Genomic DNA, 72,089 nt, shown 5'->3' with positions numbered 1-72,089 from the left:
TCTGATATCAATATTAATTTAGACAAAAGAAAAGCAGTACTCGTGTTCTTGGACATGAGTGCTTCTTTCAACACTGTCGATCATCAATTCCGCCTCAATCTGCTTTTTGATATAGATGTGTGACATGGGGCATAGTCTCAAGGTGTCTCTAGGGCTGATTTCTACAGTTAAAGTGAGCAATTTTAAGTTATGGGTCTTAGGATTTAAAGGAGGTGGTGTGCCCTCTATACATAAGTGGGTTTTCTGTTGCCAAAATCTTCCCTGCACATAAGTCTTAAAAACCCCCACGGTAAGAAAAAGGGGTTCTCATTTCTAGCCTGTGGCTAATCCTTTGTGGTATGAGTCTAACACCACTCTCAATCAGTAAGCAAGGCTGTACACCAAAGGCTGAATTCTAATATTTTCCACTTCACAATGTCTTTGACAACCATTTGAGGATCCCCCATTTAACTGAAGACAACACCTGGAAATGGACTTTCATCTCATTGTTTCAACTCTTGTAATGTTCTACATCTGTTTCCCAAAACTCTTGCACCATTCTACTCCTTAGTAATGATGCCAAACCAAGCCACAATTCATAGAAACATAGGCAGAAAAAGGCCAAATGGCCCATCCAGTCTGCCCAACAAGCTTCCACACTTATTTTCCCATACTCATCTGTTTCACTGACCACCAAGTTCAGGCCCTTGTTGGTAACCATTTGATTTGAATTTCCTGCCACCCCCTGCCATTGATGCAGAGAGTTGCTATAGTGTCTCTTCCCTAGACAGGTATTTGTATCCCTATGAGAGGCCCACCTAGTAACTCGAGGTGGGGATTAGGTATTAGTGTAGGGGGTTGGGGGCCACTTTCACATTCAACATGAGACGTACGAACAGAACAGTGGTCTCTTGTGAAGATTTGATGGCCTTCGGAGTGAGGAAACTCACTCCAAGATGAGATTTGGACAATGTTCTCTCCACCTAGCTTGTTGTTGCCCAGGTAGATTGTCCATCAAGCTAGGTGGAGAGAACATTGTCCAAATCTCATCTTGGAGTGAGTTTCCTCACTCCGAAGGCCATCAAATCTTCACAAGAGACCACTGTTCGGTTCGTACGTCTCATGTTGAATGTGAAAGTGGCCCCCAACCCCCTACACTAATACCTAATCCCCACCTCGAGTTACTAGGTGGGCCTCTCATAGGGATACAAATACCTGTCTAGGGAAGAGACACCATAGCAAGTCTCTCTCTCTCTCTCTCTCTCTCTCTCTCTCTCTCTCTCTCTCTCTCTCTCTCTCTCTCTCTCTCTCTCATGCACTGTGAAGATGGATTCACAAATTGCAAAAACATTGCAGCACGTGAAGTTTCCCCGCTGCATGAAAAAGCCTCATTTGCATGGGAAACACCCCTTAATGCAATATTGGAAAATGAGGAGGTTAAGGGTAGTAACCGCTGCATCAAGCAAGTTACCCTGATGCTTGTTTGCACAGATCAATGCCTTGTTGGATGTTGTCTGAATGTAAATCCTTTTTTTCCACATTTACCCCTGCCGTTGAAGCAGACAGCAACACTGGATATGCATTCAAAGTGAAGTATCAGGCTTAATTGGTTTAGGGTAGTAACCGCCGCAATAAGCAAGTTACCCCCACACTTATTTGTTTACTGTGTAGTTCAGTCCTTGTTGATTGTTGTCTGAATGCAAATCCTCTTTTCCATATTTCCCCTTGCCGTTGAAGCAGAGAGCAATGTTGGAGTTGCATTAATCGTGTGAAGGCTTATTGAGTAAGGGTAGTAATCACCAGGTAGTAACCTCCATTCCAGCAAGCCACCCCCATGGCTCTTCTCTTCATTCCCATCCTCTAGCCTTTATGGATCCACAGTGTTTATCCCATGCCCCTTTGAAATCCTTCACAGTTTTAGTCTTCACTACTTCCTCCGGAAGGCCATTCCAGGCATCCACCATCCTCAATTGACAAAATAGTTTCTTTTTACAACAGTATATTTTCCTCTGCTTTAGGCACTCTTGCTCCTCTTCTTACCTCATCCTTGGCTCACCCCTAGAATTTATTTATTTATTTATTTATTTATTTATTATTTTATTATACCGAATTTCATGACTGGAATCACATCAACCCGGTTTACAATTAACAATGTGTGTAAGGCAGAGAGTAACATAGTAATCAATATTCCCAATTCAAACTTCAAATGCAGTAAACAATATTATGGATGTGAGAAAGTTACAATAAAACAGGGAAAATTAACTAGGATCTGGAAAGGGGGAGAAACTGAACAAAGAGATAGAAAGAAATTTGCTTTCTTTGTTCCTGTGACCACTCTGCAGAATGTCTCTGGGTAAAATCCTGTGCTCATGTAGATGTAACCCCTGGATGGGCTAGAACCCTGATGCTGCCCCCAAAGGCACATAGAAATAGAGATGGATTCTATTTGAATCCAGTTCACCATGGATAGCTTTTCACTTCTGAGGTCCAGGGTTCCCTGTGGGGGAAACATAGCTTCAAGGCCCTTTTGTATTAACCAAAGTACAGAGCCCTTTTCCAAGTCTCTGTAGACAGCACTGAAAATCTCCACAGTCTATAGCAGCAAAAATTACACTGAGAAGCAATATGGTGTCCAACTTCTTTACTGATAGTTGATAAATTATATAAGATTCTTTTCAGCACTTAGCTTTACAATAAAGTTAACAAACAATAATGAAGAAGAAATATTAATAAATCTGAAACCTCACTCCTCTAGCAAAGTCTTAATTTATGGAAGCAAATTCCTTAACAATTGATCTTCTTCTTTCAATTACTCAGACTGAAGAAAGTATAATCCTTTTTCTAACTCCCAATTTATTTCAATCTTCTCCCCACTGGAGAATGGTTAGAATTGAATCCGAATTATTTATAAGAACAAAGCAATGTCTCAGTTCTCAAACTTCTCATACCTCTACTGTAGTCTTCTTAAATATCTTAGATCTCCTTCTGAAAGCACCAAGTGGGCACTCTCCTCTCAAGTGCAGCACACATGAATCAGAGGAAAAACAACTCTAGTAATTCTTTCTGTTGCAAATTTAAATGCTTGATTTTAACATTCAAGGCTTTGCATGGAACTATTTGTGTAAATTTGAAGAATTGATTGAAATAGCTTGAGTAAAATATTTTCGACAATTAAAATTGGTGAAAATATCATTTGAAGGCAGTGCTCCAGCACTTTGGAATGATCTCCCCCTTGAGTTAAGGGAGGAAATTGATCTAAAAAAATTTAGAAGAAAGCTAAAAACCTGGTTTATGTCTCAATCCTCTAACATCTGATGTGGCTATTATTGAGTAGGATGAAAAGTGAGATCCGTGGGTAGGATTTTTTGTTTTATTTTATTTTATTTGAGTTTATTAATGTTGTATGTTTATTTTAATTTTTTAGTTTTATCTGTTTTAATTTGTATTATTGTTTGTAATATTTTAATTCCCCAAAATTCTGTTTATTCAGCAACAACTAACACTCAAGCATAACAGTAACAGTTTGAAACAGGTATTTAGCAAGGCTTAATATAGCTCAACCTCTGAGTTTCCAACTAGTTTCATAAGGAGAAAAGTACAATTCCTGGTCCCACTAATCCTGGGCTTGTTTGCATAGATTACAATTCAATTCCCCAACTTCTATGTTTATTCAATAACAGCTAGTACTCAAGCATGGCAGTAACAGTTTGGAACAGGAATAAGTAGCAAGTCTTAAGACAGCTCAACCTTTAAGTTTCCAAGCAGATTGAAGCATAAGGAGAAAAGTACTGCTCATAGTCCTACTACCCTGGGCCTGCTGGCACAGACTAAAAGGATTCCAAGTGATCGACTAGAGTAACCCTTACAGCCTGGAGTTTTAATTTATCTAGCTTGCAGTACAAGTTACAGACAATGAGGGGGTAAATTTCAAACTTAAATGTTCAGGGTTTTCTAAACACCAGCATTTCCCCCAAAAGCATACAGGAGCAGAACTGTACTGAACTTCATGGCTTCATCATTTCCATTGTTAGGGTTTCAAAGCTCAAATTAACCAATTAACACACATGCAAACTGTTCCAGCCCTGGCTAAGGTAAGGTCAGCCTAATAGGTCTGGGTGTATTCAGCTCAGCCTTTCTGCTGCCTATTGAGCTGTCTCTCTCTCTCTCTCTCTCTCAAACTATGTTCTAGACCAGTGATGGCTAACCTATGACACGCGTGTCAGAGGTGACACGCTGAGACGTTTTTGCTGACACGCGCAGCGTTTCGTGGACTATCGGGAAATTATTATTTTTTTTATCGGCTGCGCCAAGCCTTTTTTTTATCAGCTGCGCCGACCCTTTAAAATTAGTTTTCTAGTATCCCCGCCCCACCCTCCGGACCCCTCCACCCCCCCAATGCCCCCGGGCACAGGGAGGCTCATGCGGCGCAGCGACAGGCAGATAGGCAGGGCTGTGGTGAGGCTCACGTCACCACGGAACGAAGAAAAAGATCACATTTAAACGCGCTGATGCTCCTCCTCCTTCCTGCCTGTGCGGCCCCGGAAGTAAACGTTGCCGGAGCGGCATGGGCAGGAAGGAGGAGGAGCATTAGCATGTGCAGAAGAGAAGCAGCGCTTGCGCTTACGGGCCGCTGCGAATCCCAAGTCACACACACAGACCCTGGGGGTGTGTGTGTGTGAAAATGAATGGGTGCCTGCCTGGGGTTCAGAGTGTGTGTGTGTGTGTGTGTGTGTGAGAATGACTGGGAGCCTGTCTGGGTGTGTGTGTGGGTGTGTGTGTGTGTGTGAGAATGACTGGGAGCCTGTCTGGGTGTGTGTGTTTGTGTGTATATGTGAGGGAGCCAGTGAGTGTGAGAGCATGAGTGTGTATGAGAAAATCCAGGGGAGTAAGAGTTTGTGTGTGTGTGGGGGGGGCATGTCGGGGGCGTGTCGGGGGCGGGCCCGGTCGTCGTGGCGTTTCGGGGGCGTGTCGGCAGCGTTTTGGGGGCGGGTACGGGGCGTGGCTACGGCCCGGGGCGGTCCGGGGGCGTTGCCGCGCCCTCCGTACCCGCCCCCAGGTCGCGTCCCGGCGCGCAGCAGGCCCGCTGGCGCGCGGGGATTTACTTCTCCCTCCGGGAGGCGTAAATCCCCGGAGAAAGGTAAGGGGGGTGTAGACAGGGCCGGGCGGGTGGGTTAGGTAGAGGAAGGGAGGGGATGGTGAGAGGAGGGCGTTAGAGGATTCCCTCCGAGGCCACTCCGATTTCGGAGCGGCCTTGGAGGGAACGGGGGTAGGCTGCGCGGCTCGGCGCGCGCCGGCTATACAAAATCAATAGCCTTGCGCGCGCCGATCCAGGTTTTTAGCAGATACGCGCAGCTCCGCGCGTATCTACTAAAATCCAGCGTACTTTTGCTTGAGTCTGATGCGCAAGCAAAAGTAGGCCAAATCGCGCTGTTTAAAAATCTACCCCCTAGAGCAGTGGTTCTCAACCTTTTTTTGGCCGGGACACACCTGACAAATGGTTCTCACATGCGTGACACACTGAACATGTGACCATCACGGGGCTAAATGTAAACATGCACTCTGCATCCACAGGAATCCTCTCAACCCCCAGCAATGAGTGCAGAGCAGATCTAGGGCATAACCCGTACAACTCACCATACAAAAAAAAAAGATATTCTGGTTCTGATGACATCTCAGTAAAAGCAAAACAAATTCCCTTTACTACCAGGCACAATAGCCTTCCTTATGAAAAGACAGTAATTTACCACTAATGTATGTCCTATTGAGAAAACACATCAAATAAGATTGATACAAATGCCTACATGCTAGTAAAATACCTCACTTTGGTCACACGCCCAGAACTGACCTTCACCAAGTAGAGAAAAAACACAAATTATAAATATGGAGACAGAAACTGGAACGGAAAACCAAAAAAGCCACTCTGCATACAGTGCGAACCTGGAGAAATGGAAAGAGAAATATAGCACCTAACAGACTCAGGATTTGCAATAATGCACACAAACTAACCTGCACAAAGTTACACCTGTATTACGGAACATACGCAAACAGTAATAACCCTATCTAAGAAATACAACTATTAAACCAGGCCATAAACACTAAAACATTTCCTATTGGGAAAACAGAATAAGCCAAGCTGCTACAGAGCCCAACACAGAAATCATTGTAAAGTTATACCAAAAATGTTACAAAACAGCTGCTAAACAGAATAATATTCAATTAAATACTCATAAAAATTATTAAAACATGTCCAAATATCAATAAAATACTTCAAAACAGCAGACATCGCATAATACCCAATAATTAAAATGGCAGTCAATCAAGAAAAATAAATTTAAAAAGCCACCTTTACTTACCCTCTCCAGCAACTCTCCTACTCCTTTCCCTTCCAGGCCAATAGCACTCACCAGAAGCAGCAAGGGCTGCTGAAGCTCTGTCCTCAATCTTCTTCCTTAGCACCCACAACCAGTCACTCACAACACACACACCCCCAATTAGACCCCACGACCAGTCTCGGTCTCTTTCACACCAGTCATCTTCCTGACCAGTTTCTCTCTCTCAATCACACTCATGTTCTCTTATATACAAGCTCTCAATCACACACAAAAGCTCTTACACCCATTCACACCAGCTCTCACCCAGGCTTCCATTCACACCCCTACACACAAGCTCTCACCCAAGCACCCATTCACACCCAATGACACAAGCTCTCACCCAGGCATTCATTCACACCCAATGGTACAAGCTCTCACCCAGGTACCCATTCACACCCACAGACACAAGCTCTCACCCAGGCACCCATTCACACCCTCAGACACAAGCTCTCACCCAGGCACCCATTCACACCCTCAGACACAAGCTCTCACCCAGGCACCCATTCACACTGACACAAGCTCTCACCCAGGCACCCATTCACACCCTCAGACACAAGCTCTCACCCAGGCACCCATTCACACCCTCAGACACAAGCTCTCACCCAGGCACCCATTCACACCCTCAGACACAAGCTCTCACCCAGGCATCCATTCACACCCACAGACACAAGCTCTCACCCAGGCATTCATTCACACCCAATGACACAAGCTCTCACCCAGGTACCCATTCACACCCACAGACACAAGCTCTCACCCAGGTACCCATTCACACCCTCAGACACAAGCTCTCACCCAGGTATTCATTCACACCCTCAGACACAAGCTCTCACCCAGGTATTCATTCACACCCTCAGACACAAGCTCTCACCCAGGCCCCCATTCACACACAAGCTCTCACCCAGGCACCCATTCACACACAAGCTCTCACCCAGGCACCCATTCACACACAAACACACCAGCTCTCACCAAAAATAACTTCTTCCTTCACTGCAGGGATGGGCGCCAGTTCAGCCATGGCTTTAATCCGGCGGGCCTTCTTTTTTTGGCGCCACGGGGATGGGCGCCTCAGTCAGAGGTCGGGTTTCCTCTTCATCGCTAGGGGTCGGGTTTTCCCCTTCACCGCTACGGGAATGGGCTCCCGTAGCGGCCTTGCACCGTCGCGGTCGGGTTTCCTCTTCACCGCTACGGGGATGGGCTCCCGTAGCGGCCTTGCACCGTCGCGGTCGGGTTTCCTCTTCACCGCTACGGGGATGGGCTCCCGTAGCGGCCTTGCACCGTCGCGGTCGGGTTTCCTCTTCACTGCTACGGGGATGGGCTCCCGTAGCGGCCTTGCTTCGTCGGGGTCCTACACTGCTATTCCTCCCACCCCACTCCCGGACAGTGCCATGCCTGCCTCATCGGCCAATCAAAGGCTTCCTCCCTTCTTCCTACTCCCACTGGCAGGTGGCAGGGAGGAGGCTTCCGATTGGCCTGCGTGGGGGAAGGCAAAATGAAGGAGGCTTCCGATTGGGCAGTGGGGGTAGGAAGAAAGGAGGCTTTCAATTGGACCGCGGGGGCTGGAAAAAAGGGAGAAGGAAAGTACATCGGGGCAGTGGGACACCGGGAGACGCGACACACCTACTGGTGTTTGGCGACACACTAGTGTGTCGCGACACACCGGTTGAGAAGCGCTGCCCTAGAGAATAGCTACTGCCATTAGCAATGGTAACATGGAATAGACTTAGTTTTTGGGTACTTGGCAGGTTCTTATGGCCTGGATTGGCCACTGTTGGAAACAGATGCTGGACTTCATGGACCCTTGGTCTGAACCAGTATGACATGTTTTTATATTCTTATGTTTTTAGATTTATTTCATCTATCTTTTCATTTTAACTGTTTGATCTCCTAGTATGTTTTTTTTTATTACAAACTTCTTTTTAGAATATTTTTTATCTGATGATTTTATCATCAAAACATATGTTGTTGCTTTATTAAGTTATATCTTATTCTATTAATTATTAAAATTGCTATTTTGGTTGTTATTTCTGTTATGGTTTTTATTTTTGATTATGCTTAGTTTTAATTGTTTACTTTATGTTTAATGATGATGATTTTCTTTTCTTTTCTTTACTTATTCTCATTTTTAAATTAACTATAGACAATATTGCTATATATTATTATTTACATGTTTTATTGTACAACATTTTGGTTTACTGTAATAAGAAACAGTGATTAATCAAGCAAATAAACTAAACTCTGCATCTCATCATCTTCATACATTTGAGTTTCAAAAATTCATGCTAAAGCTAGACTCAATATTAGTGAGCCTAGAAAGGGTAATTTTAAAAGGCACACTGCAGTGCTTTACCTGCAGAAATGTCTTTTTAGAAAATTGTCCACCCAATATGCATGTAAAAGTGCATACATAAGACCTGGAAGGCACACATGTTTATCCAAATTTGAGAAAGGCATTCTGGGACTCGGCAAGGTTAACATCTTCATACATGCTTTTCTATTTTTAAAAGCATGTGCAGAGATTTTCATGGCAAAACTACACACACCAAATTGTAGGTGTAATTATGTTCAGGTGCTATTCAAAGCAAACGTGTGCATAAGTTTGCTTTGCAAACTGGTAGAATTTATGTATGTAACAGCCTGCAGATTTATGTGAGCTGTTGCAAAATTATCCCTGAAAGTAAGGTATTCTTTAGCCTAGAGATAGGCACAATCATTTAAAAAAATATATATCCATACCACCTTCTAAAGTTTTGGATGAGAGAGAAACAAGAGCTATTAAGGAGTAAATTCTCCGAGGCATAGGAACCGTTCAAGTGGGTAAAAATAGAAATGTACCCATCTAAAATCAACTGTATTTTTGTAGGCAGATTTTTAGCCTCCTGAAAATATGCACAGACTTTCATAACATGAGTTCCAGGGGTGCCGTTTTGAAGTTGTGGTTGGAAACTGCGAGTGTATATTTATTTCCAAACAATGAGATGAATTTTAAAAACCTGGCACGCACAAAAATTGGGAGATTCGCGTCACAAGTTGGGCTTGCGCGTCACCCACCGGATTGTAAAAGCCGCCCAGATGTGCACATATCTCCCGCTGCACGCACATCTCAAACGTTTTCAAAAAGAGGTGGCGCAAGGTTTAGGTGGAGCATGGGCATTTCAGGGTGTGGCCAAGAGCTTTGCGCAAAAATACTTATGTGCCTGAGTGCACACCCGGATCCCCTGCTGCATAAGTTACGTCTGCTAGGAATGAGGTTTAAGTTAAAAAAGAAAAAGAGAGAGCCACTTCTCAGTCATTTAAAGGGTCTGGAGTAACTGAGGGGAGTGCAGACCATCAACCAGGGGGGTTTGGAGGACCTAGCTGTTAAATGGGTGAACTGGTGATGGAACTGGTGAAACCGGCAATGGCATGGAAGTGCGCCCCTTTTAAAATTCCCTGACTTATGTGGTAGAAGCAAGATTTACATGCATAGGCGCCCGCCCACTTAAAAATGGGCACACCTATGTGCACGGTCAGGCTATCTTATGACACACGCACATATACGTGTGCAAGTTATAAAATGGCCGCATAACTTGGCGCACGCCTACACATGAAAAGGCAGAGAGCACCCGCGCACCAGTTTAAAAGTTACCATCCCTGGACACATTCAAAGTATGCAGGTATATTGAGGTAGATTTTAAGACCTGCGTGCAGGCTCACCCGTGCGTGCGTTTTCCGGCTCGCGCACATGGACGTGATGATTTTAAAACATACACGCGTATATGTACGTATATGTCCGCACGTTTTAAAATTGGCTATTCGTGCCCGATTTCATATTGACACACACATGTGTACGCAAATGCCACCTCGCTTGCGTAAGTGGAGGGGATTTTGCTAGCCGTGCACGCCGACGCAATTACCTCTTTTCCCAGTTCATGCCCAGGTCGCCCCCAATAAAGGAGAGGACTTCCTAACCCCCCTAGCTAACTCTCCTCCCTTTTACCCTATTAACCGCAACCCTTAAAAACCGCTGACTACCCTATTTGTTTTTATTTCACAACTGACACGATGTCCATAGCAGAAGAAAAGTTATGTGGTAGGGGACCCTGGCACGCACTTGCGCGGGTAAAGGCTTAGCGCAGACTTCATGGCACAGACCCGGCCTACCCATGCCTTACCCAGACCATGCCCTCAACCTGCCCCTTTTTGTGAAAAAAATTGCTGTGCGTATACCAGAAGATACGCACATACACGCGTGTTTTTTAAAATACGTGCCGAGCTGAGTCACACACTATCTCTCGGCTTTGACGCGCATGGGGCTTTTAAAATCAACCAGATTGTGTTTTAAAACCCAGTTGTTTTATTTGAGCTTGAAAGTAAGCAGTTAGGAGTAGGGATATGAAATGCAAAAATATTTGTTTTGGTTCATTTTTTAGTTTCAGGGAGAAGGGTGTTTATTCTGGTTTCGTTTTTTTTCCAATGTTTATTTTTGGTTTGACTCATTTGCCAAACTGAATAAACATACATATATTTTTAAAAAGTACCCGAAACAGGGTCAACCTTGGCCCATCCGCCCCCCACCACCTCTGGACAATTGAGCCAGGCCCCCCTGGCCCACTCTGTCCCCTCACCCCGAGCTTGTGCCTCCCTAGCCCTCATTTGCCTCTTTTACAATGGAAAAAGAGGCAGGCCTGGTCCCCAGTCAATCCTGCCCCACCGGCTCCTGCTGGATAAAGGCACCAGCTGGCCCTGAGACTGGTGCAGTGCTCCTCGGCCATAAAGCATACAGCCGTAAAACAAAATGGTGCTAGTCTCAGGGCCAGCTGGCACCATTGCCCAGCTGGGAGTTGGTTAGTGAAGGAGCAACTTGGAATCACTCCAGTCCCTTTCTACATTGAGGATCTCATAGATAGGGGGGTCTGGGAATATCCCTCCCCCCTTTTTTTTTAAGCAAACAGATGATTTCCAACATTTGTGACAAATAGAAAATTGACGTATTCATTATAAACCGAGGTGATGTTCCCAACGTGCCGCGGTACATAAAAATACTTAAATAAATAAATAAAAATACTTAAATAAATAAATAAATGGATGAAAAAGGCATTTGTTTAAAATGAATGCACATACATTGTCGGGAGCCTATTCAAAACGTTCTCTTAAGTGCATCTCATTCTAATTATATTATTTAATGATTAGACAATTCTTTTTTTAATTTAAGATGGAATCCTAAAGAATCATGATTTTATGCATAATGAAATGCTGTTTTCATCCCATAATGGTTAGAGGCGCTCATCATGAATTAAGAAATATGGCAGCAATTTTCAATAGCCTGCAGAGGTGCAAGGTGAGCAGATACTTTTGTACTTATGGATCTTGTAGCTAATTTTCAAAAGGAAACTTCTCACATAGTTACACTGTAAAAATTGAAAATAAAGTACACAGTGCACTTTGCACCTTTTGGGTTTTTTTTTACTGTAGGCAGTGGTACAGAGACAGAACATTGTGCAATGTGCATAGATTTGAAAATCAAATCTACTTGCATTGTTTTTGTCCTCCGACTTACCTTCCGCTACCAAGTCAGCCCCTCTTGCTGAGTCTAGGTAAGTACATTTGCCTGGTTTGAGGGGGACGATTATCAGCCAGGTTATTGTAGTCAGATAAATGCCTTTGAACATTGTCCACCAAATAACCTTGGATATATATAAACAGAATGAAACAAATTGTAATAATATGTATGCAATACTCTGTACTCCACCCAATTTTAATCCTGATTCTAAGCCAAGATATGAAAGGTTGCAAAACAACAAGAGTAGGGTCACTTGATTTCCAGTTATGTATTGTTCAAACTTCACAGAATTATTTCATTGTGACTGAAGCCTCAATAGGACCTGCCTTCATATAAAACACTTTTTCATAAATGTGTACTACAAAAGAACTAACAGCTGTCACACCCTGCACTTGAGGCTAGTTAGCCCTGGGGGATTTTATGTCAACAGGACTGATAAAAATGTAACACCCACTGCCTCTCCTTGTGACCTTGGACAAGTCACTTTACCCTCCATTGCCTCAGGAACAAACTTAGGGCCTGATTTACTAAGACTTTTCTCCCATTCTGTGTCAATGGGAAAAATGCTTAGCAAATGAGGCCCTTAGATTGTAAGCCCTCTGGGGATAGGGAAATATCTACAATACCTGAATGTAATCCACTTTGAAGTCCCAAAGAGTGGAATATAAATGAAAAAATGAATAAATGACAGCAGATACAGAGCAAAAGGGTCTATCCAGTCTATTCAGCAAGTTTGTTTTTTTCTAGAGAGAAACTGCTTCTTTATGCAGGTTACCCCCAAGCCTTCTGTTAAGGGTGGTATCTGCCTTTCTGTGCAGGTTATCCCCAAGCCTTCTGTTAAGGGTGGTTTCTGCCCCTCTGTGCAGGTTACCCCCAGCCTTCTGTTAAGGGTGGTTTCTGCCCCTCTGTGCAGGTTACCCCCAGCCTTCTGTTAAGGGTGGTATCTGCCTTTCTGTGCAGGTTATCCCCAAGCCTTCTGTTAAGGGTGGTTTCTGCCCCTCTGTGCAGGTTACCCCAAGCCTTCTGTTAAGGGTGGTTTCTGCCCCTCTGTGCAGGTTACCCCCAAGTCTTCTGCTAAGGGTGGGAACTGCCTTTCTGTGCAGGTTATCCCCAAGCCTTCTGTTAAGGGTGGTATCTGCCTTATTGTGCAGGTTATCCCCAAGCCTTCTGTTAAGGGTGGTTTCTGCCCCTCTGTGCAGGTTATCCCCAAGCCTTCTGTTAAGGGTGGTTTCTGCCCCTCTGTGCAGGTTACCCCCAAGTCTTCTGTTAAGGGTGGTATCTGCCTTTCTGTGCAGGTTATCCCCAAGCCTTCTGTTAAGGGTGGTATCTGCCTTTCTGTGCAGGTTACCCCCAGCCTTCTGTTAAGGGTGATATCTGCCTCTCTGTGAAGGTTATCCTCCAAGTCTTCTGTTAAGGGTGGGAACTGCCTTTCTGTGCAGGTTATCCCCAAGCCTTCTGTTAAGGGTGGTATCTGCCTTTCTGTGCAGGTTATCCCCAAGCCTTCTGTTAAGGGTGATATCTGCCTCTCTGTGCAGGTTATCCTCCAAGTCTTCTGTTAAGGGTGGGAACTGCCTTTCTGTGCAGGTTATCCCCAAGCCTTCTGTTAAGGGTGGTATCTGCCTTTCTGTGCAGGTTATCCCCAAGCCTTCTGTTAAGGGTGATATCTGCCTCTCTGTGCAGGTTATCCTCCAAGTCTTCTGTTAAGGGTGGGAACTGCCTTTCTGTGCAGGTTATCCCCAAGCCTTCTGTTAAGGGTGGTATCTGCCTTTCTGTGCAGGTTATCCCCAAGCCTTCTGTTAAGGGTGATATCTGCCTCTCTGTGCAGGTTATCCTCCAAGTCTTCTGTTAAGGGTGGGAACTGCCTTTCTGTGCAGGTTATCCCCAAGCCTTCTGTTAAGGGTGGTATCTGCCTTTCTGTGCAGGTTATCCCCAAGCCTTCTGTTAAGGGTGATATCTGCCTCTCTGTGCAGGTTATCCTCCAAGTCTTCTGTTAAGGGTGGGAACTGCCTTTCTGTGCAGGTTATCCCCAAGCCTTCTGTTAAGGGTGGTATCTGCCTTTCTGTGCAGGTTACCCCCAGCCTTCTGTTAAGGGTGGTATCTGCCTTTCTGTGCAGGTTATCCCCAAGCCTTCTGTTAAGGGTGATATCTGCCTCTCTGTGCAGGTTATCCTCCAAGTCTTCTGTTAAGGGTGGGAACTGCCTTTCTGTGCAGGTTATCCCCAAGCCTTCTGTTAAGGGTGGTATCTGCCTTTCTGTGCAGGTTATCCCCAAGCCTTCTGTTAAGGGTGATATCTGCCTCTCTGTGCAGGTTATCCTCCAAGTCTTCTGTTAAGGGTGGGAACTGCCTTTCTGTGCAGGTTATCCCCAAGCCTTCTGTTAAGGGTGGTATCTGCCTTTCTGTGCAGGTTACCCCCAGCCTTCTGTTAAGGGTGGTATCTGCCTTTCTGTGCAGGTTATCCCCAAGCCTTCTGTTAAGGGTGATATCTGCCTCTCTGTGCAGGTTATCCTCCAAGTCTTCTGTTAAGGGTGGGAACTGCCTTTCTGTGCAGGTTATCCCCAAGCCTTCTGTTAAGGGTGGTATCTGCCTTTCTGTGCAGGTTATCCCCAAGCCTTCTGTTAAGGGTGATATCTGTCTCTCTGTGCAGGTTATCCCCAAGCCTTCTGTTAAGGGTGGGAACTGCCTTTCTGTGCAGGTTATCCTCCAAGCCTTCTGTTAAGGGTGATATCTGTTTCTCTGTGCAGGTTATCCCCAAGCCTTCTGTTAAGGGTGATATCTGTCTCTCTGTGCAGGTTATCCCCAAGCCTTCTGTTAAGGGTGGTATCTGCCTCTCTGTGCAGGTTATCCCCCAGCCTTCTGTTAAGGGTGGAATCTGCCTTTTTGTGCAGGTTACCCCCAAGCCTTCTGTTAAGGGTAGTAACTGCCTCTCTGTGCAGGCTACCCCCAAGCCTTCTGTTTACTTCACAGCACCCTATTTTTAGATAATGCAGAACTGCCTTAAGATGCAGGTTAAACTTTATTACATGGACACCTATGTCAGCAAATCACAGGTTATCAGCTTTTGGAGTGTAACATTAGTTTTTTGAATCAGTTATTGTTTTGATGTGGAGGGGTTTTTTTTCATTCTTTTCTGTTTTCCCATTCCCTTGCTTCCTCCTCATTGTTAGTAACATGAGGTCACTGTTTTTAAGATGGTCGGTGCACTGTTGTTTATGAAGACATCATTGTTTGAAATATGTGAACAATTTGCAGTCGGATTTGAACCAGGTGGACTTTCACCTATTTCAAGTTCAGCAGAAGTTTTAGATTTCACCCACATCTACTTAGGAACACTGTTGAATTTACCCCAGCTGATTTAGAAGAAATGTGAAGGCCATTCTAAAAATTCTCAGCAAGATTTCCAGAAAAGCAGAGAGACAATCTCTCAAAACACATTTTGGATTTGTTAAAAATGTGAAATGGATTGCTTGATCCACTTCAGAAGAGCCTTCATGAACAATTTCATGAAAGTTCAAAATTCTATGGGTTTGTTGAATTGTTCGACGAACCAGTTTTGAAGAGATTTTCATATTGTGAGTCATTGTGTCGTGAGTACAGATTGAATCAGATACTGTAGGTAGAGGGGGCCACATCTGTTATCATTACTGCATTTAAATATTGTGTTTTCTTGTATCTTGAAACCCTACTGACAGTTTCATAGAGGAAATGAAACTTTGGTCCTGATGTTTTGTTTGATACTGAGGGCTGAAGGGTAGCTTAAAATATTTTGGAATTAATATGTTTCATGAAGATTTACTATCAGAGATAGATCACATTCTTCATAAACAAGTCATTCACTTCCCATGGTTATCCTGATTATCAGAATATATCCAGTATAAATACTAATAGAAATAAAGAATCAGATTTAAAGTATAAGAAATACAAAAAGTTGGAGCTAAACCAGACAATGTTTTTTTTCCTTAGCATTGTTATTTACTCTGCATTATTATTTATCATAGGGATGTGTAGTTGTTTCAGTGCTGTACAAGGGTACAAATTATATCACAATGATAAGGAGGATCAACTTAGTGTGGAGTTCAGTGACACTTTAGGGTAGATTTTCAAAGGGGTACGCGCGTAAGATACGCGCGTACCCCCCGAAAACCTACCCCAAACCCCCCTGCGCACACCGAGCCTATTTTGCATACAGGAACTTTACCTCTCTTGCATGTCCTGATGTTATATTTACCCAGTCAATACTGGGGTAATTGAAATCTCCCTATATTACTGCACTGCCAAATTGATTAGCTTCCGTGATGTCTCTAAGCATTTTATCATCCGTCTCATCATTCTGGCCAGGTGGATGGTAGTATGCTCCTATCACTATATTCTTACCCAACACATACTGGATTTCTACCCATAAATGTTTGTCTGTGCATTTAGAGGCAGATTTTATAAATCTGCGCACACGCAAGGGGGTGCACATTTGTGGAACTTGCGCATGCCGAGCCGTGCGTGCTGCCCGTTCCCTCCGAGGCCGCTCCGAAATCATTCCAAAATCATTCCGAAATCGTTGCGGCCTAGGAGGGAACTTTCCTTCCACCCCCCCTTACCGTTGTTGTAAAAGTTACGCCTGCCAGAGGCAGGCGTAACTCACACGCACCAGCAGTGCACCATCTCCCGACCATCTCCCAACCCGGAGGCTGTTCCAAAGGCCTCGGCCGTGCCCCCGGAACTCTCCTGGGCCAGCACCACACCCCCCGACACGCCCACGGAACGCCCAGGGAACGCCCCGAATGTCGTGCTGCCCACCTGACTCACCCCGACACACACCCCTAGTGAAGCCCTGGGACTTACACGCATCGGAGCGCACTGTACTGTATTGGCCTGTATATTTTACAAGTTACGCCTGCCCAAGGCAGGCGTAACTTGCGTGCACCGGCAGGCTGCTGGTTCGCCATATTCCTGTCCGGAGGCTGCGGCCACGCCCCCGAAATGCCCCTGGACCAGAACCACACCCGCAGCCCCGCCCCCAGAACACCCCCAATGATGCGCCGGCCGTGACATGCCCCCCAACACGCCTCGATATGCTCCCCCCAGGAAAGCCCCAGGACTTATTCGCATCCTGGGGCTTGCGCGCGCCACCGAGCCTATGCAAGATAGGCTCGGCGTGCGCAGGGGGTAGAAGGGACAGCTTTTCAGGGGTTACGCGCATATCTTACACGTGTAACCCTTTGAAAATCTGCCCCTAAATGCACAATCAAATCTTTATGGGTAGAAATCCCTTGAGTGTTGGGGAAGAGTATAGTGATAGGAGTATACTACCATCCACCTGGCCAAGATGGTGAGACAGACAGTGAAATGCTAAGAGAAATTAAGGAAGTTAACCAAATTAGTAGTGCAGTAATAATGGGAGATTTCAATTACCCCATTATTGACTGGGTAAATGTATCATCGGTACATGCTAGAGAGATAAAGTTCCTGGATGGAATAAATAACAGTTTTAAATGGAGCAATTGGTTCAGGAACGAAAGAAAGGGAGCAATTTTAGATCTAATTCTCAATGGAGCACAGGATTTGGTGAGAGAAGTAACGGTGGTGGAGCTGCTTGGCAATAGTGATCATAATATAATCAAATTTGAATTAATGACTGGAAGGGGGACAGTAAGCAAATTCACGGCTCTAGTGCTAAACTTTCAAAAGGGAAACTTTGATAAAATGAGAAAAATAGTTAGAAAAAAACTGAAACAAGCAGCTACAAAGGTAAAAAGTGTGCAAGAGGCATGGACGTTGTTAAAAAAATACCATCCTAGAAGCACAGTTCAGATGTATTCCACACATTAAGAAAGGTGGAAGGAAGGCAAAACGATTACCGGCATGGTTAAAAGGTGAGGTGAACAAGGTTATTTTAGCCAAAAGATCTTCATTGGAAGAAGGATCCAACAGAAGAAAATAAGATAATGCATAAGCACTGGCAAATTAAATGTAAGACATTGATAATACAAGCTAAGAGAGAATTTGAAAAGAAGTTGGCTGTAGAAGCAAAAACTCACAGTAAAAACTTTTTAAAATATATCCAAAGCAGAAAGCCTGTGAGGGAGTCAGCTGGACCGTTAGATGATCGAGGGGTTAAAGGGGCACTTAGAGAAGATAAGGCCATTGCAGAAAGATTAAACGATTTCTTTGCTTCGGTGTTTACAGAAGAGGATGTTGGGGAGATACCTATTCCGGAGAAGGTTTTCATGGGTAATGATTGAGATGGACTAAAGCAATTCACGGAGAACCTAGAAGATGTGGTAGGCCTGATTGACAAACTGAAGAGTTGGAAATCACCTGGACCAGATGGTATACACCCATGCGTTCTGAAGGAACTCAAAAATGAAATTTCAGATCTATTAGTTAAAATTTGTAACCTATCATTAAAATCATCCATTGTACCTGAAGATTGCAGGATGGCTAATGTAACCCCAATATTTAAAAAGGGCTCTAGGGATGATCTGGGAAACTACAGACCAGTGAGCCTGACTTCAGTGCCAGGAAAAGTAGTGGAAAGTGTTCTAAATATCAAAATCACTGAACATATAGCAAGACATGGTTTAATGGAACAAAGTCAGCATGGCTTTACCCAAGGCAAGTCTTGCCTCACAAATCTGCTTCACTTTTTTGAAGGAGTTAATAAACATGTAGCTAAAGGCATTTGACAAAGTTCCTCATGAGAGGCTTCTAGGAAAGGGGATAGGGATAGGTCGCAATATCCTTTCGTGGATTACAAACTGGCTAAAAGACAGGAAACAGAGAGTAGGATTAAATGGACAATTTTCTCAGTGAAGGGGAGTGGGCAGTGGAGTGCCTCAGGAATCTCCATTGGGACCTGTGCCTTTCAATATATGTATAAATGATCTGGAATATGACGAGTGAGGTAATCAAATTTGCAGATGATACAAAATTATTCAGAGTAGTTAAAGCACAAGCAGATAGTGATAAATTGCAGGAAGACCTTATGAGACTGGAAAATTGGGCATCCAAATGGCAGATAGAATTTAATGTGGATAAGTGCAAGGTGATGCATATAGTGAAAAATAACCCATGCTATAGTTACACAATGTTAGGTTCCATATTAGGAGCTTCCACCCAAGAAAGAGATCTAGGCGCCATAGTGGATAATACATTGAAATCGTCTGTTCAGTGTGCTGCGGCAGTCAAAAAAGCTAACAGAATGTTGGGAATTATTCAAAAAGGAATGGTGAATAAAACAGAAAATGTCATAATGCCTCTGTATCGCTCCATGGTGAGACTGCACCTTGAATACTGTGTACAATTCTGATCGCCGCATCTCAAAAACAATATAGTTGCGATGGAGAAGGTACAGAGAAGGGCAACCAAAATGATAAAGGAGATGTAACAGCTCCCCTATGAGGAAAGACTAAAGAGGTTAGCACTGTTCAGCTTGGAGAAGAGACGGCTGAGGGGGGATAGGATAGTGGTGTTTAAAATCATGAGAGATCTAGAACAGGTAAATGAGAATCGGTTATTTACTCTTTCGGATAATAGAAGGACTAGGGGGCACTCCATGAAGTTAGCATGTGGCACATTTAAAACTAATCGGAGAAAGTTCTTTTTCACTCAATGCACAATTAAACTCTAGAATTTGTTGCCAGGGGATGTGGTTAGTGCAGTTAGTGTAGGTGGGTTTAAAAAAGGATTGGATAAGTTCTTTGAGGAGAAGTCCATTACCTGCTATTAATTAAGTTGACTTAGAAAATAGCCACTGCTATTACTAGCATTACTTGCCAGGTTCTTATGGCCTGGATTGGCTACTTTGGAGACAGGATGCTGGGCTTGATGGACCCTTGGTCTGACCCAGTATGGCATGTTCTTATGAGTAGAAGTGTCCACCAGGTACTTCCTAAGGGGTTAAAGGATTTGAGAAGTTTTAGAAGATGTCTTTAAAATTGGACTATATTCTGATAACATATTGGCACTATATTCTAACCACCTACAGTTGGGAGAAACTGGGATATAAATTGGGTAGACCAAAGGATGACTGAACTATTTTAAATTTGATAAATCTATATTGTAAGTTTGACATGTTTGTGGACCCTTGGTTGCCATATTGATGACTTGTCCCACAGGGAGGGGCCTCATGGGGAAAATACAGCAATAGGCTGACTGTTCAGTAATGACCACAAAGAGAATAGAAGCTTTATTATACAGCAGTTGGCAAGGCCCGAGATGTGAGCTGCATTCCTCAGCCAGTGGAGTAGGTCTCTGATGATTATTTCAGTCCAGGCACTGAGTTGTCTCAAGTGCAGAGATGGTGTCACCAGAAGCTGGAAGTGAAGGGTCCGTTAGTGGTCCACGGAGCGGGGTAGGCCAAGAACCTAGTCACAGATGACCTAGTCAGCGATTGTAGATCTGGTAGTGGTCCGCGAAGCGGGGTATGCCGAGAATCTATTCTGTGGTGAGACGAGGCAGAGATACTGAAGAAAGAAGGTACTCATGAAGGCTGGTAGCTGCTAAAGAGATGACCTCCACAGAATGGAGGTAGAGAAGATGCAAGGCCCGGAGCACCGGAACCATGATATCCTCTGTAGATGCAGGTTAACCCAGGAGGAAGGCAGGCGAGTGCAAGGCCCCGGGGAGCGGGTACCTAGGATCCTGATGAGCTGGGAAACCTGGAGAGTAGATGGGAGCGAACCAAGACCCCCGAGGAGCGGGTGCCTTGAGCGTCCTTGCTGGAACAGCGAAACCCCGGAGGGTAGGCAGGAGCGAATAAGGCCCCCGAGGAGCGGGTACCTAGAACACCCTAGTGTAGCCAGCATAACCCTGGAGGGTTTGTAAGAGCGAGTACTCAGAGCGGGTTTCTCTGAAGGAAGTCGAAATTAGCTGGAGCGGAATCCTTGCTAACTCATAGCTGGATCGGAGATCGGAGGCTAAGTACCCGGAGGTAGTGATGTCATGCGGTGAGGACGCCCCCGAGGTTCCCGTCCTGACGTATTCAAAAGAGAAGTGTGGCGCGCGCGTGCCCTAAGTGACCTTAGTGTAAGAATGGCGAACGCAATCACCCATGCCGGTCCGGGGATGCCAGAGAGTTCGGCAGAGAGAGGCAGAGGCAGCCATCTTGCCCAGAGGAGAGGAAAGAGAAAGAAATGAGGTGAGGCAGAGAGGGCGCAGCTGTCTGCAACCGACGGGTGCAACAATTTGAGTATATGGAGTAACTGGGAAGCGAGAGAATTCAAGTGTTGAAAAGGCGTGTTTCCAAGGAAATGAGAGAATTTACTATAGAAGTAAGATCACAAGTTTATTATCCTTCTTACTTTCTTATTATTTATTGACTTTAATTGAAATGCGAATTGAAGCTGTAAATATTCTTCAGTCAACTAATCAACTATCAGTAAAAGAAGTTGGAAACTACCCTGCTTCTCAGAGTGTTTTTTAGATGAAAGACTATGATATTTATCAGTGCTGTGTTCAGAGGACGGAGAATGGCTTAGAGTATTAGAACTATGGTTCTTTCCCAACTGAGAATCCTAGATCTCAGAATGTAAATGCTGTCCGTGGAGCAACCAAGGGAGAGAGAGAGAGAGCAATTTTCAAAGGAATTACCCGTGTAAATGTAACATGCTGTCATAGCAATTTTAAAAAGCCATTTATGTGTGTAAAGTGCACTTACATGTGAATATCCTATGGACAATTCAACGGCATATATTGTAGTGATTTTCAAAAGCCCACTTACTTGGGAAACTGCACTTCTATGTGCAAAACCCAATTTTAAGCTTGCAAATACTTTTAAAAATCAGGCCCAATGTGCATAAGTGTACACACACAATTTATGTCCTCCGAAGAAGAGGTGTAACTTTACGCGAGTGAATCTCTGTGTATACCTGACCAATTATTTATTTATTTATTTAATATATTTCTATACCGGACTTCATGAATGGGATTCATATCAGGCCGGTTTACATGGAACTTGGGGGATTAACAAGTGTAACCAAAACAAGAAGGCAGAAACAAGCAAAGTTACATATAACAAGGGGATTGAACTTGGGGGCTATAGTAGCCAGGAAGTAGACAGAGAGGAATTAACTACATATCAATAATATATGACGGGTTAAGAGATTAGTAAACATCCCATTCCTTGGGCTGAGTCTGACGTGACATTTTAAGTGACCTTTTAAGTTAGGGGAAGGCTTGGAGGAACAGCCACGTCTTAAGTTTTCTTCGAAAGGTAAGAAGGCAGGGTTCCAGTCTTAGTCTTAGCCATGAATTAGCCATGAATGTTCAAAGCAAACTTATCTGCATAAGTTCACTTGGAAAATCCTTGGTAATGCCTTTGAGTTGTACTTGCAGATTTTTCTGCGATGTAGGCTTTAGAAAAATGACCCTCCCATTGTAGTGTTTCTTGTTTTCCTTGTTAAATTTAGCTCATCTCTTGTATTAGTTTTCTTTATTATGGAAAGGTAAGATGTATTTTATAGTGCTATGCACTGTTTTTCTTTTTTTCTACTTCTTTACAGCTTTGCTATGTTTTTCAGTTAACAATTCTGTAAATGAGTTTTTGAGTCCTCACATTTTGACTGAACAACCTGATTGCACAGAAAAGTACAGGTCCTAATGCTATAAAATGAATGGTGAGTAATTTAAATGTTGCACGTACTGCCATCTACTGGACTCAAAACAATTTGTAGCTAAAAATGTAATAGAAAACTAGACCCTCGTGTAAGAAATGTTCAAGTCAGTTGAAAATCTCTAACCATCTTGGACTATACAAATACTCTGATTATTTAACTATGACTTTTAGTTCGCTTTACAGCTACTGACTGGAGGCACCGCCACCAGATTCACAATTGCCTCCCTATAGGTAGTAGATTTGGAAGCTGATACTGTGTCTCCTGGCATACAGAAGAAGATGACTGCACTAAAGATGGCGGAGTGAATGGGCTGGATCTTCTAAACCTTCACAGGGGAAGTAGAGGGACAGGCTAAAGGGAGAGGAGAAACAGAAGGAGCCTGGAGTGAAGGGAAGAAGGGGAGAAGGAGGGAAATGAGGGGGAGAAGGCTGGAGCAAGAGGAGAAAGGGTAAAGAAGACTAGAAGGAGAAGAAGATGGTAAAGGGGTGGGGCAAATAGCTGGAGGGAAGAAAAGGGCTGAGGGGAGAGGAGAGAGGGGAGAGGGGAGACAAAAGCAAACTAGAGCAAAAAAAGAAAAAGAAATAGCAGCCCCCACCACATGAGCAAAATGAGTAAAGTAAGCAAAAAAGAAACACAGCAAATGGAAAGAGAGCTAGGCGTCATAGTGGATTATACATTGAAATCGTTGGTTCAGTCAAAAAAGCAAACAGAATGTTGGGAATTATTAGAAAGGGAATAGTGAATAAAACGGAAAATGTCATAATGCCTCTGTATCACTCCATGGTGAGACCGCACCTTGAGTACTGTGTACAATGCTGGTCGCCACATCTCAAAAAAGATATAGTTGCGATGGAGAAGGTACAGAGAAGGGTGACCAAAATGATAACGGGGATGGAACAGCTCCCCTATGAGGAAAGACTTAAGAGGGGGCACTCCATGAAGTTAGTATGTAGCACATTTAAAACTAATCGGAGAAAGTTCTTTTTCCCTCAATGCACAATTAAACTCTGGAATTTGTTGCCAGGGGATGTGGTTAGTGCAATTAGTGTAGCTGGGTTTAAAAAAGATTTGGATACGTTCTTGGAGAAGTCCATTACCTGCTATTAATTAAGTAGACTTAGAAAATAGCCACTGCTATTACTACCAACAGTAGCATGGGATAGACTTAGTTTTTACGTAATTGCCAGGTTCTTATGGCCTGGATTGGCCACTGTTGGAAACAGGATGCTGGGCTTGATGGACCCTTGGTCTCACCCAGTATGGCATGTTCTTATGTCCTTAGAAAAATACAAATGAAAAAAGTGAAAGAAAATAAAAAATGTTAATATAAGAAAAATAAAAATTTACACTGGATCCCAAAACATTTCTAAATATGTTTTCTGTTATGTTTTTGTAAGGGTGTGAACCCTGGGCCAATATGAGAGATGACTCCACCCACAGGGAGGAGCCCTGTGAGCCTCACCATCAGTAGGCATGGTCTCAGCGGTGTAGGACACAGCTGTTTGTTAGAGACTTTATTATGATGGAAGGAAAAGCAGAGCCCGCAAAGCGGGAGATGCAAATAAGTACAGTTCTGAGCAGTGGGGTATACCCAAGGTGATACCACTGATGTGAAGATCTGGTAGCAGCCCGCAGAGCGGGGTACACCGAGGATGTCTGTACTGTAGATGATGATGATAAGGTGCTAAACCCAGATCTTGTAGCTGGTGCGGCAATACCCTGCAGCACAGGATTTACTGGGACAACTTCTACTGAAGAGGAACGGTAGTGGCCCAAGACATGGGGTACACTGTGGAGAAGCTTCAGTAAAGCTAGTATCGTTGAAGTCTGTAGTGAAGTACTCACAAGTGGAAGTTCCAGGAGAATGTCCCGAGAAGTGTGTCAGGTAGATATCCAAGGCAGGAAGGCGCTCCGAGGAGTGGATAGCCAGGAATGTGGAAGGACCCCTGAGGAGCGGGTACCCAGAGCGGGTACCCAGAGCATCCACACGCCACTTTCTCAGTGGAAGGGTGTGGGCAGTGGAGTGCCTCAGGGATCTGTATTGGGACCCTTACTTTTCAATATATTTATAAATGATCTGGAAAGAAATACAAGTGAGGTAATCAAATTTGCAGATGATACAAAATTGTTCAGAATAGTTAAATCACAAGCAGATTGTGATAAATTGCAGGAAGACCTTGTGAAGCTGGAAAATTGGGCATCAAAATGGCAGATGAAATTTAATGTGGACAAGTGCAAGGTGATGCATATAGGGAAAAATAGCCCATGCTATAGTTACACAATGTTAGGTTCCATATTAGGTGCTACTACCCAAGAAAGAGATCTAGGCGTCATAGTGGATAACACATTGAAATTGTCGGTTCAGTGTGCTGCGGCAGTCAAAAAAGCAAACAGAATGTTGGGAATTATTAGAAAGGGAATGGTGAATAAAACAGAAAATGTCATAATGCCTCTGTATCGCTCCATGGTGAGACCGCACCTTGAATACTGTGTACAATTCTGGTCGCCGCATCTCAAAAAAGATATAATTGCGATGGAGAAGGTACAGAGAAGGACGACCAAAATGATAAAGGGAATGAAACAGCTCCCCTATGAGGAAAGACTAAAGAGGTTAGGACTTTTCAGCTTGGAGAAGAGATGGCTGAGGGGGATATGATAGAGGTCTAGAACAGGTAGATGTGAATCGGTTTTTTACTCTTTCGGATAATAGAAAGACTAGGGGGCACTCCTTGAAGTTAGCATGTGGCACATTTAAAACTAATCGGAGAAAGTTCTTTTTCACTCAATGCACAATTAAACTCTGGAATTTGTTGCCAGAGGATGTGGTTAGTGCAGTTAGTATAGCTGTGTTTAAAAAAGGATTGGATAAGTTCTTGGAGAAGAAGTCCATTACCTGCTAATAATTAAGTTGACTTAGATAATAACCACTGCAATTACTAGCAATGGTAACATGGAATAGACTTAGTTTTTGGGTACTTGCCAGGTTCTTATGGCCTGGATTGGCCACTGTTGGAAACAGGATGCTGGCCTTGATGGACACTTGGTCTGACCCAGTATGGCATGTTCTTATGTTCTTATGAATCTGGAACTGGAAGTCCAAGAATGGAGCAGATTCAGCAACGAGGGAACTCCTTGCTAACTTGTAGTAGCAGAGGGCTGGTCAGCTTAAGTACAGCGGCGAGTTGACATCATCAGGAGGGGACGTCCCCGAGATTCCTGCTATGACGTGTACAAAGGAGGCTCGCGGCTCATGGATCGTGCCATGGGCAGCCTCTCACCTTCTCCACCAGCCTGCTTGCTTTCCCGACGCCACCTCTCTGCATGGCGGGCCAGGCCGCTGCACTTCCATGCAGCCTGGAGGCCGACACTCCTCTCCTGTGCAGCTGGAGCTGCCCTGGTGCAGCCCTTGCAGCCAGGAGGCTGCCGATGGCATTCCCACGTGGCCTGGGTGCCGCCAGCATTCCTGCGGTCATCTGGCTGCAGGGAGACGCCCTCAGCTTCCTCCCTTGTTGCTCAGAGGTCGCCCTGCAGTTTTCCTCCGTGGCAGCAGGGGAGCCGCCGACGTTGCTAGGCCTGGTTACGGCCTGTGCCGTTCCTGCTCCACTCTGCAGCATGGACACCGCTCTCCAAGGTCCTGCCTCCTTTCTTCCTAGGCGCGCGGCCATGCCTCCTCTCTCTTTTTAAAGGGCCAGTGGTGGGCAGTCCTCCTGGGCTCTTCCTGCTGATATCCTTAGGCGTTTCCTCTTCAACCCTTCAGTCTCACTTCTGATGTCCTTTGTCCGGTCCTGATCCTGAAGTACCGTCAATCCTCAAGCTCTGGGTTCAGCTCGCTCGCCCCGGACATCGTCTCCAGCTGACCGTTTCCTGGGATTAAATCCGTTCCTATCCGGTGTCCACTTTCCTGGTGGCTGGAGTCCTCTTCCAGCAGATTTTGTCTTCGAGCACTGCCTAGATTCCTTCTAGTCCCTGAGCCTCTGTCTTCGTCTGAGTATCCTGAGTCCTTATCCTCCCCTGAGTTTTCCCCAGTTCAAATCCTCATCAGAGTATCCGGCATCCTCACCTTGCTTCGCCTGCTTTCTCCAAGCCTGACTTCTGTTGTGTTTGACCACGCCTGCTTTCTCTGTGTCTTGACCATTGCTCGTCTGAATCACTAAGTACTAAGCAGCTTCGTCTCGTCTGAGTCTTCAAGCGTCCTCGTCTCATCTGAGTCTTCAAGCATCCTTGTCTCATCTGAGTCTTCAAGCATCCTCGTCTCATCTGAGTCTTCAAGCGTCCTCGTCTCATCTGAGTCTTCAAGCATCCTTGTCTCATCTGAGTCTTCAAGCATCCTCGTCTCATCTGAGTCTTCAAGCATCCTTGTCTCATCTGAGTCTTCAAGCATCCTCGTCTCATCTGAGTCTTCAAGCATCCTCGTCTCATCTGAGTCTTCAAGCGTCCTCGTCTTGTCTGAGTCCAAAGCTCCACGTGTCTTCATTCCATCTGAGCCTCAGAGCTTCCTCGCCTTCTTCAAGCCATCAGCCTAGTCCAAGGCCGAGGTCCCGTCTTGTTCCAAGCTCCAGTACCATTGCCTGTCCATCCTACCACATCTGCCGCTACCCAGTGGCAGGTCCGAAAAGGCTATCGAGTGGCCGGAGGGCTACCCCAGAGACCAGCATTGCGTTGTTGGATCTCTACCGGGGCGTGCAGGTTCGGCAGAGGTTAGGGCTGTGGTCAGCCTGCTCCTCCCATGCTGGGACACGCTTTGCCTGCCACGGCGCTTCCACGGAGCTCCTCTCTGCAGTCACGTCATGGTCCATGGGCACACATCTCCCCGGAATCGGGAGCGCTCCCTAGCGCTCCCACCCACAGATCCCAACAGATGCTATTTATTACATTTAAAAAATATTTTCTGGATATCTTAAAATTTGAAGACGGTAAAACTCCATGTATTAATAAGATGTATATCCTTCCGGTTTCCACTAAAGAGACGCTTTTCCATAATCATTCTGAGGTACTAGAAAATGTAACTCTTCCTGGGAAACTCTAAGGATGAAATATTAGACCATGCTACTCTCTTAGTTTCATTTATTTCTGAAAGGGAAATGAGTGAAGTAATGAGAAATTATTTTAAGAATATCAATGTTAATTTCTATGGTCAAGAAATCCATATTTACCCAGATTTTTCTAGAGCTACACAGGAAAGGAGACGGGATTTCCTTGCATTAAAATTACAGATAGTTACTTTGGGCTTTACTTTTGTTTTAAGGTACCCTTGTAAGTATTATCCATTCCCCTAATGAATGCTTTGTGTTTTCCTTCCAGAACAACTTAAATCTCTTATCAATTCTAGGAGTGTATGTTTATCGACTCCTGGTAATCCCTAGGTCTGAAGATTCATAAGAGAAGGGTTGCTGTAGCTACGTTAGGCCGATTTCCTTTTTTCAGATTACTTATATCTCCCTTAATAATTGTGCCCCTACTTCCAATGTATTTCCTATATAGAAAATGCAATATCTAGAATGGATTTTTGTGAATGTTATATCTTCTTGATAGTTATGATATGTCATTTTCATTTACTTATAGTAAGGTTTATCTTACTTGTATATGCTGAAAATTAATAAAAATAAAATAAAAAAAAAGCGTGAGCAGGAGAAATAGAGACAACAAGGAGAAGAGCAAAGGGATTTATGATAGAAGCCATAAATGGCAGCATCAGATCAACATTTCCCATGCCCTTAGAATGCAACCAGTTACCGAACAATAGGAGAGAAATTCCTACACCAGAAGTAGTATGTCATCATCCTGCCTTTGGATCCTGATGCTCAAATCCTACTCCTCCTCAGCAGAAATGTCCTAGGGCTACACAAGGTTTGTCAGTAGTGCAATGATCCACGCAGCTTCCCCTCTGCTCATCGCATCAACCTAGGATGGGTGGTAGTAGGTAACATCTGTATTGACAAAATGTGTAATTCGGACAATGTTATACTCTTCACCACTAATGTAATGGAGGATGAACATACTTCCATATTCAAACCATGTCTCAGAGAGATATCTGTCCATAAATGTCAACCAAGTCATCGTCCTCAAACCAACATAGAAGCCCTCACACCAAAAGATTGGGTAGACGATCTGGGAAATGCAGTATTCCAAACTATGAAGGATGATGGAAAACCTGTTCTCTCTAAGGAGTTCCTGAAGATAATTGACAAATAATTCTTCAAAGATGATTTGAAAAGCTGAGTGGCTCCCCTCCCATTCTGAACACCCAGACTTTGTATTCCCAACAACAAAGTGGCGTACCTCACTACATCAGAGCCTAGAAAGGAAGCCAGATTCAAAGAACCATTTTGTGACATGTTTAGTATCAGTCATGCGGAGACAGCTCCACCTCTAAAGTCAGGCAAAGAATGCTGGTATCTTTCTACCTTTGGCTTGTACCATCCTCAGAAACCAGATCACATCAGAGTTGTATTTGACTCAAGCACTCAGTTCCAAGGAGTCTCTCTGAAGAATGTGCTCCTCACTGGGCCCAACTTAACCAACAATCTCTTGTGAGTTTCAATTCATTTCAGTAAAGAGCCCATTGCCAACATGGCTGATATTCAACAGATGGTGTGCTGTATCATTGTTCACAAAGATTACAGAAACTATCTAATATTCCTGTGGTACCAAATTAAAAACTTTACACAATAAAATACAATTTACCCATGCCAACTCTTTTTCCTATATTGGGTCAGTACTTTGGAATGCTGTACTTCAGGGTTTACGCAGGGAAGCAGACATTGTATTCAGAAAAAAACTGGAAACATTATATCTTAATGAAGCTTTTATTTGATTGTATGCTTTTTACTGTCTTATTTTTAATTATTTGTGTTGTTTTTATATTATTTTATTGCATTGTATTATGAGTGTCGATTGTAATCAATTTTGAACCACTGGTGGTAATGTGAGGAATATAAAAAATGAGTAAATAAATAAACAACATCAGCAGCAACAAGATTGTTAAGTACAGGATGTGTGTATGTATCTTCAGCAATAATCCTACACCTGCAGTGGCTTCCTATGGATTCAGGAGGACAGCACAAGAAAGAGAGAAGGATTATGGCATAGATGCCAGACAATTCATAGAAAAAGAGTTCTAAGTGGATGATAGATTGATGTCCATGCCTACAGAAGAATTTTCTATCAACGTGTTAAAGAGAACACAGTCAATGTTAGATGAGGCCAATCTGAGGCTCCATAAAATAGCCTCCAACAGTGCCAAAATAATGAAAGTATTCTCTTCAGAAGGCCATGCAAAAGATTTCTAAAACTTAGATTTGACAGTTGGCATGCCACCACTCTAGTGTAGTCTTGGACTAAACTGGGACCTGAAAAGAGACACTTTCACATTCCAAGTCTCAAGTGAGGAGAAACTGTATATCCGTCGTGGCGTATTATCCACAGTCAACAGTTTATATGATGCACTCATTTTTTTGGCTTCAATCACCTTACAAGAGAGATCTTTATTAAGAGAACTTTCACCAGAAACACAAGTGGGATGCCCTATTGCTTCCAGAGAAGAAAAGAGAATGGGAAACATGCAAAGATTCCCTGCAACATCTCAAAAAGCTCCAGATTCCATGTATGCATATGCTTATATCTCTCAATGCCGCTCATTACAAAGAACTTTGTCTCTTTTCAGATGCTTCCATAAAGGCTATGGACAATGTGAAGATGAGAGATGCAGAAGGCTGTTGCAGTTGATGCTGCTGGAGAAGATAGTGGACCCTTGGGCCGACCTACCTAGGGAGACAGGGTAGGCCGGGAGGCGGAGCCACAAGCTGGAAGGGTTCACCCAGGAACCAGGGACCCCCCGGGAGGAGCCCATAGGGTCCCGAGTCCTTGGGACTGGGAGCTGTACACAGAATGTCCAGAAGGCTGTGGTGGGGCGTAGGCCGGGACTGGAGCAGGCAGAGTGACTAGGAAGTCCAAGGTACCTGGAAGGCTGGGGACCGGCTGCGCAGAGCCGAGGGCCGGCTGAAGGCAGGGCAGCGGGCAGCTGCGGAGTCTGTAGCAACCGGAGACAGCGGCAGGCAGTGGTGAAGCGGGATCAGAAGCAAACCGGAGTCTGGAAGCAGGCTGCAGGCTGAGGCGAGGTCAGAAGCAAACCAGAGACAGAGGCAGGCTGCGGGCTGAAGTGGAGTCAGAAGCAAACCGGAATTAGAGGCAGGCAGCGGGCTGAAGCGGAGTCAGAAGCAAACCGGAGTCAGAGGCAGGCAGCGGGCTGAAGCGGAGTCAGAAGCAAACCAGAGTCAGAAGCAGGCAACGTGGAGAACAACAGGAACGCAACTGGAAGCAACTAGGAAGTTGTGAACCTCGTTGCAAGGCGTCGAGAGAGAGTCTGAACGCCGGTTAAATCGGGAATCGGGCGTGACGTCAGCCGCACGGGCAGGGCCGGGCTTCTGGGAGCTGGGCGCTGGGCGCTCAAGACGGACGTCCTCGCGCGCGCGAGACCGGTGGGAAGTAGGCCCTTAATGGCGGCCATCACGTGGAGTGAGAGAAGCCCCCGGGGTCCGGAGCGGGCGGAACGCGGCGACTACTGAAGCGGAGGTAGGCGGGCCTGAGCCCTAACAGAAGGGAAGCGGTCGGGACCGCAACAGAAGGCATTCAAATAAATGTTTTTGAGAACCAAGAACTGAGTTTATCTGATATCTACAGCTGGGGAAGAGGTTTAATTAACTGTCTAGTGTAAAGGTTTGTTGGTTTGTGGACCCTTGGCCCAAGGTGAGAGTTGTTACCACCTGGAGGGAGGAGCCCCACAGGTCCACACTGTCGGGAGGCAAGGTCAGGTACAGCAGGAGCTCTAGGTGAGAATCTGTTGAGAGGTCCCGAGGAGTGGGGTAAGAGACACAGCAAGGAGGGACCCCCACAGTAAGCAGGCAGGCTAGAGATCAGTACCTGGGCAGAGACCTCCGAAGTGTGTGGCACTAGGCAGACCCGAGGAGTGGGAAGCGCGTGCAGGAGGTATACTGTAGAGGCAACCCTGAGGGGCGGAGCTGAGTAGCGAGAGAGGTACTGATGCGATGATGTAGGCTAACCCGTGGAGCAGGGAAGCCTGAGTCAGGTCTCCAGGTGATGACGTAGGCAAGCCTGAGGAGCGGGAAGTACCGGCAGTCACCAATTGTTGAACAAGGGTATTGCCCCAAGGAGCGGGGAAGCACAACAGTCTCTGGTGTCAAACGTAGGCACTGACCCAAGGAGCGAGAAGCACTGACAGTCCCAAGTGTAGAACGTAGGCACTACCCCGAGGAGCGGGGAAGCACTGACAGTCCCAAGTGTAGAACGTAGGCACTACCCCGAGGAGCGGGGAAGCACTGACAGTCTCTGGTATAGAACGTAGGCACTGCCCCGAGGAGCGGAGAAGCATGGAGATAGAACTCCCAATTGGTGACGGCATTCCCAGAGGCAGCCCCGAGGAGCAGGGAGCCAGCAAAATAGGACTTCTGAAAGGCGCAGGGCCAGCCCGAGGAGCGGGAGAAGCCAGGAGACCAGGTCTCCCTAGAGAGCGCATGCAGGCCCCCGAGGAGCGGGTACCAGACAGGGTCCAGAGTCCACGTAGGGTCCGGTAACGTCACCACAGGTCCAACAGAGACAGGAGCTCGTAGAGTAGTGATGGAACTCATTGCCAAGTCGGCTAGCTGGTGGAAAAGGCGGAGCTTAAGAACCCTGATCCAATGACATCATCAATCAGGGACGCCCCCGAGGTTCCTGCCATAGCAGCTTCAAAAGAGGGCCTGGTGGCACATGCCTAAAAGCCCAGAGTCGGCGTGGGTGGCGGCAGCTCCTGATTGCCATGAGAAACCATGGGGTAAGCGGCAGCAGAGACTAGCCCCCGCCACGAGCAGGCCCGGAGAGGGAAGCAGGACGGTGCAGGACGTGAGTAGACGCAGTCGCAGCCATCTGCGACCGACGGTCATAACACTGGACCACATCCTTGTCTGAGAGGAAATGGGAAATTTTTCACAATACCTGGAGCAACTAAATGGATATTAATTCAGTACTCACTTGAAGTCTCCTACAACTATTTTTAGATATGTCTTTCCGGATAATTATTTTTAGATATGTCTTTCCGTATAACTATTTTTAGATATGTCTTTCCTTCTTTCAGCTTTGCAGTCATACCTGAAAAAGGGGGCTATATGGGTCTCAGAAGCTCATGCACTGAAACACATTTATGTCATAAAAACATAAAGAAAAGTCAAAGCAAACCTTTATTAGCAGCACTATAACAAACATGAACCTGTTGTATCTGGCTATGGCGAATCCTCTCCTCCTTTAACATCTGGTGACAAGAATGATTGCATGTATTGCTCAGTCACTGCAGGAGTGCACACAGAGAGGACAATTTTCAAAGCCATTTTCCTAGGTAAATTGCAATTTATTGGGTAAATTTATTGGCCTATCTGAAAATTTCCTTCCTCGGAGCAGCTGAAAAGTATGTGTATGGGGTTGAAAAATGTAAACTGCAAAATTTCTATGAAACATTAATTTGACACCATGAGATGTGTTCAGGAGATCTGTAAGACGAAACTGCTATTCAAACTTTTCTCCCACACTCTCCATTTCCTTCCCCAATCCGGGTCCGCCATTTGAAGCAGTCCCTCAAAAATAAATTAAAAAATAAAAAACACCCCACACAGCGATGACCTGGCCCCCTGCCCAAACCCCTCCCCAATCCTATACCCCTCCTGGTCAAATAGATGTCCACCCATGTAGAATACATGCCCCCCCCCCTTCCATGACCCTACCTTTCCATATTAAGTATAAGCTGGTAAAGCCCTAACCCACCAAAAATTACCAGATGGTCTACAGGCCCCCAACCTGGATCCCCTCTGACACTTCTCAAAATCCCCATACATTTAAAAAAAAAAAAAAATGGTGGCCAGCAGGAGGGTCAGAGGTGCTCCCTAGCCCTGGGCCAGGTCAATACCATTTTCCAAAATTGTGCCGACTGGCTTTTGCCCCTGCCATGTGGAAAATGGTGCCTCGAATGGCAGCCCTGGGTTGGGGGGGTGGAGTTTAGTAAGACCCCTGGTACCTTTTAAAACATTTTTTTTGGGGGGGGAACATGCTGGGCCACATAGCCCTTTAAAGCAATGTGGCCCTGTGCGTTGGGAGCTGCATTGTACATTGAAAAGGCTCCTGCCAAGTTTTCCTGTGAGACAAAAGAACATAATAATATTTTGTCGGGGGAGGGGGGGGGTGCAAAATTATGCAGAACTGCCCTCCCACAATATTGAGCCCTTCCTGCGATAAAATATCGGGGCTTATTTAGAATCTAGGCCTTAGCCATTCTCCACCATCTTCAATATTGACCTACGGTATATTTTGATGTACTATATTATAGGCTGCATTCTTTTTTTTTTAACTTTATAACACTTCATATTAACAAAGCACGAAAAAGTTGCTAATTAACAAGGGGACCCCCATAAAAAATACAGTCATAACTAACTCGTAATCAGCTTCCCAGCACTAAATTCCCCAAATGCCAAGTAAACCATAAGGAGGGGCAGAGAGAATTTGAGGACAGTGCAAGCAAAATGAATGCCAAAGAAAGAGAATGGCAAGCAAAATGACTTCTGCATTAACCTTTCAAGATTACTGATTCCCTAAGGGAGTGGGAGAAGGTGTCAAGACCCTCCTAGCATCAAGAAAGGATTTAAGTCGGTCAGGGCTAAAAAAACAGATCTATATTTAATAATTTGCAAGGGTAATGTAATGTAAATGTAACACATAATGCCAAGGTATCATTTCTCGAAGCTAAAAAAGCTTTCCTTCTCTCCTGAGTCAATCTTGACAAGTCTGGGTAAATTCTCACCTTTTGACCAAAACATCAGCATTTACATTTTGAAAATAAGCATCCATAACATTACTTAGATCCTTATCAATGATAAAAGAAACAAGTAGAGTAGCTCTCTCTATAATTTCAGGTCCAGAGGCTTCCAAAAATTCAGTTAAGTTTAATGAAAAAATAATAGGAACATCTCATTGAGATGAAACATTGAGGGTCAATGAAGAGAGCAAATATACTGCTTTATTTATGGGGGAAACATCTCAGGGGAAAAACATAAGATTTCCACTAGGTAATTTTTAAAGGTCACCCAAGGAAGTTCCCCCATTATTTTAGGGCAGTTCAAAATACAAAGATTGAGCCTCCGAGAGGCATTCTGCAAGGCCTCAATCCGTCTGGAAAACACTCCTCATTTCTGAATCAAATTATATTGAACTCCCTAAATGTTCTTCAATTCCCATTTAATAACTTGTTCCTGTATCTGTCTTTCATGTTGGGAAATTAAAGGCTCCAATTTGGAAACAAAACTATCCATTTTTAACATAGAAACTGAAAGAATCTGGCTGAACTTGGCCATAAGCTCCCAAATAGAATCCAAAGTTATCTCAACAGGCTTAATCAGCCGCTGGTCAAACACCCGTGACAAGAATTTCCTCAGTCCAACTCCAGATAATTCTGCTTGAACGCCCTCTGGGGAAACAAGGATACATCCCAGCATATCAGTAATACGTGGATTTGCCACAAGGGACGGCAGCAAAGATGAAACAGACACCCATGCCTCATCAGCCCCTACTGGCACAGGCCCTGAAGAGACATCATCAACAAGCACCCGTACAGCCTCTGACTGCTGGTGAGAAATCTTGATCCCAGGGGCTGAGGGAAACCTCCTCCGCTGGTTGAGCAGGCCGTCCTCCATCAGGCTCAACCATGGGGATATCTCCACCAGGCTCCGCAGGAGTCAGAGATGTGAAGTGATCTTTTGCTGGCCAGGCAGGTAAGGCAGGTCAGCAAGGAATACCCTCACCTTTCCCTTCTGTTTAGGCTGCATAAAGTCAAAGTAACAGAACTAAGAAACAAGGAAGGCTCAGCAGCTTCAGCGTCTAACTTGCAGCCATCTTGCTCCACACCCCAGCTGCATTCTATCTTGAAGGTATGCATGCTCCATTCACTTCATACAGTTGCAGTTTCTTCGTGTATTAAAATGTACTTCCCTACAAAGCAAAGTCTCAGTATCATATGCTTCTAATCTTAAACAGTTTTCGATGCTTAACTCCGCCTGATGACGTGTTTTGTTTTGTTTGTTAAAAACCATCCTCTCTCATGATTAAATTGCTATCTCAGAAAAAAAATTGTTTGTGTCATCTTCTCCTTTTTTTTTTTTTTGTTTTTAACACATCTTCCAAAAAAAGTTTTCATTAACAATAGGGAGCTTATTTTTGGCAGTAAATTAAGGTCTTGATAAAGGGGAAACAATTACAAATTGGAAACAGATTTATTCACGCTCACTGCATTAATGAAAGCTTTAAAGGAACTAAACTGCATGTACTGTGTGGAAAGAAAAAATAATGGCCCAGCACGTCTACATTTTTATTAACAAGTCATCATAAAGCAGGTTGTAATTCATAACAAAGATTTTACCCCAAGGAGCACCACATGACTCGGAGCTTTTTAGTTTTCTAAGAAAATACATATGTTGTTCCACTCGGTTTCTTTTCAATAAAACGCAACAGTTAGCACTTCATTCTCAAGCAGTTCCGACATATCAGGCAAGTTAGCTCTGTGGACAGAACAGAAGCCAACTTTTTTCAGCAGAGTACTTCTCGGGGGGGGGGGGGGGGAGTAGGACATGATGAAAGTTCTAAACATTAGCAAAGTTGGAAACATTTTAAAAGACCTGGAATATTGTCACTTCCCTTCCTGTCACTTTTGTCACCAATTTTGAGAATATATTAAAGGATGTGTCTCTTGAAATTCCTGCATTGAGATAAAAGGAGTGTTTTATGTTTTTACTGTGTCTTGAAGTATTATTGGAATCTAACATAGTAACATAAGAACGTAAGAAATTGCCGTACTGGGTCAGACCATGGGTCCATCAAACCCAGCATCCTGTTGCCAACAGTGGCCATTCCAGGTCGCAAGTACCTGGCAAGTACCCAGACATTAAATAGATCCCATGCTACTGATGCCAGTAATAGCAGTGGTTATTCCCTAAGTCAACTTGATTAATAGCAGTGCCAGTTTATGGACTTCTCCTCCAGGAATTTATCCAAACCTTTTTTAAACCCAGCTAAACTAACTGCCTAACTAATTCCTCTGGCTACAAATTCCAGAGTTTAACTGTGCATTGAGTGAAAAATAATTTTCTCCAATTAGTTTTAAATGTGCTACTTGCTAACTTCATGGAGTGCCCCCTAGTCCTTCTGAAAGAGTAACTAACTGATTCACATTTACCTGTTCTAGTCCTTTCATGATTTTAAAGACCTCTATCATATCCCCTCTCTCAGCCATCTCTTCTCCAAGTTGAACAGCCCTAACCTCTATAGCCTTTCCTCATAGGGGAGTCATTCCATCCCCTTTATCAATTTTGTTGTCCTTCTCTGTTCCTTCTCCAGTGCAATTATAGCTTTTCTGAGATGCGGCGAATGGAATTGCACACAATAATCAAGGTGCGGTGTCACTATGGAGCAATACAGAGGCTTTATGACATTCTCCGGTTTATTCACCATTCCCTTCCTAATAATTCCTAAAATTGTGTTTGCTTTTTTGACTCCACAACCCAATGAGGTGACAATTTCAATGTATTAACCACTATGACGCCTAGATCTTTTTCCTGGGTGGTAACTCCTAATAGGAACCTAACATCATGTAACCACACCAAGGATTACTTTTCCCTATATGCATCACCTTGCATTTGTCCACATTAAATTTCATCTGCCATTTAAACGCCAAATCTTCCAGTCTCGCAAGGTCCTCCTGCAATTTATCACAATCCATGTATCATGTGCAAATTTGATCATGTCACTTGTATCTCTTTCCAGATCATTTATAAATATATTGAAAAGTACTGATCCAAGTACAGCTTCCTGAGGCACTCCACTCTTTAATTTTTTCCACGGAGAAAACTGACCATTTCATCCTACTCTCTGTGTCCTGTCTTTTAACCAATTTGCAATCCACAAAAGGACATCACCTCCTATCATATGACTTTTTAGTTTTCTTAGAAGCCTCTTATGAAAGACTTTGTCAAACGCTTTCTGAAAATCTAAATGCACTACATCTACCAGTTTACCTTTAGCCATGTTTATTAACCCCTTTTATTGGAACCTCTCTGTTAGGATGCCCTAACTCTCCTGTTTCATTAGTATCCTTCAAAGATACCTCTCTCCGAACCATGCACTGCTGAGCAACTGTTGGCTTTCCCCTTATTCTAGTTTAAGAGCAGCTCTATCTCCTTTTTAAAGGTTAGCGCCTAGGGATGAGCAAAGCCTGAACCTATCGGTTTGGGCTTCATTTTTGGCCCACCACAGGAAATTTCGTATTTCCCGCGGTTCGGTCCTTTAAAATTCTGGAAGACCTGAATTTTGTTTTAGTGCGCACTAAACCCGAAAACAAATTTTTCCTGAAAATCGGGAAAATTCCTTCGGGTTTTGGGCTCCCCGAACCAGGATGAATTAGGCAATTTCGTTGCCTAATTTTGTTGAAATTGTCTAATTCGTCCTGGCCGAATGCACATCTCTATTAACGCCAGCAGCCTGGTTTCACCCTGGTTTAGGTGGAGCCTGTCCCTTCAGAAAAGACTCCCCCTTCCCCAGAAGGTGAAGTCCTAAGATTTCCCAAAGCAATATCTACCAGTCCTCTTCTGACACAAGCAGGATGATCTTCTCCTCTCAATGCTGCCATTAGATAGAGATGACAAAGCAGATGACAACAGTGAAAGAACATTTAGCTCAGTTAGCCCTGTTCACACTATTAAGAATGCATCCCAGCTGCCAATTGTAGACACTTGAGCATTTGTAGGATATCACCACTTTCCCAATTCAATTTTTGTTGTCTTCTTTTTTGCTTCTCTACTCTCCTGGGTAGATGGCTATACAAGTTTACATATACAGGTACATTTTAAAAAGTATGCGCGTGCGCACATAAAAGCGCATATTGCAGCATGAGCAAAAATACACCTAATTTTATAAAGTATGCATGTAGCATTCAAAATACTGTTACCACATGTACTTCAACAGTAGTCCACATGTGGGTCTGACAAAACCTCCCCCTGGTGAATTCATGTTGCCTCGGGTTCAGCAATCCTCCTGACTGTAGATAGTTCACTAACCTTTCCTTCAGCAGAGTCTCCATTCATTTTTCCACCACCAGGTGAGGCGAACCGGCCTCCTCTCTGCTCCCACTCTTGCGAAGCGGGACCACCACCGCTCTTCTCCAATCATTCAGCACCACTCCCGTTTCCAAGGATCTGTTGAACAGGTCATGCAGCAAACCTGCCATCACATCTCTGATCTCCCTCAGTATCCTGGGATGAACCTCATTAGGCCCCATTGCTTTGTCTACTTTCAGTTTTTCTAGTTTTTCCCATACATTCTCTTCCGTAAATGGAGTTTCATCTATACCACCCCCATCCACAGTCTTGTTTATTATCTGCGGTCTTTCTCCATGGTCTTCTTTAGGGAACACCGAACTGAAGAATTTGTTTAATATTTCCGCCATTTCTTCATCTCTCTCCACACATTGATCCTTGTTACCTTTCAATTTCACTATACCACTACGGACCTTTCTCCTATCTCTAATGTATCTGAAAAATGTTTTGTCACCTCGTTTTACCTCTTTGGCAATCCTTTCTTCTGCTTGACTTTTTGCCATCTTGATTACTTTCTTTGTCTCCCTCACTTCCATCAGAGCCTTGTGCTCCTCCCTATGGGATCCTTTATATTTCTTGAACGCTGTTCTTTTTGCTTTTATTTTATCAGAACCAGATCAGTTTCTTATTTCTCTTACCTTTGTTTACTTTTCTAACTTATAGATTTGTTGCCTTTGTAATTGCTCCTTTTAGTTTGGCTCACTGTTGTTCCACCTCTCTCATTTTCTCCCAATCTTCTGATTCTATCTCCAAGTACGTCCCTATTTCGACAAAGTCCATATTTTTTAAATTCAAAACCCTGCTCTTCGTGTGACTTCTCCTTATCCTATTTTGGATATCAAATGTTGGGGAGATACCCAAGCAGAAAATGGAATTTAATGGTGCTGATTCAGAAGAACTGAAACAAATCACGGTGAACTTTGGGGGCTGAGTGATAAGGGAGAAGGACCCTACTGCAGCCTGAATATTGTACACCAAGAGATTTTAAGCACTTAAAAAAGTGTTAGCCTCTTGCCTATAATGGGGATTCAGGGGGAAGGGATGGGGGAGTTACTCTGATTCAGAAGAAAAATGGATATTTCTGCTAATCTTAAAATAAAAACACTTCAGACAGTGTTCCAGTCTGCAAAGTATACAGAGAAAAGAAAGTCATATATTGTATCTGGTATTTAGATCACTTTACTATCTGCCAAACAATGTATTTTGGAAAGAATTTGGCAGCAGAAAATGAAGGAAATCAATTGTACTACCATAATAAATATTAATACAACTTGAAAACATCCACTCGATCTTTAGCTAAGATGTAGAGCAAAGGTTCTTAAACCTGTCCTGGGGGACTCCAGACAGCCAGGTTTTCAGAATATCCACAATGAATATGGATGAGGTAAATTTGCATGCTGCACTAAAAACCAGACTGGATGGGGGTCCCACAGGACAGGTTTGGGAACCACTAATGTAGAGCTTTCTGTCAATTTAAGTCTTTGACAGAGCTGTAGACCTCAGGGGAGAAACAATAGCAAAGAAACAAGGCTTATACAGACAAATATTTCACTGAGAAACTTTCTGTAGTAATTTAAAAGCAGTAGGCTTCACTTCACTTTATAAAAATTAAATGCAGTATTTGCAGTAGTTGAGTTCTATTAAAAAAAAAAAAAGAAAAGAAAGATAGGTCACATTTGAACTAATGTGTTGTCTACCTGTCCACTGGCTCAGTGGCAATTCTGTGCACTGCCATTTGAAAAGTACCCACCTCGAACCCTTAGTCGGGTCTTCTGTTCCCTGGGACTAGAGAAGATGCTGCAAAGTTAATGTTTTCAGCCCATGGGAGGAGTTGAAATCATCACTTAAGGGTTCTGGTTGCAGGACTCATGATTTCAGGTTTCTGGAAGGTCAAAGGACAGTCACTTCAATGACCAGACTAGGTACATTGTGAAGGGAGAGAATGATTAAATAGGAGGAGAACTTCTCAGATAGTTGCACACTAAAGGCTTTAGCCACCAGGATCCCAGCACTGGTTCCTATTGAGCTTGAGGCACACAGGGACAAAAGGAAAGCTGCTGGGTGAAAAGAAAGGAAAAGTTCTTTTTCACAAGCAAATCAATTTTGTTTTACTGCTCTATTTTCTTTTATTAAGGGAATGCGTATTTTATGAAAGAAATAGACTACATGAAAGTTCAATTTAAAATGGCCACATTTTTTCAATAAAATAAAACACTAGGGGTAAGTATATTAATCAGTTTAAAAATTCCTTAACACATTAGGTTAAAACAAATTTTATTAACAATATCGTATAGACAATTTTTAGATGCAGGCTAACGCTCATATATTATATATGCAAGCTCCTCAGTTGTGTTTATTTATACAGACTTATTCAAAACTTTACTAAATAGAGGTAGAGAATACATTGTACAAATCAACTCTTCTTTTACTTTTCATTACTCCAAATGACATCAAATTTTCAATGATGTCTACTGTGCTGTTCGTACCTCTGAATTTGCATGTAAAACTGGCCCCCCAAACCTACCCTAGCCTCCCAAACCTCACCCTGAGTTACTAGTGCCCTCCCCCCTCTTACAGTGGTATAAATAGTAAACTTATATGTGAGTCTCTCTCTCTCACCTGTTCAGTTGGTAATGCACCCTGTGGTGGATTATTCAGCATGCGATGTGAAAATAATGCGGGTGCAATAAATTTATCGTGAGTTGCGGAAATTACTGATGAGGTAGAAGGAAAATTACCCTAGTATGCCCCCTTTTTTTATCGCGGGCACTCTTTCCATGATATTAATAGTATTTTGATGAATCTAGGGGCAAGTTAGCTAGATAATCTTATCCAGCTAACTTTGCAGGAATATTAGCCGGATAAGTTTGTCTGACTAACTTTAGGACTGCTCTCCAGAAGCCCTAATGATATCTAGTTATGTTAACCAGATAACTTAATTAGCTGGATAACAAGCCCCGCCTTGAAATGTCCCTGGATAAAAAGTTAACCAGCTAAGTCTGTGGCAGTCAGACCAGCAGCATTTTAAATTTCATAATTTGTCTGGCTAAGTTTACAACTTAACTGGTCAAATCACTTTCAATACTGAACTCATACTTTTCATCCTTAGAATGTATTGAAGCCAGTTCAGGCAGGTAGGATGATGATATCTGGTTTTCTTCTTCTACTATGCTATAAGAGTGGTTAAAAGTTGGCCACTGGGGCCATTTTTAAACTGCTCACATTAGAACAAAGTCCAGGGGTACATTTTATCTGCAGACTTTGTTTGCAAAGCAAAAGTAGTCACACGTTTTCGCTTTGAAATCTGCCACGTATAGAAAGTACCTGCAGACATTTTGCACCAACATTTTCTGCTGGTTCTATTTTCTTAGAAAGTAATTGCACTTGAAGGTGAATTTTATGAGCTCAGAGTACGCATCGATGAGGGGATGCACGCACAAGGTCTTGCACGCACCAGCCAAATTTAAAAAGCCGCCCAGATGTGAGTGTATATCCTATAGCGCACACATCTCACTCTATTTCAAAAAGGGATATGGTCTGGGCATGGTCTAGGAGGAACATAAGTGTTTCAGGGTGTGACTAAGTGATGTGCATGTAAAAACATATGCGCCCCAGCGCACACCCAGATCCACTGGTGCGTAACTTTACTTCTACCATAGAGGAGGTGTAAGTTAAAAAAAAAAAAATAATAATAATAACCAGCCATCCTTGAAGGGTTTAAAGGATCTGGGGTAAATGGGGGGAGCACAAGCTATTAAACCAGGGGGGTTTGGAGGATCTAGTCCTACATTGGGGGAACCGGTGAACAAGCTGGTGAAACTGGTCATGGTATGGTTGCGCACCCTTTAAATAATACCCAGACTTATATGGCAGACACAATATGGGCCGGAGTTTCAAAGCCCTACGTGCGTAACGCATGCCGGACCTATTTTATAAAGGCCCAGCGACGCGCGTAAAGCCCCGGGATGCGTCTAAGTCTCGGGGCTTTACTAAAGGGGCAGTCCGGGGGTGGGGCGGGGCGGGGCGGGAGTGGGGCCAGAGGCCTCCGGCATAGCAGCCATTTGCCGCTGTGTTGGAGGATCGCGTGCCGGCAGGCAGGCGCAAAAGGTATAATAAAAATTTGGGGGGAGTTAGAGTAGGGTTGGGGGGGGAAGGTTAGTGGAAGGGGTGGGAAGGTTAGTTTAGGGGGAAGGGAAGTTCCCTCATAGGCCGCCCTGATTTCGGAGCAGCCTGGGAGGGAACGGGGGAAGCCTGCAGGCGTCGGCGTGCGCAAGGTGCATTAGTGTACACCCCCTTGCGCGTGCTGATCCCTGATTTTATAACATGCATGCACCTGTGCGCGCATGTATTAAAATCAGGCATACATGCGTGCGCACTGGGTAGCACATGTACATTTGAAAATCTACCCCTTTATGTACAGCTGGGCATGAACAAACTTAAAATTGGGTGCTCATGAGAACATCCCCAGGCTATTTTATAACATGTCCACATATGTGAATGCAAATTATAAAATCACCGTGATCCTAGACGCATGCTGATGCACACACATCAACGTGCTTTCAGTCATCTTGTCACTTGCATGGAAATTCTGGAAAGCTCAGCAAAAGCAGATTGATTTTTCATAAAGACCAGCTTTTCTATCAACTCCGGTGTCAGCCTTTAGCGATGAGGGCTCACAATGTCCCCTGCCATTGGGAAGTCAAGTTCGCTATGCATGCTGGTCACTGGGTAGGAAAGATAATGCTGAGACACCTTGGCCAAGTCAGGCCAGACTATAGATTTGTGTGCTCAATATTCCAGCACATATGTGCCTATTGTAAGGAATTTTGTATACATGAGCCTCTTTTTCCATAGGTAGAATCCTGAGACCCATGGCAGCAGCAAGTGAATAAGTCTTGGCACGGGCCAGATTATGACTGAGTCCAAAAGTATATACAAAGACCAGGCTGTGGCTGAAGCCAGGTAAGGACAAGACTGATGGCTTGAGACAAGGCTTGAGGCAAGGCTGAGACTGAAGCAGAGTTGAAGACTGCAGTGGAGCCATAGGTGAAAACGGAATCAAAGCTGAAGGCTGAGAAGATAAAACCAGGCAGAAGCTGAAGGCAGGAACCAGGCTGGAGCCAAAGGCAGAAACCAGGCTAGAGGGCTTGAGCAAGACAGAAGACTGGAACCAGGAGGAGCAGGAACCAGAAGACCCTCTTGCTGAGGCAATGAATCCAAATCCATGTAGGCTAAGTAGTCTTGAGTGTATGACATCATTGGGGCAGGTACATGACTCTCCAGCCAATGTGTGCCAAATCGTGTGCACAGATGTGCATGCACACCCTAAGCATCTCTTCGCCAGGTCTTGTATCACACACATCAGAGCATCCAATGGTGGCTCCCTGCTGTATAGTGAACATCTGCCACTGAGAAGCTTGGGAAATCAGCTTGATTCTATCAGTACCCTCTCCTCAGGCCCCCTCCTCAAGCCTTTTCTTTTTGGCTTCTGAAGAGGCGAAGGTACTATTTTACCAACTGGGGGCTCGGGGGTCCAGACCCAAGATCCAGAGATTCTTTGGTTTTGAGACTGAACTGAAAAATCATTCAAAGCAGAAGACTTAACTGAATAAAACATTGAAAGCTTGGACAAAGACTGTGACTGGTCCTAATAAATGGACAAAGGTTCTTTGGCAGGAGGTCAACATGGTTCAGAATTCACACAGGAACAGGATGTACATTGAAGTAGAAAAACTAGCACTTCAGATGAGGTGGTTAGAAATGAAGAGGCTGGAGACAAAGATAAAATGATACAATGTTCTTGGCAGAATGGACCCCCATTGGTCAATCTGTAAGAAATTTGAGTCAATAGATGGTTGATGAAGACTTAGCCAGGGTAGTCCAAGTACAAGAGGGATGAATGCTTTAGATAGTACATAAACTGAATGCTCTCTTGGTGAGACCCAATATGCATCATGATGGGAGAAGAAGCTGTAGTCACATGACCAAGTAGGGGTTTTCTGTTGCTGATGAAATGACACTGGAGGTGGTTAAGCTGGTAATAGGGCAACCACATTGCTATAGCAATGGTTCTTGAATAAAGTCGCCCCCGGCTCCAGAATCTACTAAAGTTTTGGTCTAAACTGAGTGTTTTCGAGAGGAGACGGACTGTGCCGGTGTGTAAACGATAGACATATGTGCACGGTGGAATTTATTTGGACCATCATCCTAACACTGCTCTCTAACATATAAGCCCCTGAGGCAGCCACCATTGGTGGCGAAACTCAGCCAGAGTCGGGCACCTGTATATGATTTTTTACGTCTCCATTATTAAAAATTTGAAAAAGACTTCCTTGTGGCATCCACCACTTTGTTGCTTCCTCACAGCCTACAATGTTATACTTCAGTCTCTCCCCCACTGTTGCGGCCGTCGGTCTATGACGGCTTCGCCCCACCTACCTCATTCTTCTTGCAGCTCCTCCCGCTCACCTCGGACTACTGGCTGCCGCGGCATCTGTCTGCCGTCCTCTCTGGGGTCCCCGGACCGGCTTTGGTGCTGTTTCCTGCCATGCTCCTCCAAGGTACCATAGGGCGTGCGCGCGCACCCTCATCTTTATTTCCTCATTGGTGCGAATCTCAGGGGCATCCCCCTGAGATGACATCATACTGCCCTGATATTTAAGTCTACAACTTTTGCTAGCTAATCAAGTTAGCAACTTCTCAGAACTCTACAAATGGGATTTGCTCTCCATACCGAAGCTTCTCTGCTACTCCAGCGTTATCTGGAACTCTTATTGCTAATGGGGTACCCGCTCCTCGGGGGCCTCTTCTGCTTCTTTCAAGTGCTATCAGGAAACCGGTACTCGCTCCTCGAGGGCCCATGTTCCCTGAGTCGCTGCCTGCATCTGCCACCCTTTCTACTTGGAAGACTTCACTAACAGTTTCCATCTGTGAGTACAACTACCATCTATTCCACAGTACTGCTTCCCTGGAACCAGGTACTCGCTCCTCGAGGGCCTGCCCTCTGTTCCAGTGCCAGACCTCTCGTGTGAGTACGATACCACTGAGTCTCTCTGCTCTAAGGGATCAGGTACTCGCTCCTCAAGGGCCTGCTCTCCCTGTCTCAGAGCTTCTTCTATTCTACCTGGGACTCTGTATGTTTCTCACTGTGTACTCATAACTCTCAGTCTCTTTCCACTCGCCCAGCCAGGCTCAATATCTACTACTCACTACTGCCACCTCTGGTGGTTTCCAAAACTGTTTAAATAAAGATTCAGATCTGTGTTCGTGTGTCCAGAGTCTAGCCTGACACCATGGTCTCTCACGGGGCTGCCCCCCGTGGGCATGGTCAGCTGCCACTGTGTCCAAGGATCCACCCAAACATCCATAACCATAACACCCACAACAGTTGGTATATTCCGGACTAATTCTAGTAGGAGGACTAACAGGATCCCTGTACAAAGCTGTCAGTTTCAGTTTACAACTATCTCCTTTAAAGTGGATGTAAATAGATAAATGCTAATTTTTACAGGCCAGTGTCCTTAGCTTTAGGGTCCTTAAAGACAAGGGGAAGACAGCATACACTATCCAGGCAGTTTTTTAAGGTAGGGATTACTTGCTTATGGAAGTGAACATGGAATGGATCACCCCATTAGAATCTACCAAGTTCTTCTGCGGAATCTGGATTGGCCACTGACAGAGAGAGAATGCCAAGCATGAAGGATCATTGATCTAGCTCAACATGGAACTTCTTATATTCTTATGTACTCCCTTGGTGAACAGAAGGCGAAGCAGAAATATGATAGAGGTCTATAAAATGTTGAGTGGGGTGGAATGGGTAAACAGGAAATAGTTATTTACCCTTTCAAATAGTACTAGGACTCCCGGGACACTCCATGAAGCTAATAGGAAACAAATTTAAAACAAATTGGAGAAAGTATTTTTTCACCTAATGCACAATTAAACCGTGGACTTTGTTGCCAGAGGATGTGATGAAAGCAGTTGGCATGGCTGGATTCAAAAAAGGGTTTAGACAATTTCCTGGAAGAAAAATCCATAAACCACTATGGCTATCATCAGAGAAAGGATGCTGTGCTTGATGGACCTTTGGTCTGACCCAGTATGGCATTTCTTATAGAAACATAAAAGCACGATGGCCAAAAAAGACCATATTGCCCATCTATTTCCTACTAATTTTGTATTTCCTACTATGTATTTCCTATTAATTTTGATGTTTGATCCTCTCCTCTTACTCCTCTTACCCATGTTACTCCTCTTGCCCATCTATTTCCTACTAATTTTGTATTTCCTACTATGTATTTCCTACTAATTTTGTTGTTTGATCCTCTCCTCTTACTCTAGTTAACACCATCCCAAGTGTATCACACAAACTAACCCATACCACTAGTTGAACATTCTGCCTATGAAAAATCGCTAATCATGTTAACCAAATGATAAAATTGTAAACCGTTGTGATGGCAATACCGAACGACGGTATATAAAATTCTATAAATAAATAAATAAATATAGTCTTCCCATCCATCCAATTAATTTAGTATTATAATTCCCATCTTATGTACATGAAAGTAAGAACTTACTGGCTGTTTCTTATTATTATTCTTACAAATGATCAGGAAATGCTATTTTGAAATAATCGGGAATATGCTTTAAACTTAGGCAGCATCTTCTCTCACAAATAAAAGCCTTCACAGATTAATTGGCACAACACAAAGGTTAACAGCTGTATACAAGATGTTACTGACTGCAAAGGAGTGTCTGTAGTTGCCTGCATATTGTCACTGCACTGCAAGTCTCATTTACCTCTTCTGAATTGCTATTTGAATGCGTCACAAAAATACAATCTTTTAAAATATTGTACATCTCTGTGATAGAAGCAGTACATTTCATGAAGGGCTATGTGAAACAGCATATGGCCCCATCGAATCTTAGGTCCTAAAGCAGAACAAATCCAGGGAATTATTAGTTCAAATGCTGCCGGCACTTTTTACCCACAGGATTTGCATCAACAATCAAAGCAAAATTCTCTGCACATTCTTTTGCTTTAATTATTCCTATGGGTAGAAAGTAGCTAAGGTGTTTGCACCTGCTTTTTGTGAATGCAAAAAAATTAAAGGAAAATAATGTGCACAGATTTCAAAATGTAATCTATGAGGGTCATTTGCTAAGCTGCATTAGGCGATTGCTGCTTATTAAATGCCCTAATGCAGCAAAATAATGCATATTATTGTAAATACCACCTGTTCTTCCCCCTAGCACAATCAGGCCAATCCAATATGGTACGCTCAGCCAAGCGCACTGTTTAACCCGCGGTTGGAAGCGGGTTTTTGGATGCGTGTTCACAACCTCTTATTCCATAAGGGGATTAGCGCATCCAAAATGCATGTCCAACCCCCTGTGAAACTAATAGCACTCATCACATGTAAATGCATGCTGATGAGGCTATTAGCTATTCTCCCCAGATCCGAAAACAGATCTGCGCCTGACCCGCACATTTTTACACTCAGAAATTTAATGCCTGCCCTACAGCAGACATTAATTTCTGAGCAGCTCAAAAAAGTGTACAGAAAAGTAAAAAATACTGCTTTTCTGGGCATCCTCCAAGTTAATATCATGGCGGTATTAAGTCAAAGGAACCAAAAGTTTTAAATTTAAAAAAAAAAAAGTGTGCAGGCAGTCAGGTTAAGAAAAGAGACGCTCAATTAAGGAGCATCCATTTTCCTAACTCATGGCTGTTCACAGGTTAGGAAAAGGGATGCTCGTAAAATTGAGCGTCTGTTTTCCTAACCTGCTGACAGCCACCTGACAGCCACCTTTCCTGGGCGCCTGCTGCCAAGGAGGCGCTAGGGATGCACATTTGTCCCTAGTGCCTCCTTGGCAGTACCTCATTTAAATATTCTATTGCACGACCAGGAGAGGTGGCTGGGTGTGAGTTAGGAAAGTGGGCGCTCAACACTGAGCACCCTTTCTCTGCGCGGCTTTATTGGATTGGCCCGAATGAGTAGGGTAACAAGCTGATTAACCTGCAAAAATGGGCCCACAGTCAGAAGCGTTTTTTGCTGGGGGGGGGGTAAGATGGCCACCAATTGAGAAGGTCGCTAAGAAGCTCTCCTCGGTGATATTTCCTATTTGGTTTTTTCCTGCAATTGAAAATGCCTCACACTAAACGGAAGGCCAAACTTAGGGAGAATGTATCCAGCTCTCCCTTAATTGGAGCGGACTGGGAGGGAACTTCCCTACCCCCTTCCCTAACCTCCCTTCCCCTTCCCCTCTCCTCCCCACCCCCTAAACCCTTTCTCCTAATTCTTTTTTTTCTTATTTCGCCGCTTACTGCTTCAATGGAGCAGTAGCAACTTGCGCGTGCCAGGATTCCCTTCCCCGGTACAGCAGCAAATGGGAATTATGCACGTGGCTGGATCCCTTCTAAAATGTACGTGGCGAGTGCAAGGCCCGGCCACGCACATAACCCCCGTTTTTTACACACACCGGCCATTTAAAATCAGCCCGTTACAGTGCAGAGTATCAATGCTAACAGTCCCCTGACATGGGGATATTTGATGGTGTGGTTAATATCCATCTTTTTGCTTTTGTGCTTTAGCATCATGGTAGAAGCCAAGAAACCTTAGTACGACACCTGTTACCACAGCTGGCACTGCAGACCACTTATATGTTTTTGGGAGTGGAAGCCCTTGCAGAAGCTGTTCTAACTCCTAGCAGATGGCCTTATTGCTATGTGTGAAATCTATTGCTCCCAGAACTGATGAGAAATGAGCAATGTCATAAAACTCTGTCATTGCTGTTGGTGCTGACTTTCTTCAGGATAAGAAATTTATTGATTAATTCTCTAGAGAAAAGCATGCAAAAACTAATTAACATAGAGTGAAGTGACTTACTGGCTTAATCCAACTGTGACCCTGATAGCAGTCTGAAAAGTGCAGTAGTGAAAAAAGCAAGGGCTGTGGTGACCTTGAGGTGGACTAGCAAGCATGGCCTCTCTGTACAGAAGACAGATACCCCTTCAATTGCTGGCAAAGGTATAAAATGATTTCCTTATTGAAGCTAACCCTGTGCATGACTTGCTCCTCTGACAGATCCAAAAACTGCATTTGGGGCATATATAACTCTCTATGGAGACCCTCCACCTCCTTCTTCTCTGTTGTCCTCCCCTCCGCATATGCTAATCCCACAGAATCCACACATTTATAGCACTCATTGCTGCACTTCTGATCTCTACCAAAACCAGTTTCATCAAACCCACAAACAGTAAGATCAAGCACTCAACCAGTTACACCCGACATATATTCTCTCCAAATATAGCCAGACCCATTGAAAGGCACACAAACAAGAGAAAAAAAAAAGACAAAGAAACGGATTTAGGATTTTGCTGCCCCTAAGTACTTTTGGTGCTTTTATCCCCAAACCTCCTGTAAGAGTCTGTTACATGGTAGCAGAAGGCTGTTCTCTGCTGAATGAGATTAAGCAGAGCTAGAAGGCAGCAAATCTTAGCCGGCCTGCTGCTCCTAAATGTTTTCTACCATAGGCACAGGTATAATGGGTGCCTAGTGACAAATCCAAGACTGCTGGGACACTGAATGATATAAACAGAAAAGCAGACAGATTAAAAAAATTACCACACAAGTACTGATCACTCTGTCCTAGAACTCACACCAACTTCCTCTCTCTAATCTCCACCACTAACCACCACGCAGGTCCCAAAAGACAAGTAAGGTTTGAATCTGGTGCATTAAATGCAGGAGTAAAGCATAGCTGATAACGTACACGTATACTCTGTTCATAAAATCGCAAAACATGCCCTGGCACTACCCAAACATGCCCCTTTAATATGCACGAACTTGTGAAGTGCATGTGAACACGCTTCTTACACGCATAACTGTCATTTTTACTCATGTAAGCCTGCATAACTTTTTCACAATTACCCCCATAGAGCATACTAAAATGAAACAAATGAAGGAAATGAGAAATATGGAAAAATTAAATGATGGAAACCTCATAAAACTGAAACAATGTATTAACATACAACAAAGCTTTTTTTTCCATTTCTCGTTCTTTGAAAACCACTGAGAATATGTGATATATTGGAATTTCCCAGCACACAGTTCTCTACTGATCTGTTGAATTACAAGTTTGCCTGGGGAGAAATCACTTCTTAGCAAGTGTCTCTGTTGGGTAGCTAACTTACAATGAGTTATTAGGTTTGGCCATTAGGTGGCACCCAAATATCTAAATCTATCTGAAGTCATTGGCTTTTTCTGTGCGGTATCTGCATGAATACTGGAAGTGTTTTCTCTATGTAGCAATGTGCAGGTATCCAGCTGTGCAAGAAACCTGCATTTACTTTACATCTGTTGCCCTCCACTCACTCTGTATGAAGACATAGGCCCATCCTTCACTAAAAATGACTGCCGGTTGCAGCTGCTATCAGACTATTTAACCGTTTCCCCTGCAAATTCACACAATCTGCATTTCGATAGATTTTCTTTTTGAAAAGAGGTTTAACTTTCTAATCCCATTTGACAGAAACTCTTTTGAATCCTCCTTCTCGTGTACAGAAGGAGTTGGCCCACCTTTTTCCGTTTTCATTCTTTATAACATCTAGTCATCCAGAGCTCCTGTTCCACCAGCTACTAGAGCTCTGGGGCACATTTGGGATTGGTGAGGCAAACATCCCTTTTTCCTAGGGTTCTTTCTTGATGAGTGGAAAGTTAAAATCTTTCAAGGCCCTTAGGCTTTTAGGAGATTTCATGAAACCTTACAATAAAAATAGCATGCTGCCACACAGTCTGGTATTGTTCACAAATTAAATCCTTTGCTGGAATAACTGATGCATATGAATAAAATCAGTAGGATGCACACTGGAGCGTAATGCAATCCATTCAGAAAAGCACAAGATAGTACATATTCAAAAAAAGTTACAGTCTTTGCAAAATCTTCACACATAAAGGTTTCTTCATCTACCACCAACTAACTTGGAGGCACTCTTAAGAAGGAGATCCTCCCAGGGTTCTCTCCTTTTCATTCCTGTTTCTGGTATGAAGACTTTTCTGAACAATTAAGCTTCCACTGATTCCTTCCTGGCAGCAATTATTAAAGCAGATCTCCCAGTCTGGCAGTCCTTACTCTGACTCCAACCAGAAATCACAGAAATATAGAAACACGATGGCAGAAGTAGACCATATGGCCTATCTAATCTGCCCATCCACACCAACTACTCAACTCTACAATCCCTACCACTTCCTCAGAGACCCTCTGTGCTTATCCCATGCTTTCTTGAATTCAGATACTGTTCTTGTCTCCATCACCTCCATGGGGAGGCTGTTCTATGCATCTATTGCCCTCTCTGTAATGAAATATTTCCTTAGATTACTCCTGATTCATCCTCATCCCATGACCACTCATTCTAGAGCCTCCTTTCTTTTCAAAGAGGCCCACCTCCTTGTGAGGTAATGTATAAGCATCTCCCTCAATCTACCTTAAAGGACCGAGCTCAGATATCCCTCCTAGTCCTCCTTAAGCTTGGACTCCCCAAGGTATCCTGAGAGGAGGGAGAGGTCGAAACCCTGAGCATAAAACCTGAGGGCCTAGACAGGTCACACGGAGTCCCAATGACTGAGGACTTATGTGAAAGGTTGGTAAACTGCTTGTACTTAAAACGTAGAGACTGCCTGAGTTCAAGGAGTCTGTTTCATTGTCTGCTGCCACTTGTGTGTCTTTAAGATCACTGTAAATAAAGAGCACTTTAAGCACAGCCTGAGTTCCTGTGTGCTTTCCTCAGGCCACTGACCGCTCGAGTGTCACATTCTACTACTTTGGAAATCTTGGAGGTATTAAAATGCCTCTATCCTATCTACTGTATCCCGCCTTTCCTCTAGGATGTACCTATTTAGATCTTTCCCCATATGTTTTAGAATGAAGACCACTGACCATTTTAATAGTCACCCTCTGGACTGACTCCAATTGGTTTATATCCTTTTGAAAATGCAGACTCCTAGACTATACATTCTACAGACCTTAAGGTAAATCTTCAGTGAAATGCAAGACGTATTTCTTGCATTTCACTTTTTTCACTTCTATTTGTTCTCTCAATCTTAAGATTCTTCTGGAAACCCCAGATAATTTCTCTGCCTCATGGAAGGCCTGAAGGCTCCAATCCCGACCTTCAGCCACCATAACAGGACAGACAACTGGATGAAAAAATACACAAGCCAAAGTGGGCTCATGAGTTTTTTTGAAACACACTCTCTGCCAAAATACCCCCTCCCCCCAAACTGGGGATTGTCAAGGAACACTGTATACTCCTATTCGCTTTCTTACATCACACACTCAGCATCTATTTATTTTATTTATTTATTTAATATATTTCTATACCGGACTTCATGAATGGGATTCATATCAGTCCAGTTTACTCTGATACATATAGTAAGGAACATCTTTTAGTTGACCTTGATGAATCCATGTGCATCAGTGTATCTCTGCTTCCTGGGAAGCAGTTGATTCCTTCTCTAGTCCTTTCTGGACAATCCTCACTCCAAGGTTATATACTGGTGTGCAACACTGCATACAACTAGCAGTCCAAGAGTGGGAAGCCTTGTAGTATGGCTGAGAAAAACTGAATGCTTTACAGCTGAAGACAAAATCTAATAGCTGAAATGCTAACATTACCTTATCCAAAGAGGAGTAACACTCTTTATTGTGATTTAAAGGTATGCAGTACCAGAAACCGTAAAAGATAGGAATGCATGATTTTGCTGTAACTTGCACTCCCTGAAGGTCCTGGATAACATCACTGAGTCACTCAGATATACAGAGATATTGGGCCCTATTTTCAAACAAGCTTTTCCATAAGTGTTCAAAGAGAGAAACCTGTTTGAAAATATAATAGCACCTTCTGTGTTAGATTCTTGTTCTAGGAATGCCTCGTGAAGTGCACTTTGCTGAGATAGCATGAATGAAGCCTGGAATTTGAAGCCCTTTGGAATTATACATGGGGAAAAATATCTGAGCTACATTCTAGCTGTTCAATTTTATGTTCCTCTTCAGTCCCACTGTATCTGATTGCTAGTAGCTCTAGCCTTATAGCTAGAAATAAATTGGATTTCTGTATATTCTTGTAGTCTTGTGTATTATGATGGGGAAAGGGGGGAAGTTTCTGCAATTCTTGAAAACACCAATCTTTTTTTTATTTTAGAGCCATATAGATTAAGCTGATTATAATAATCTTATTTGATGCATTGTTCTGCCACGTCCTTGTGAAAATAATTCACTCTTTGACCATGTTCATAATCTTGATCACAAAAATAGTAAAATGCTAATTGCTATCTTATGTTCTCAACTATAAAGCAATCTAAACACTCTAGAATAAATGATAAAAATCCCTACCAAGAAAAATAACACTCTAAAAATTTCATAGAAATAACCTAATAAAAGCTATCAAGAACAATAACCCAAGCTTAAAAACTATTTACATTACATTTAATACAGCAATTATAGCTATCTCTTCCTCCCTACTACTACATAGTACATACATATTCAGGAGAAATAATATTGTGGATGCATTCTTCATGCATTGCATCAGCAACAGCAGGAAATTCTGGTCTACAGCTATAACATCATAACAACATAAGTTGGTAAGGCCTTTCAATCTCAAAGCGTATACAGGGTTAGGCCTGGACATATGGGGCACTGTCAGGTATATTGGTTTAGTAAGTTATTTGGGGGTAGGGGGCAAATCAACTCTGAAAAAAATATTGAACTAATACTCTAGCAAGGTATTAAGGGGGTCACTACACTGCTGAAGATGAAGCCTTTTTTAATGAGACATTTTAAACCAAGGTCCTGTCGACTACTTAGACATTACAAATTTAATGGCACCTTTGAAAGAGCAGAAATGACAAAATCTCTTGTTTAATGGCTAAACTCCAGTGGAGTAGTGTCATCTGAGCCGTCTGAATTCCACCCTGCAGAAAATGCCTACTCAATCTCATCAAAAAACATGGGTTCTTTATCTAATGCATTATTAGAAACAGTGCAGCGCTTTGGATTAGAACACACTAGAAAAATCAAGTAATATAAAGTACCAAATTGTAATTAATGAGGATAGCAGAAATGCTGGCTGTTCCCCACAATTTTTATGTTACAGCTAAGATCGTAAAAAGAAGGCAAGATGTTCTTTTCTCATATGTTGAACTACAGCAAGGACAAAAGTAAGGCGCAGCTCTGGCTCAGGACTGAAAGACAACACAACCGAGGAAAAGTTCATTCTGATGCAAAAGTTTCAGTGACCATGACCTGACTTGGTCATGGTTGCATTTTAATGCTTTTCAGAACATCGCTGTCCTAAGCCGGGCAGCTGGGTTTAAAATCTATGCTACATGCATTGAACAAGTTCTTACCTGGATTGTCTGGACATTTTATAGAACAAAAGTCAGCAATGGGAGGAAAAAATGAGAAGAACAAAGGTAATTATGAGTTCTTTAAAGACGTTTTTCATGATCATTTAATACGTACCTTAACCATAAAATTAAACATTCACTTTTTATGGGTTTTATTAGCTTGGACCTAACAAAAGAATTAGCAGCTTTAGGCATTGTGCAATGACTGCTCTATGCTTGGTGCCAGGAGAAATAAAGAAATTCAAGTACTTTTTTTTTTTGTATTTCACTACAATAAATGCTTGTAATATTCTCCAATTCCTGAAGTGTATGGCGCAGATCTTATTTATCGCAGTATGTGACACATCTGGCACACTGACCAGGAAACAACTGGTTTACTTCATTTCTGTCATCGCCTTCCAACAGACTTCTTTCACATTCCAATTTGGAAGAGAGGACTTGGACCTCTCTCCATCCGTTCTGCATTAGCACGTTAAAGAGAAAGCCCTACTGCTTCTTTTCTACTTCTGGCGGTTAATTACACTCAGCTGCATATTTTGACTTAAATTAGAGTGAACATCTAAAATAATTGGTATTTGCCTATATCTGTTAACAAAATCTTTGTTACATATGGTGCAGACTAGTGGATACATATTGTCATTACTTCCACATGGTTAAAAACTGTAAACTGGAGATGACTTCTCCCGCTTGCCACTTTTATTAACATGCATTTTATTTAGACCAGTTTTATATATATATATATATATATATATATATATATACACACACTTGAGTATGTTCTGCTGCTAAAGAAAGTTGGTTCATACTCTATACCAAATGGGCAACAGAGATCTAGTGCTTGATTCACCCAAAGCCTTATGCCATTTAGAGGGGAAACGGAGTCAAACACCTGTATAACAAGGGCAACAAAAACAAATTTTGGACAAATGAAGAAAACCATTGCTATTTATTTATTTAAAATATTTTCTATACCGTCGTTAAGTTAAATACCATCACAACGGTTTACAGGAAGGCACATAAATTAATGTTGATAAATGTATAGGAACATACATTCTAGACAGGTGCCATTAAGATTCGGTTACATAGTTTTATGATCTATACTATTTGGTGAATGTGATAAATCTTGTCCTTTTATACAGGTATCATTTTAGTTACAAGTATAATTTTATAAGCTGTATATTTCTTCTTATGTTAGCAGTGAGATAAAATAATAAAATGTGCACATATTAAGTGTTGTGTGCAGATGTTCTACTGCCTGTCCCCTTCTACTTTCTATTCTCCATTCTCTTTGTGATAAGCTTCTTTAAAAAGCCAAGTTTTTAAACTTTTTAAAAAAAGTTTTGATGTCTCTTTGTAATCTGATCTCTAGTGGCATGGTGTTCCATAGTATAGGTCCTGCTAATGATAATGTCCGTTCTCTAACTTGGGTTAGTCTTGCTGTTCTGACAGAAGGGACGTTTAGGAGTGCTTTGTTAGCTGATCTCAGGTTTCTATGTGGGACATGTACATGTCATGTAGTGCTGTGTTCAGCCATTCTGCTTTTTCATTATGTATTAATTTATGTATGGTGTATAGTGTTTTGTACTGTATTCTTTGCTCAATGGGTAACCAGTATAATTTTGCTAGAGTTTCGGTAATGTGGTCTCTTTTTCTTTTACCATTCAGAATTCTTGCTGCAGTGCTTTGTAGTATTTGAAGTGGTCTTAGTATTGTGTATGGTAATCCTAATAGTATAGCGTTGCAGTAATCAGTGCTTGCAAATATTAAAGCTTGTAGCACTGTTCGGAAGTTTGTAGGTATTAGTAATGGTTTTAATCTCCTGAGAATCATGAGCTTTGCATAGCCTTTCTTTACTTTTAAAGATATGTATTGTTTCATGCTGAGTTCTGTGTCTATTATCACTTCAAGGTTCTATACTTTCTCTGATAATTCTATTTTCTGGTTATTTTTAAGCATAATAGGGTTTTGAATGACCTCAATAATTTTTCGTTCTAAATGTAGAAATTTGTTTTTTTCAATGTTAATAACTAGCTCCAATTGGTATAGTAGCTGTTTGATAATATCTAGGTACATGTTAGCTAGGTTTAGTGTTTTTTCAATTGTGTCATCAATGGGTAGGATTAGTTGAATGTCATAAGAACATAAGAACATAAGAAAATGCCATACTGGGTCAGACCAAGGGTCCATCAAGCCCAGCATCCTGTTTCCAACAGTGGTCATCTGCATATATGTAATGTAGGCCTGCCAGTAGGTGGCATAAGGGTAGCAGGTATATGTTAAAGAGTGTTGCGGACAAGGCTGATCCCTGTGGTACTCCTGTTTGAAGGTTTATTTTTTCTGATATTACGTCTTTGGTATGTACTTGAAAAAATTCTGTTATTTAGATATGATTTGAACCAGTCAATTGTTTTGCTATATAGTCCTATGACCAAGGAAAACATTTAGAGCTCATAATAGGAGCCCCTCACTCTACTTCTACTGAAGGGCCTGCCACAAATACTATTCACTCAAATATATACATGCCTACTATTCAGCTCAGACCTGAATATTCCTATGGGAGCAATTTTGAGATTGGTGTATTTTTCTACATCTTGGGAACAATGGAAATACTAACTTGAACAAACCTATTTTTCTTTAGCATATAACAAATTTTCTTATTTTTTAAAGATTGCCTAATTTTCACTATGCAAAAAACACTTTTAAAGAGCTTGTGCTACTTTTTCTGCCAGGGGTAATATAATAACATAGTGGAGGTCAGCATTTGACCCACCCAACCTGCCTGGTTTCTCTTGTCTACACAACTTTAGCTAAGGGTATCTCCCAGCTGTCCATTATGCAAACTTGACCACTATACTGTTCTAGCAATGGTCATGTCAGGGTTTATAGTCTTGAAACAGTGCCCCTGGAGATAATCAGCTAAGCTATCATTGAACAAGTTAGTTAATAAGCTAGTTAGACTGAAGCCTATGGAAGAAAACTTGCCATCTTTCCTTCCCTTCCCTCCCCCCTCCAAATGGTGATCTAGGTTGCATCAGGTCGCTGATCTGGAACTTTTGTCACTGACCTGGAACCATTTTATCTGCTTCCTTTTCATCATTGTAGTGGGAGTGGTATATGGAAGCTACTACTGACTCCAACCCAGAACCTTTAAAAAAAAGGAGAATGAACAAAAGCTTTGCCAGTATTTCATGTTGGCTGACCTTGCCTTCTTCCTTTGGAGCTTGATACATCCACGCCAGTATGACAGGACATTACTCATGCCCTATCTGGGGCTACTGCATGATAGTCCAAATCACTTACAAATACAGCCAGGCACTGGAACCACAGTTTTATTTCTCAGAATGCCACATAAGAATCACAATTCTGCTTCAACAAAAACAGTAGTGTCCTAAACATATATTTATATTACACATATCAGACTTGGACTTTACCTCCCAGGCTATACCCTGATATTCTGTGGCCTGTGGGTTCTACCATTTTTCTTCAGGTTTCCTTGCCTCCCGATAATGTTGGCTTCACCCACACATTGATGCTGTTTGGCCAGCCCTTGTTCTTCAGCCACACTATCTTCCTGACAGTGCCTTCCTGCCAACACTTCCCAGGCTATAGTCTGCTGTTCTGGGGTCAGCCTTCAGCTGTGGGTCCTATCAGCTTCCTTCAAGCTCCTTTGTTTCCTGGAAATGGTGGCTTCAGTCAACCCTGGTTCTCTTTGACTAGACATTGCAACGCCAGCTGCACAACCTGCTTGGCAATACCTACCTGAGAGAACTCTGTCTGGCTATTCTGGTGTCTGCCATGTTCTGATCTTTTTCCATGGCTTTTGATGTTCTACAAGCCCTTATTAATCAGCCACACTTGTACAGAATCATGGCACTCCCTCTGTGCTGAATCTGTGCCCCACCCAGGGCTGGATTAAAGGTTGTAGCGGAAAGCAACAGGGTAAATTGCCTGGGGAACAAATCAATAGAGCACTGTAATCTCAATGGGGGGCACCAAATTACTACCAAGGGTTGCCAACATGTCTTAGTCCATCTCTGGCTCTGCCCCTCTGGGACTACAACTCCCAGAAGTCTGCTTTTTACTTTCACTCTCTCCATGAATAATTGCATGGTCTCTTCCCAAACTGCACCATTCGTAGCTTTGGATTGCCACCATTCTTATGTCTCCAGACAGTTTCTGCTGATGAAAGATCATCCCATTACAAGCACCACTCAGTGCAAGTCAACTTTGTCACCCCTTCTTGGCTCACTACTGTTCCAGTGGTTGAGCATACTGCTTTCAGTAATGTTCTCAACACACAGCCTCCCCATCTATCATATTCTTTATATACCTCATTCCCACCTGATCTTCCTTATGTATCTGTCTTAAGCATGCTTAAAGTGTGTAACAGTTTTATTTACTACTACTACTTCTGCAGGTAGGCTATTGCAGGCATCACCCACCCTGTTGGTAAAGAAGTATTTCCTAACATTTTCTATAATCCTTCTTCCTGCCAACTTCACATCACTCAACTGTTTTTAAAACTCATTGACCTTTGTGCCTACTTTTCCCACAGATGCTTTTTGCATGTAAAATAACATGCATAGAGTTGAAAATGAAATCTATGTGTATTATTTCCTCCTCTGACCTAAACATGCCACTGAGAATGCCTCCTCTAAATGCAGCTAAAAGTACATGGGTTTGTTCAACAATGTGCATATTTTAGCCACATGTCACGCTGAACAGATGATGGTCCCTTGGGCTGCTGTCACATTGGCACAGCCTATTTTGTGCAAGCACAGAATAGGACTTGGCAAGCAGCAGCCGAATCACCATAGCTTTTAGCCTAGCTAACCAACTTCTGCTTGGGTTGGGCTCTCGGGTTCTGGTGGCTGGAAGGATTTCTAGCATAGGTCCGGTCCGGGGTCAAGACTGGCTGAGATCAAAGCATGGTCAAGGAGTGATCCAGAATTGACAAAGGCTGAGAGCAAGGAGTGATCAAGTACTGATCTGGGGTCGAGGCAGGAGGAGAGTATATAGTGCTCAAACATTGGTCTGGGGTCGAGGCAAGCAGAGAGCAAGTAATGGTCAAGTATCAGAACAGGATCAAGGCAGCCTGAGAGTAAGAAAGTAAGGGAGTAAGGCTGGAATACAGAGCAGGAACACAGGAGTGGATCATATATGCAGGAAGGCTGAAGCAATGAGCACTGCAGATGAGGCAAGAGTCTTATTGTGAAGGCAAGACTAGACAGGAGCTCCAGCGTTTAAATCCCCCAGTGGATGATGTCATCAGAATGTGCCGGAGGAGAAGTTCCCACCGTGGGACCTATTAGACAGCAACTTCACTCCCGCATGTGCATAGGGAGGCTGTGGTGGTCCTGGTGAACCACGGCATTGGGGTGAGCAAGGCTGGCTGTGGCATAGCTGCTGCGGTTGGCTCAACGTAACAGTACCCACCCTTCTAAGTCCTCTCTCCAAGTCCCTTGGTTCAGGCTTATGGGGAAATAGCCTGTGGACATTCTTGTCCAGTTCCCAGGAATTCTCTTCTGGCCTATACCCTTTCCAAGAAATTAAGTAGTGAAGCCTCCCTCATAGTCTTTTGGCATCCAGAATTTCTTGGACTTCAAACTCTGTGTTGGATTCCAAGGAAACATCTATGGATGTTGGTGGCTGTCTATTGTATTTCTGCTTTTGAGGATCATGGGTTTCAATAGGGAAACATGAAAAGCATTGAGAATATGTAAGGTAGGAGTTAGTTTTAACTGATACATGACAGGTCTAATCTGTCTTAAAAATGAGCCAATAAAGAATGGAGTAAATTTAGAGGATGGGAGTTTCAAATGGAGATTTTGAATGCTTAGCCACACTAGAGTCTCAGGAGAAAGTGAAGGTATGGGATGCCTTTTCCTGTCAGCTTTTTCCTTGAAGACTTTGGCTGTCTTTTGCAGGAGCTGACGGGTTCTCTCCCAGAGATCCATGTGATTGGTTACTACCTGATCAGATGCTGACGTCCCAGAAGTTAAAGGCACTGGTAGTGGAATCTTGGGATGTGTTCCATGAACAATGAAAAAAGGTGAATTTCCAGAAGAGTCCCGAGCATGATTGTTATATGAAAATTCTGACCATGGCAATAGTTGTACCCAATCATTTTGTTGTTCTGAAACATAAACTTGAAAGAGGGCCTTCAGTGTTTGATTTTGTCTGTTACTCATTTGTTTGAGGATGTATGTTGAAGAAAAGTCAAGTGAGCGATTAAACTAGAACAAAGGGGAAAGCCAACAGTCGCTCAGTAGTGGATGGTTCGGCGAGAGGTATCTTCAAAGGATACTAATGATGCATTAGAATTAGGGCATCCCGACAGTGAGGTTCCAATAACAAGAAAAGTAGTCCAAGTGCCTGTAACTAAAAACTCACCTGAGTTAAAAAATTCTAACTTATCCCTATCAATTAAAAAGCAGAATGAAAATACAAACAAAAATCAAACTTTGAAATGTTTGTATGCTAATGCCAGAAGTCTAAGAAGTAAGATGGGAGAATTAGAATGTATAGCAGTGAATGATGACATAGACTTAATTGGCATCTCAGAGACATGGTGGAAGGAGGACAACCAATGGGACAGTGCTATACCAGGGTACAAATTATATCGCAATGACAGAGAGGAGCACCCGGGAGGCGGTGTGACGCTTTATGTCCGGGATGGCATAGAGTCCAACAGGATAAACATCCTGCATGAGGCAAGGGTTATGAAATAGAGTAATTGCTAAACGGAGTTTGCCTAATTGTTTTCTTTCTTAAAACATAGTCCTCTCATGTAACAGTTGGGATGGTTTTCAGATGTATAAAACTATGTTTTTCCAATATTATGCTTAAAAGTTGATATTAAGCTTTTGAGATGAGTTTTTGTTTTTGCTAAAAGTAAATGTGTTACTGATGAGATTATATAGAAAATGTTCTCTTAATATGTGTATTTTGGCAATAGGAAAATGTTGCAAGTTTATAATGTTCAATTGAAGTACATTGAATTATGTAAAAATTGAAAACTTAATAAACAGATTAAACAAACATCCTGCATGAGACTAAATGCACAATTGAATCTTTATGGGTAGAAATCCCTTGGGTGTCGGGGAAGACTATAGTGATAGGAGTATACTACCGTCCACCTGGTCAAGATGGTGAGACTGACAGTAAAATGCTAAGAGAAATTAGGGAAGCTAAACAAATTGGTAGTGTGATAATAATGGGACTTCAATTACCCCAATATTGACTAGGTAAATGTATCATCGCAACACGCTAGAGAGATAAAGTTCCTGGATGGAATAAATGATAGCTTTATGAGAGGATCACGTGATGTGGTAGCTTGGAGGACACACTTCTTCCTGGCTCCAGACCCGCCCCACCAATCGCGCATCATCTGACCACATTTCAGCCTGCCCGACCAAATTAAGCATCACCGGGTACAGGGCATATATCCATGGTCCAGGTTCATGGAAAACTGCGGCCATCAATGATGGCAAAAGCAAGCAAAAAAGAAAAAGAAAAAGTGAAGGCATCTGAATCCAAGATGGTGGCTGCGACAGAAAGTGAGTCTCCCTCCCCTCTCGCACCGCTTACCATCACAGATATAAAGGACACGATTCGTGAGTCCCTGGACGAAAAACTGTCCCAGATTACGGCTCAGTTGGGGGAGGTTCGCGACTTACTAGCGACACTCCCTCTGCATTTGGAGACAGCAGAGGCGTGGATTTCGGAGCTGGAGGATGCCGCGAGTGTCACCCTCACTAAAATGGCCACTGGGGACAAAAGCTTACAGGCTCTTCAGCTTAAAGTCGATGAGCTGGAAAACAGGGCCCACCACGATAATTTAAGATTCCTAGGCTTCCCAGAGGCAGTTGAGGTGCGCTCACTGTGCTCACTTTTGGAGACCTGGCTCCCAGAGGTGCTCACGCTGCCTCATTTACAGGGGAGGCTCATGGTGGAGCATGCCCACAGGCTGGGAGCGAGATCTTTGCCGTCGGGGCGTCCTCAGCTGGTCATAGCCAAAATCTTGAATTCAGCTCACAAGGCAGAGCTCTGAAGGGCATCCCGATTGAAACAGGAGCTTCTTTATCAGTCACATCCCATCATAGTCTTCCAGGATTTTCAACTTCGGTGTCAGAGGCCAGGCGTGGATTTTCACCTATCTGCTCTACCTTACACAACTGTGGCATCAAATTTGCTCTTATGTTCCCGGCATGCTTGCTGATCTGGAGCGCGGACAAAGTCCATACTTTTGAAACAGTGGAGCAGGCCCGGGCTTTATTGGACTCACTTGATTCATAAAACGGTGCTCTCGGTGTAGCTGTTAACCTTATATGGGCCCGGCTCGGCACCTGGCTGTGAGTAAAGGAACTCCATGACTTGCAATGTGACGGTCAGGCCTTGTGCGATGGATTCTTTTACGTAGCACGGGGGTTTTTTTGGGACTTCTTTTTCTCCTTTGGAAGATTTTGTCACAGACTTTCTCAGGGTTTCGCACTATGATCTGGCATCTTATTAGTACTTCCTTTGCATTGACTATATGTAGCTGACTTCTGGGGTGTTATGTACTAAGCCTGTGGCGTGGTAAATATATTCATATTTTGAAGTTGCCATGGATCAGAGTTCAGCCTTTGGTACTGTTTCAGTTTCCAAAATCAGCAGAACTTCTGCATTTGGGGGCGGATTTTAAAAGCTCTGCTCGCGTAAATCCGCCCAGATTTACGCGAGCAGGGCCTTGCGCGCCGGCGCGCCTATTTTCCATAGGCCCACCGGCGCACGCAGAGCCCTGGGACTCGTGTAAGTCCCGGGGTTTTTTGAGGGGGGCGAGTCGGGGGCGTGTCGGGGGCGGGGCCGATCGGCGCGGCGTTTTAGGGGCGGGACGCGGCGTTTCGGGGGCGGGCCTGGGGGCGTGGTTTCGGGCCGGGGCGGACCGGGGGCATGGCCGTGCCCTCTGGAACCGCCCCCGGATCGCGTCTCCGCGTGCCAGCAGCCCGCTGGCGCGCGTGGATTTACGTCTCCCTCCGGGAGGCGTAAATCCAGGGATAAAGGTAGGGGGGGTTTAGATAGGGCTGGGGGGGTGGGTTAGGTAGAGGAAGGGAGGGGAAGGTGAGGGGAGGGCGAAAGGGAGTTCCCTTCGAGGCCGCTCCGATTTCGGAGCGGCCTCAGAGGGAACGGAGACAGGCTGCGCGGCTCGGCGCGTGCCGGCTGCCCAAAATCAGCAGCCTTGCGCGCGCCGATCCAGGATTTTAGCAGATACGCGCAGCTACGCGCGTATCTACTAAAATCCAGCGTACTTTTGTTTGCGCCTGGTGCGCCAACAAAAGTACGTGCTCGTGCTATTTTATAAAATCTACCCCTTGATGAATTTCTCTCTGGAATACTAGGGGCCATTTTCTCTAGGATCGCTTCTGGAGATCACGTGTGGACCTTAATGTCATGGCCCCAAGTTTTGCGGGTGCCTTGCTACGCTTTGGACTACTTTACACGATGGCTTTCTTCTTTGACTGTTTAAAGGGCACCCACCAAATTTTTTATTTTTTTCTTGGATTTATACGGGTTTGGATGTTTTTCTCTGTGCCCTAGTGGCTATTACAGTGGTTGTTTATTTTTCTGATGTTTAATGTCCTGATTCTGCTAACCTGTGCTTGAGGGGGATGGTGGGGTGAGGTCATGGGCACATCTATACGTGATTCTTCCGCTTCCACTATAGAAGTGCAGCTGGGTGGAGCCCTCAGATGCTGGGGCCAGCTGAACTTATGTGCGGACCACTGTGGAGGTGAAGATCTATTATGTGGGAGATGCTGCAGGCCAGCACAAGAGGAGGCAGAATTGGAAATGAGCAGTGGTCAGGGCAGTCAGTGGATGGACAAAATCAGGTATAGGCTGTGGTCAAAGGCAGATAGATTTCAGAGTTGTGGTTCAGGCAGAATTCAGTCAGGGACAGTAAACGAAGTAGACAGAGGCAGGCGGAAATCCATTCTGAAGACAAAGCCATAAGTCTGAACCAAGGTCAAGCCAGGAATCCAATCCAAGAAGACAAGGAACGAAGAGGAGGGCACAAAGAACAAGGAACCACTGAAGGACAATGGAATACTGAAGACAGACGAGGAGAAGATTGACCACAAAGACAGGAACTCAACACAAACTGGACTGCCAAGTAACCAGGAACAAGACATAGGATCTCAAGAACACACAGGAACCAGGAAACAAGAAGTAGGAACCAGAAACCAGAAATGCAGAGGCAAAGCACTACTCCGATGGAGTCAACTTATTGCCGAGGCAAGGAGCAAGTGCAGCACTGGATTTTAAATAGTCCCCCAGTGGTGATACCATCAATGGGCGCTGTTACCCTGTTCCCAACACTGGCTCTTTAAGAAGGGCAAAGTTGGGCATGGACATGCCTAGGGAGAGCCCAGGACAACCTCAGTGTCAGAGGCCAGCTGAGCATGGCAGCTAATCATGGGTAAGAAGGAGGCATCATTGGCACCCAGTAGAGGGGCAGAAGTGGGAGCAGTGTGGTGATTGGCCGCGTCTCTCTTTGGGGATCTCCCTTGGCATCCGGCGGTATTGACCCAGGCTTGGGGCTGGAGGTAAGAGCGGAAATCCATGGGCCAGCTCCATGGATGGTCACATACAACAGTACACCCTCCCCTAACCCTCTCCCTGAAAGTCTAGACTTCTTGGTATGAAATTCCTTCAGGAGATGCTTATTAGGGATGTGAATCGGTACCGGACTCGTTTCCGGTATCGAGTTCAGGTAAAAACCACGGGAAATCTTCGTTCCCGTGATTCTTACCCGTTTTAATCGGCTGTGTCGTGCCGAAAAAAAAACAAAACACCCAACCCTTTAAATTTAATTCTTTCACATCCCCCACCCTCCTGACCCCCCAAAAAAATTTTTTTAAGTACCTGGTGGTCCAGCGGGGGTCTCGGGAGTGATCTCCCAATCTTGGGCCGTCGGCTGCCAATAATCAAAATGGCGCCGATGGCCCTTTGCCCTTAGCATGTGACAGTGTAACCGTGCCATTGGCCAGCCCCTGTCACATGGTAGGAGCACTGGATGGCCTGCGGGGGTGTCAGGAGGGTGGGGGATGCGAAAGAATTAAATTTAAAGGGTCGGGGTGGGTGTGGGGTTTATTTTTAAGTGCCCTTTCTTCCCGCCCCCCCCCCAAAAACGATAAGAGAACCCCATGAAAAATTGTGTGGGGTTTTCCTATTGGGTTCAGGGGCCCCCCAAATTCTGACAAGTTTGAATATATCTTCCGATATTTTCAATCGTCAGAAAAACGATTCACATCCCTAATGCTTATTCAATAAATTGGAGACAGGATCCCATGTGTTCTTCTCCAGGCCATATCATTCCCATGATATAAAGAACTCCCATCTTTTGGCTTACTGCCTGACATCTAGAATCTCCCTTACTTGATAGGTAACATTATCTTCTGAGGATACCTCTTAAGGCTCTGGGATGGAGGATACCTTTGGAGACTCTGATAGTTTCCTGGAGAGCCTTGAGAGGATTAGAGGTTTCAAAAGTGAAACATGGAATACGTTATGGATTCTGAGAGTAGCAGGTAAATGTAGTTGATGAGATATTGGACTAAGCTGGCGTAGGATTGAAAATGGCCCAATGTATCAGGGAGCAAGCCACATGGGGCCTGATGTGATGGATGCTGAGCCAGACTTTGTGCCCTGATTTGAACTGGAGTGCTGGTCTGCAATGTCTTTCAGCCGTGCTTTGGAGCATGTCATTGGTGCATACCCAGAGTTCTTGAAGCTCTTGGGCAGTCAATTGGGCCACGGGTGAGGGAACAGCCAGTGGTATAGGCAACAGGGGTGAAGGTTGCTTCCAATATACAATTTGGAAGGGTGATGATCCTGTGGTGGTGCAGATGTAAGAGTTGTGGGAAAACTTCATCGACGTAGGAGGGCAGCCCAGTTATCTTGACAGTCATTTGCATAAATTCTGAGGAAACTCTTCAGGGTGTGATTGATCCTCTTGGACTGTCCATTTGCTTGAGTGTGGTTTGCCGTTGTATAATCTAGAGAAATGTTAAATTTTTTACAATACTTACCTGTAAATTGGGTTTCCTTGGTCAAAGAAAATGTATCTGGGCAGGCCGTGCAGGTGAAAGATGTGGTGCATGAATAGGTGAACCAGCTTTGGACCGTGGGGAGTCCAGGAAGTGGAATGAAATAAGCCATTTTTTAAAAACGATTGACTATGACCCAAATGATTATGCAGCCATTAGAGAGAGGGAGGTCCACTATAAAGTCAGTGGACATGTGGATCCAGGGTTCCCTGGGGGCTAGCAATAGCTATAACAGCACCCAGGATCACCCTGACAAGGGTTTCTGCTTAGAGTAAGTGAGACAGGAGTTCACGTAGACTTGGACCAAAAACAACAAGGAAGATGATCTATCAAAGCTGTAAGGTAAACAAAAGAGGAATAGATCTCAAGTCCTTAAAATTTTAAGGACTTGAGATCTATTCCCCTTTTGTCCACATAGATTTGGACATCTCTTTGCATCTGGGGCCACCAGTAGTGCTGCTGGACCATAACAAGAGTTTGAGGCTGTCCATCTTCCCTGGAGGGATGGTTATGGTGGAGAATTTCAGTCAGAGATGGTAAAAGGGCAGTGGTCAGAGGCAGGCAGAGATCAAGCAGCATCAAGGTCCAAACTAGGATCATGCCAGAAATCCAATCCAAAGACAAAGTCAAAAGTCTGATCTGAGGTTAAACCAGGAGTTCAATCTGAGAAGACAAGGAACAAAGAGGAGGACATGAAGAACAAGGGACTACAAGAGGAGGATGGAACACTGAAGACAGACGAGGAGAAGACTAACCACGAAGAGAGGTAGTCAACACAAACTGGACTGCCACAAAACCAGGAATAGGACACAGGAACTCAGGAGCACACAGCAGGAGTCAGGAACCAGGAAACAAGAAGCAGGAACCAGGAACACAGAGGCAAAGCACTACTCCAATGGAGTCAACCTATTGCTGAGGCAAGGAGCAAACGCAGCACTGTCCTTTAAATAGTCACCCAGTGGTGATGTCATCAATGGGCACTACTACCCTGTTTTTGCCACTGGCCCTTTAAGAAGGACAAAGTTGGGCACATGCGTGCCTAAGGAGGACCCAAGCCAACCTCGGCATTGGAGGCCAGCTGAGCATGGCATCTAGTCGCGGGTAAGAAGGAGGCAGCATTGGCACCCAGCAGAGTGGTAGAAGCAGAAGCAGTGCGTCAATCAGCCGTGTCTCTCTTTGGGGGTCTCCCCGGCATCTTGCAGCATTGGCATAGGCTAGGGGCCAGAAGAAAGAGACAACATTTTGACACATCAAAAGGATTTAAAATAAATTTAACTGAAATTTATTAACCCATTGGTGGACATTGAAGTTTATCTGCTCCGTCCTCTCTTCTTTTATAAACATTATAGATGGTTAGATTTATCACTTATTTGCTCCTTGCGGGCTCAGTTAGACTCATGATTCTACATATGTCCAGATGTCTCAAGTCATGCAAGGCCACCAATACTGTTGGGAAATCAATTCCATAGTTTTCTTAACTCACCGCCCAGTCTGAAGTTGTGGCCTAGCAGGCAGCAAGTGGAGCCAATCCTATTCGCGATGAAGATCGGCTGGCAGCGAGTGGAGCCCATCCCGTTCATGGCAAAGATCACTGGACTCAGCAAAGATCAACTGGCTGTGAATGGAGCCCATCCCACTTATAGCGAAGATCAGAAGGCCTGGTGGCCAGAAGTAAAGCCTATCTCACACTGAGCCTAAAAAAACAAAAGAAGGCCCAGCATGAGAGGTAAGAAAACTTGTGAGCTTATGTGAAAGAGAGGAAGTATGTGTGTGTGTGTGTGTGTCTGTGTGTGTGTGTATTTCAGAGAGAGCAAGAGGAAGCCTGTGAGGGAGTGAGTATGTGGTTGAGAGATTGGGAGCCAATATGTGTGAGTGAGGGTGAGTGTGAGAGAGGGATTGTGCGCATGTGTGTGTGTGTGTGTGTGTGTGAGGGAGGGTGCGTGTTTATGTTTGAGAGAAAGAGCTTATGTGATGGGGTTGTGTGAGAGAGAAAGAGGGAACCTGTGTGCAAGGAGGTTTGTGTGACAGAAAGAGAGAGGTAACCTGTGTGAAGGTATGTGTCCCAGAGAGGACACATAGGAAGTAGGAGAGAAAGAGGGAGCCTGCGTGAAGGAGGGTGTGTATGTAAATGCAAGAGAGATAAAGGCCTATGTGAGTATTGCGACCGTCGCTGCCCGACGTCTCCACTACGCCCACCTTACCGCTTTGGCGACTCCCTCTTTGCCTGTTGGAAGTTTGGCGGCGTCCTCTTGCCATCCTCCTCCGGCATTCCCGGAATGGCTAGATGCTGCACACCGCCATGTTTCCATGGAGCCTAAGGGTGTGCGTGCGATGCGACCCCGACTGAAGTACCAGCAGTAGCGCAAACCTCAGGGGCGTTCCCCTGAGGTGATGTCATCCGCACCAGATATTTAAGTTCTCTGAAATCGCTAACTAATCGAGTTAGCAAGGGGAAAGGGTTACTGTACCTAAGCTACTCTGCCTCCACGGACATACCAGGGGTACCCGCTCCTCGGGGGCCTTGCTTTCTCTTTTGCTTTTCAGATCGCAGTCTGGAACAGGTACCCACTCCTCGACGGCCCTCGTTCCCGGACTTACTATTGAATACCATTTCTGCCAGGAAGTCATCGCTGCCTACAACATCAGAGAGTTATCCTCTCTCTCTCAGAGCGTTCCCTGGAGCCAGGTACTCGCTCCTTGAGGGCCTACTTCTTTCCAGCTCCTGGGCTGCTTCCAAGAAACTATGGTGTGAGTGTTACCATCAAGGTTCTGTTCCTGAACTCTGCATACCCTGCCTACTCACTATATTCAGTTTCTCTACAGCTCAGTTATCCAGGATTGCTGTTCCAGTATCTGAGGGACTACAGCCCAGCCGGGCACTTCAGCTCACTACTGCCACCTCTGGTGGTTCAATATTCTGTTTAATAAAAAAACTAGTGTGTGTCTGTCTCCATACTCTGAGCCTGACCGGTGGTCCCTCTTGGGATCTTCCCCCAAGGGCGTGGTCATCTGCTACCGGCCCAAGGATCCACCCACAATTACCTCAAACACTAACAGTGAGGGTGTGTGTGCAAGAGTGAGTGGAAGTTTGTGTGAGGGGTTGTATGAGAAAGGGGTGAAACTCTGGTGTTGTGCTCGCGGGGCCCTTCCCGCAAGCAGCCTCTCTCACCATCCTAGACCAACGCCAGTCCTACTGCCTTCTGCAGCTGTGGGCTGCTACTATCGGCTGCTCCCATGCAGCCCGGATGCCGCTGTCCATTCTGCAGCTCACTGCCGCTGCTGTCTGCCAGCGGTGTGCCGGCTCGGGTTTCCTGCACAGCAGAAGAGCTGCCGTTTCTGCTGCTTGCCAGCTGGACACTGGCCCTGCTCTTCCCGCAGCTGGGGAGCCACCGCCGTCTCTGCTCTCTGCGGCGTGGAGTGCTGCTTCCAGCTCTGTCTCCTCCGCTGCAGGGAGGGCCGCCTTTGACTCCACTTCTTCGCAGCAGGAATTCTGCCGACGCTGCTGCTCGTCTCCTGCCCGGTCCCTGCATAGGTGTGCACGCACGCATCTCTTGGATATTTAAAAGGCCAGCAGCAGGAAAAGCCCTGCAGCCCCATCTGATGATGCCATCACCTTGTCCTGTCTTCAGCCCTATAAAAGGGCTCTTTGCCAGTTCCTTGGGGCCTTTGCATCGGATCTTCATGGTTGTCCATGGTCTCCTCGTCTGGCAAGATCCTTCGTGGTCTTCTGTTTTGATGGTTCTGTGTTCTTTGTTGGATGTTCCTAATCCTCCTGTTCCAGTTCCAGTCCTGGTTCCTGGCTTCCTTGTCCCTTTGGAGCTCCATCATATTGCCTGTTCTGTGTTCCTGGTCTTCTGTTGGTCTCTCGTCCAGTCTTCTGAATCTTCGTCTCATCCGATTCTTCAATCAAGCTCCTGGTATTCCGGTCTTCTAGATTTTCCCTCGTCCTTCCTCCAAGTGTGACAGCGTCGTAGTCCATGACCAGCCATGGGTGTCTGTGTAGGGCGCTTACTGGCATAGGGCCTGTTTCCAATTCCTTCTTTGCTGGATCAAGTCCTCAGAATCCATCCCTGTTTCTAGAGTTTGAAGTTCCAATTCCGAGTCATCTCAAATTCCTGTCCATGTTCCTAGTTCCAAACTCATGGAGCTTAACTAGCCAGTGGATCACCTTTACTCGTTCCAAGCCTTGTTCAGAGTTCCAAGTGATTTCCTGACTCCTGTCCTCCTCTGAGTCTCAGTCCTGAGCCTATCCCACTCCTGTGTGGTCCACGACCAACCTGTGGAGGATTATGTAGGGCGCGCAGAGAAACAGCGTGGTCTGCGACCAGCCCATGGGGGGCTTTGTAGGGCACGCTGAAATGTAGTGCCCTGAGAGGCTGGACTCCTCCTGTTTTTGACTCTTTCCAATTCCAAGTCTTCCGAGTCCTATTCTCCGGTGACAAGTCTTCTGAGTCTTCGTCTCCAGTTCCAAGTCCTCAGAGTCTTCGTCTCTTGTTCCAAATCTTTGTGTCAAGTTCCAAGTCCTCTGAGTCTTCATCAGAGATCCATGTCATGCCGTGTCCTGTCCTCGGCCTTCATCTGACCTGACACAATGATCATTCCCAAGCGGCGGGTCTGAAAGGGCTATAGAGTGGCCGGAGGGCTACCCCTGAGACCAGCATTGCATTGTTGGGTCTCACTCTGTGCGTTCAGGTTCAGCGGAGGTTTGAGTTTGACTCGTTCCAAGCTTCCAGCTTTGTTCCAAGATTCAAGCTATGTTCCAAGTTACATCTCAAGACTCAGCTATGTTCCAAGACTCAAGCTACATTCCAAGTTCCGAGTTCAGCCCATGCCTGAACCGCTCATCCCCCACGGTGCTCTCCTTGGAGTCTCGCTCTGGGGTCACGCCGTGTTTCAAGGGCTCACTCTTCTCGAGCAAGC

The sequence above is a fragment of the Rhinatrema bivittatum genome, chromosome 3 (genome assembly GCF_901001135.1).
Source record: "Rhinatrema bivittatum chromosome 3, aRhiBiv1.1, whole genome shotgun sequence".
Taxonomy (NCBI): Eukaryota; Metazoa; Chordata; class Amphibia; order Gymnophiona; family Rhinatrematidae; genus Rhinatrema; species Rhinatrema bivittatum.
This window is presented reverse-complemented; position numbering follows the sequence as displayed.